The sequence below is a fragment of the Triticum urartu genome, chromosome 2A, assembly GCF_056163025.1.
Source record: "Triticum urartu cultivar PI428250 chromosome 2A, HENAU_Tu73, whole genome shotgun sequence".
In the NCBI taxonomy this organism is placed as follows: Eukaryota; Viridiplantae; Streptophyta; class Magnoliopsida; order Poales; family Poaceae; genus Triticum; species Triticum urartu.
In genome coordinates this window covers 44,370,206-44,442,294 of record NC_141874.1, presented here as the reverse complement: position 1 = coordinate 44,442,294, position 72,089 = coordinate 44,370,206, and the positions used below count along the sequence as shown (strand labels likewise).

The window sequence follows — 72,089 nt, the reverse complement described above, 5'->3', positions numbered from 1 at the left end:
GGTCGTATGCCCTCTAGGATTGGAGGTGGAGAAGATACATGCATGCCCTAATGACTGCATCCTCTACCGCGGTGCATACAAGGATCTGAACGCATGCCCAGTATGCGGTGAGTTGCGGTATAAGATCAGATGAGATGACCCTGGTGATGTTGACGGCAAGCCCCTCAGGAAGAGGGTTCCTGCGAAGGTGATGTGGTATGCTCCTATAATACCACGGTTGAAACGTCTGTTCAGAAACGAAGAGCATGCCAAGTTGATGCGATGGCACAGTGAGAACCGAAAGAAAGATGGGAAGTTGAGAGCACCCGCTGACGGGTCGCAGTGGAGAAAAATCAAGAGAAAGTACTGGGATGAGTTTGCAAAGGACCCAAGGAATGTATGGTTTGCTTTAAGCGCGGATGGCATTAATCCTTTCGGGGAGCAGAGCAGCAATCACAGCACCTGGCCCGTGACTCTATGTATGTATAACCTTCCTCCTTGGATGTGCATGAAGCGGAAGTTCATTATGATGCCATTTCTCATCCAAGGCCCTAAGCAACCCGGCAACGAAATTGATGTGTACCTAAGGCCATTAGTTGAAGAACTTTTACAGCAATGGAATGGAAACGGTGTACGTACGTGGGATGAGCACAGACAGGAGGAATTTAACCTTAAGGCGTTGCTGTTCGTGACCATCAACGATTGGCCCGCTCTCAGTAACCTTTCAGGACAGACAAACAAAGGATACCACGCATGCACGCACTGTTTAGATGACACTGAAAGTATATACCTGGACAAATGCAGGAAGAATGTGTACCTGGGCCATCGTCGATTTCTTCCGACCAACCATCAATGTCGAAAGAAAGGCAAGCATTTCAAAGGCGAGGCAGATCACTGGAAGAAGCCCGCCATGCGCACCGGTGATCACGTGCTTGCTATGGTCAATGATTTACACTACGTAATCTTTGGAAAGGGTCCCGGTGGACTAGCTGTTCCGAATGACGATGAGGGACACGCACCCATGTGGAAGAAGAAATCTATATTTTGGGACCTACCCTACTGGAAAGACCTAGAGGTCCGCTCCTCAATCGACGTGATGCACGTGACGAAGAACCTTTGCGTGAACCTGCTAGGCTTCTTGGGCGTGTATGGGAAGACAAAAGATACACCTGAGGCACGAGAGGACCTGCAACGTTTGCACGAAAAAGACGGCATGCCTCCGAAGCAGTATAAAGGTCCTGCCAGCTACGCTCTTACGAAAGAAGAGAAAGAAATCTTCTTTGAATGCCTGCTCAGTATGAAGGTCATGACTGGCTTCTCGTCGAATATAAAGGGAATAATAAATATGCCAGAGAAAAAGTTTCAGAACCTAAAGTCTCATGATTGCCACGTGATTATGACGCAACTGCTTTCGGTTGCATTGAGGGGGCTTCTACCGGAAAACGTCCGATTAGCCATTGTGAAGCTATGTGCATTCCTCAATGCAATCTCTCAGAAGGTGATCGATCCAGAAATCGTACCAAGGCTAAGGAGTGATGTGGCGCAATGTCTTGTCAGTTTCGAGCTGGTGTTCCCACCATCCTTCTTCAATATCATGACGCACGTCCTAGTTCATCTAGTCGACGAGATTGTCATCCTGGGGCCCGTATTTCTACACAATATGTTCCCCTTTGAGAGGTTCATGGGAGTCCTAAAGAAATATGTCTATAACCGCGCTAGGCCAGAAGGAAGCATCTCCATGGGCCATCAAACAGAGGATGTTATCGGGTTTTGTGTTGACTTCATTCCTGGCCTTAACAAGATAGGTCTCCCTAAATCGCGGTATGAGGGGAGACTGACTGGAAAAGGCACTCTTGGAAGAGACTCAATAATATGCAGGGACGGATATTCTTGGTCTCAAGCACACTACACAGTTCTACAGAACTCTACCTTGGTGACCCAGTATGTCGATGAACACAAGAACAGTCTGCGCTCCAAACACCCGGAGCAGTGCGACGACTGGATTACATGTGAACACATCAGGACTTTCAGCAGTTGGTTGGAAACACGTCTCAGAGGTGACAACACTGTTTGTGATGAGTTGTACTTGTTGTCCAGGGGACCATTTTTGACTGTATTGACTTACAAAGGATACGAGATAAATGGGAATACATTTTACACGATCGCCCAAGATCAAAAGAGCACCAACCAAAACAGCGGTGTCCGCTTTGATGCAGCAACCGAGAGCGGAAAGGACACATATTATGGTTACATAGTGGACATATGGGAACTTGACTGCGGACCTGATTTTAAGGTCCCTTTGTTTAAGTGCAAATGGGTCAATCTGTTAGGCGGCGGGGTACAGGTAGACCCACAGTACGGAATGACAACAGTGGATCTGAAAAATCTTGGGTACACTGACGAACCGTTCGTCCTAGCCAATAATGTGGCACAGGTTATCTATGTGAAGGACATGTCTACCAAACCGAGAAAAAGAAAAGATAAGGAAGCGAATACATCATACGATGAGCCAAAGCGCCACATAGTTCTTTCAGGAAAAAGGGACATCCTGGGAGTGGACGGCAAGACAGACATGTCTGAAGATTATGAAAAGTTTCATGAAATTCCTCCCTTCAATGTCAAGGCTGACCCAAGCATCCTGATAAACAATGAAGATTATCCATGGTTACGGCGCAATAAGCAAATGACACAAGCGAAGAAAAAGTGAAGACTTTCTCCCGCAACTATTATGATGATACCATGCCAAATTTGTAACAGACGAACATGCTACCATTGTCAGCTTTGTACATGCACATGCTATGTGGGTGAAATTATGATACCATCCCAACTTTCAACTTTTTCAGAGTTCATTTGAAATGCTTTCATGTCTTATGGTTTGAAACTTTGATACTTCGAAAGTGATTGTCCATTTTGTACACGAAGTGCATCAAGTTTTTGTCGTAACCCTCTCTACTTTTTGGAACATGCTATGTGGGTGAAATGATGATACCATGCCAACTTTCAACCTTTTCAGAGTTCATTTTGAAATGCTTTCCAATTTCAGAGTCATTTAGCTCAAAGAATGAATTAATAGCAAACAGAATAAACTACAAAACTTTTATGAAAATAAAAACAATCAATTAAAATATTATGTTATGATCAACTAAAATAAAACAATAATATTCTTCAATAGCAAAAAGAATATAATTTTTGTGACCTAAAATCAAACTATAAGTATTTAATTGTAAGTATAAATAAAAAAATAAATAGCAAAGAAGAAAAAAATTCTAATTTTATAGTAAAGTTATTCATAAACTAGTGATTCACACAAATTTTTAAAAATTCAAATTTAAACTATTTAAAATTTAAAACTAATGGCACTAACAGAAAGTTTATAATTTTTGTGACCTAAAAGCAAAAAGAAATCACTAAAAAACTGTAAGTATTTAGTTGTAAGTAGAAATAAAAAATAAATAGAAAAAAATTCTATTTTTATAGTAAAGTTATTCATAAACTAGTGATTCACACAAATTTTTAAAAATTCAAATTTAAACTATTTAAAATTTAAAACTAATGGCACTAACAGAAAGTTTATAATTTTTGTGACCTAAAAGCAAAAAGAAATCACTAAAAAACTGTAAGTATTTAGTTTTAAGTAGAAATAAAAAAAATAAAAAACAAAAAAATATAGAAATAAAAAAGAAAAAACCAAAAAAATGCCTCCTACTGGGCCTCCATGGCCTGAATACGACTAGAAACCCTACATGGGCCAGGATTCAGGCCCGCAGAAGACCCAATAGGCCCACAGGCAGTAGCAAGTTTAGGCCCGAAAGCCTGCATTAGAGAGGAGCTCGAATGGGTAGGAACACCAGCGCTTATAAAGCAGTGTCGGCGCCCTTCAGCTAGCGATGTGGGACTAAACTTTTGGGCTCGGGGCAGCAAAGGCCATTGGTCCCGGTTGGTGGCACCAACCGGGACTAAAGGGGGCATTGGTCCCGGTTCGTGGCACCAACCGTGACCAATGCCCCCCTTTAGTCCCGGTTGGTTCCACCAACCGGGACCAAAGGCCACCGCTTCCCGCCCTTTGGGCTGCTGAAAATTGGCCTTTGGTCCCGGTTCGTGGCACCAACCGGGACTAAAGGGGGCATTAGTCCCGGTTTGTGCCACCAACCGGGACCAATGCTCCGTCTATATAAGCCACACTTGTGAAAATTTTGGTTCAGTTTCTTCGATCCCGCCCCGACGTCGCCGCCAGGCTGCCCCTGTGCTCGCCTCGCCGTCGCCGCCGTTGCCCCTGCCCCTTCCCCGAGCGCGCCCTGCCTCGCCGTCGTCGTCGGCCGCCCGTCCACCGCCCCCGAGCACCCCCTGCACCGCCGAGCCCATCCGCCGCCCCCGAGCACCCCCTGCGCCCCCGAGCCCATCCGCCGTCGCCGAGCGCGCCCCGCCCTCTCCCTCGCCCTCGCCGACCCCGAGCCCGTCCTCGTTGCTGTCGCCCCCGACGCCGGCCGCCCGCGTCTCCTCCCCGATCCCTCCGGGAGAGGTAGCTACCGCCCATCCTCCCCCCTTCCTTCCTTCCCTGCTCCTTAATTTGCAAAATATTGATATGATGTAGATGTATGTATGTATTTATGAGTTGGGGAGAAAGTTTATAATTTTTGTTCATATATACTGTACATGTATGTATGATGAATTTTGATATTTTTGTGTTCATATATAATGTAGATGTATATGTATGTATGGAATGATGTCGATGGATGTAAGTATATAGAACGTTTGTAGAAAAAAATGTCCCCCTCCGGTTCACTCGGGAACACTAACTATCTCGGAGAAAAAAATGTTATCGGGGAAAAAAATGTTATCGGGGTCGAGGGTCGTCGAACATGAGAGGAAGAAGAGGATAAAAAAGAAGAGGAAGAAGAAAAAAAATAGGAGAAGAAAGAATAGAGGAGCTTCTCCTCTATTCTTTCTTCTCCTCTTTTTTTCTTCTTCTTCATCTTTTTTTTATCGGGAGGGGTCGACGGTCGCCTAGGGGTCGAGGGTTGGGGGGGGGGGTCGAGAACGCCGGACATTCATGAGAGAGGCGAGGAAGAAGGGGAAGAAGAGGGAGAAGAAGAGGAGAGGAAGAAGAGGAAGTCTTCTCCTCTATTCTTTCTTCTCTTCTTTTTTCTTCTTCTTCTTCCTCTTTATTTTATCGGGAACGAGGGTCGTCGAGAGGTCGAGGAGCGGTAGAGGAGAAACCCTAAATAGAAAGTATCGTCGGTGTGAGATACATGTACCGTCGGTGTCGGACACTACACCCACATCCCACAAGTGGCGCGGGCTTCGACGCCCACGTCACTTGTGGGACGTGGATGTAGTGTCCGACACCGAAGGCCACATGTATCTCACACCCACGATACTTGCTAGCTATTTAGGGTTTCCTCTACCGAAAATAAGAGGAGAAATAAATAAGAAGAAGAAGAAAGAAGAAAAAGAAGAGGAGAAGAAGAAAGGAATAGTGGAGAAAAGAGAAAATAGAATAGAGGAGAAGAAGAAAGGAATATATATTCTATTTTCTCTTCTTCTCCACTATTCCTTTCTTCTTCTCCTCTTTTTTTCTTCTTTTCTTCTTCTTCTTCTTCTTCTTCTTCTTCTTCTTATTCTTATTAGCCGGAAGTAGAGAGAGGTTTCCTAGTGTCAAAGTATTGAAGAAATCCATGCCTTCATCATTAGCCGGAAGTAACCAGGGCATGTTGGTACGAAGTTCTGCAAAGTTATTCTGGAATGGAGTCCCGGATAGAATAATCCGCCTTTTGGTACGAATTCAGCAAAGGCCTTCCAAATAGTGATATTCGGAAGGCTCTTGCTGAACTTTGTACCAAAAAGCGAATTATCCTATCTGGGACTCCGTTCCAGAACAACTTTGAAGAGCTTCGTACCATCATGCACATGTTACTTTCGCCTAATGATGAAGACATGGTTTTGTTGAATCCCTTGACACTAGGCAACCTCCCGACCCCTCGGCGATCCTATCGAACATGAGAGGATGAAGAGGATAAAAAAAAGAAGAGGAAGAAGAAGAAAAAAGAGGAGAAGAAAGAATAGAGGAGATCTTATCCTCTATTCTTTCTTCTCCTCTTATTTTTCTTCTTCTTCCTCTTTTTTTATCGGGAACGAGGGTCGTCGAGGGACATAGATGTAGTGTCGTCGTTGTCGATATATACCCCCTCCCGATAGCTTACTATGATTAGGTAGCTAGTTCTACGTTTGGCACTAATATATCCATCTGTCATGTTTGAATAATAATTGCCATGTTGTAAATATTTGTAGAAACTATGGACACCGCCCTAGACGAAGCAACAAAAGAAGCGTTGTTGAGGGACATAATCGCAGAAGGAAGTGATGCCATCTCGTTGTTTCTCAACGAAACCGATGGTCTGGAAGGAGAGGGTGAACAAGCTGGCTACGGTGACCTAATGCCGGTGCAAGAAGAAGAACATGAGGACGGCTCCGGTGACCCAATGCCGGTGCAAGAAGGAGACCGTGATGACGGCTCCGGTGACCGAACCGAGTCCGGCCAGGTATATATTAGTTAAGCCTATGCTGACTAGCTGATTGATGCATTCATTGTTTTGGTATGTACACATATTAATTAAGTCTTTGTTCTTTTTTCTAGCCCTCCGAATCGAGCACAACTTCGGTAAAGAGACGAGGCCCGAAGAAAAAGTTGAGCTCGGATGAAAATTTTGAGATCATAGCAATCGCACCCGACGGCCAACCTATTGAACCCCTCCGGACAAAGAGCGCATTTGTTGCTCAGTGCGGGGTTCTGCTTAGGGACAAGATCCCGATAAGCATCCAGCAATGGTTTAAGCCGGCTACAGAAGACCCTGAGGTGTCTTATGTCAATGATATGCAGAAAAATGATCTTTGGACTGAGCTGAAGTCAAATTTCACCCTACTGCATGAGGATAATCCAGAGAACCCAGTTAAAGAGAAATTAATCAAGTCTTTTGCTCTGAAGAGGATGGCAGAACTATTCAGGAGGTGGAAGAAAGAGCTGAATAAGTTTGTCGAAAATAATTAGACACCAGAATTCAAGGGCAGATATGAGAAGATCAGAGATCACTGGCCCGCATTTGTGGCCCACAAGACATCAGAAAAGAGTAAGAAGATGTCGGCGACAAACAAGCAAAATGCTGCGAAGAAGAAGCTTCACCATCGCACGGGGTCAGGTGGCTACCTCGTAGCCCGGCCTAAGTGGTCCAAGACTGAGAATGATCTGGTTCATAAAGGGATCGAACCAGAGACAATTAACTGGCCAGACCGTTGCCGGACTTGGTTCTTCGGGGCTGGCGGAACACTGGACCCTGTAACAGGGAAGTGCATTTGGACGAACGATCAAATGGACATACCAGTCAGTAAGCTTAAGCAGTATATCGAAGCAGCGCATGAAGGGACGTTCTTTCCAGACAGAGAGAACGACGAGCTCACAATGGCCCTCGGGAATCCTGAGCACCCTGGACGGACACGAGGCACGCCAGGCTCCATTCCATGGAAGGTTGGGTTTCCGGACGCAGGCGGTTACAAATCCCATGAGAGGAGGAAAAAAGTGCAGCAGACCCAAATACAGGCGCTGCAAGCAAGGGTAGACGCGATAGAGGAACGAGAAGCAAATCGCAGCTAACGTACTGCCGAAGCCTCCCCCGAAGCTACCCCGCCATCTCAACGCAGAAGCAACGTGGCTTCCACCGAGCTGCTTCAGCTGGAGCATGCCTTGACGGCTCCTGCCAGCTATCCCGTGGATGCTATAACGGAGTCTCAAAATTGCCACCTTATGACGCAATGGATGAATTTGAAGGTCAAGGCGGCTGTTGGCTCTGTTTATCCTACTGAAACCGGCGCAACTTTTCACTGCCGGCCGATTCCAGAAGGATATGCTAGGGTGATGGTGGATGAGATAACGGAGGGATTTGAGGACCTCCAGCTTGACCACCCTACCGGTGAAGGGGAGACTCGGCTGGGGTCTGCTCTGAAGACTCCATGCCTATGGCGGAAGGAGCTCATCAACCTTCCGAACTGGACGCCACCGCCTCCTCCTCCTCTTCCGGCGAGTCAGGGCACTCCGCCTCCACTGCCTCCTCCTCCGGCGAGTGACGATCAGGGCCCTCGGCCGGCTCCTTCTCCGGCGCGTGGCGGCACTCCGCCTCCTTCTCCGCCTGCGCCGACGCGCCCGAGCAGCCAGCCTCCTCCTTCTCCGCCTCGTCAGCAAGGGCGGAAGAGACCTGCCGCCACTCCAGCTGCTCCGGCGCATCGTAGTCCTTCTCCTCTGCCGCTTAAGCAAGTAAAGAAGACAACCGCTCCGTCTGCTCGGTCGGCGTCTAGCAGTACAACCAGAGGCGGGAGGACATACAGATTTGGTCCTTCTCTGAAGACTCCAGAGAAGTTACCATATGAGAGGACCCTGGAGGAGAACGCCGAGTTCGCGCGAGAAGAAGTGAGGAACTTCTTTGAAGGGGTGAAAGCAAAGAAACATCCACCTCCGGAGGAGAAGGTAGATCGGGTGAAAGTGAAGCGCACTCTGGCTGCCCTGACAAAACCACCGAAGTCTGATCCGCCGAAAGGAAACTATGACCGCATTATTGGAAAGGAATTTGCCGAAGCGGAGCGGTCAGGAAGTACTGTCAGTGATCAAAGGCTGAAAGAACGACGAGCTGGGAAACAAATTGCCCAGCTCGGCGAACAAACGAAGCAATCGTGCCCCCCGCTCAAGGTGCCTAGCCACAACGTCGATAATGATCCGAGGATGGTACCCGGTTATAGCAATCTTGCAGATTACCTGCCCAACGAAGTACATTATGAACCCATGGAGGTGCAGATACAAAGATACGAGTACGGGAAGCCTCTCGTCAAAGATGAAAGATCTCTATCAACGATGATGCGAAGATTGCATGATTGGTACTTGAAAATCTGCAGAGACTCTTGGGGGGAGGAGTACTTTGTATGTGAAAGTTAAAAAGGAGCATGACCTCGTTGGAATTGATCTGTTGCCTGTTCCATTTGAGGAGTTCTATCAGTTTTTCAATCAATTGGCCCTCGATAAAACAACGGTCGCCTGCTACTGTCTGTAAGTAGTACTACTTCTGTCATTAAGTTTCTCTATATAGCATAGCTCTTTCATTGCATGTATTTATAATCATCCTCACTATATTATGCAGATTGAAGATCGCCGAATTGAAGAAAAGACAAGTCGGTGATATTGGGTTCATTAACACATATCTCATAGATGCAACTCAGGTTAAACTTCATGCCACAGCTACCGAGGCCAACTTGCTATGATCGTTCGTAATAAATCAAAACAAAGATATAATACTCTTTCCTTACAACTTCAGGTGAGTGTTACTGTCTTGTGCGTATTCGGTTTCCCTTATATATTAGTCAAGGTTATAGTAATGTAATTCATGAGTTATGTATGTGTGTGCAGTTTCCACTATATTCTCCTAGAGATTAAGCTTGAGCAGGGAGTAGTAACCGTCTTGGACTCTAAACGAAAAGATCCCAAGGAGTATGCGGACATGACTGAAATCCTCAAGAAGTAAGTTAAATCGATCATTATCCACCATATCAGCAACTTTGTTCATTTCCTGATATCAAGTAATTGTTTTCTTTGTCCGGCAGGGTTTGGAGAAAATTCACCAAAACAGTTTCGGGACTGCCGAAGGAGCTGGAATTTAGACACCCGAAAGTAAGTACTATAGTAGCATGTTCCACGCATCTCCTAGTGATTCAAGCGCTAGTTTCATCAATACCATTTAGCATTCTTGCTTATCAGTTTGATTGACCTCTATTTCTTGTAAAGTGGTTGTGGTTGTGGCAGGAACAAGGGAATGATTTCTGTGGATACTACATCTGCGAGTCCATCCGCCACACGACCTGTGAGCGGGGCGGGTACTCTAACGAACAATATGAAGTACGTAAATAACAACATTCACAATTTTATTTTATTACCATCATTTGTGTTGAGTTTCATTCATTTATATATATATATATATATATGAATTGACCCCCTTCTTCAAATTAGATGTTTCGGAAGCGGGATGAACTCCTAGCACCAGCTCGCTTGCGAGCAATTCAAGAGGAATTGGCGGCATTCTTTCTTGACCACGTGATCCCTGAAGACGGAGAATTCTATGTGGACCCTGAGTCCGTATGATTATATTTGTAAGAGATAATTATTGTATATATGTAGCCGGTAGTGTCAGATAGATATACGAGAACTTGTTGTTCGACCAATCTCTCGGAGAAGGAGAGGTGGTCGATATCACTTCTCTCTGTATATATGCATATATGTTCATGACGATCTTCTGTTTCCTTCGTTTGCTTACTAGCTAGCTAGCGTGTCTAGTCCTCTCTATACGTATTTATAGTACGTAGCGTCGACCAAGCACGGACATAACAGAGGACACTTCTCTCTATTAATTATAACTAGCTAACACAATATATGAAACACCTAAATTAACCCCCCAAAACCCCCAAACCCCCCCCCTTCAAAAAAAAACAAAAACCCCAGCCACAGAAGTGCTGACGCGTGGATGCCTATTGGTCCCGGTTGGTGCCACCAACCGGGACCAAAGGGTCTCCTGACTGGGCTCTGCGCACTGCCCACGTGGAGGGCCTTTAGTCCCGGTTCTGGATTGAACCGGGACTAAAGGGGGGAGGTATTAGTACCGACACTTTAGTCCCGGTTCCGGAACCGGGACTAAAGGCCCTTACGAACCGGGACTATAGGCCCTTTTTCTACCAGTGCTATTAGCATGAGTGAAACACAAAGATGATTATTCTTAAATGGAAAATATCGTTTAGTAGGCACATGAAGTAGATAGCGAAAATTTCAGAAATGTTTGCAAAACAGATTGTGGGAATGGTGCACATCACAACAAAAACTCTGAGATGGGACCACACTTTCTCCCTCCTCTAGTTAATTGTATCACAATCTTCTCAAATTTCCATCAAGTTACAGGACATGAGACTACCAAAGAGTGAATCAGAAATGCTTTGCAGTCAATCTACTACCAAGGACATGGCCTGGCTGCCAGGTGGATTTGGAGAGAGAAGGGATGAACGAATACGTCAAGGTCTGACACCATGTCCGAGAGAATTTTTGCATGGTAGAATGGGTAGAAATGCCGAAAGAATATGGCTACCACCAAGCTGCAGATGATGGCCTTTCTTGGATAAGAATTGGTACTCCTAGTGAATGTTGGTATTAGCAATAGCAAAAAAGTTGAATGCTTTCTTTCTTGGGGATGTGGTTGGTGTTCCTCTTACTACCATTTCCCCCTTCTTTAGGGGGGGGGGGGGGGGGGGTCGTCTTATATGTCGTACAAGTTATAATAGTTGTTTATCCATTGGTACTGTTGTAGAGAGATTTGCAGTGCAAATTGTATTTGTTGTAGTGTCTGCAAGGATGTACCTAAAATACCCCATAAAGTACAATCAGAAATCAGGGCCATATAACACATTTTCAGGGTGTACCATAAATTTGGTTCAATGGCCCTACAGTTCAAAAGGCTAATTACGAAAAATATTTTTTTCTGTTAGAAAAACATTGTCCATAGTTCTTTGGAAACAAGAAAACCCATTACAGTAGTCCACAATATTTGCTATTCAATAATTGCATTACAGTAAATAATCTAACTGTTTCAACATGTTCTGTGAAAGTTACTGGGAGTAATGAATAAATAGGCCACTCACTTGATATTTTAATACCAATATTAACTAGGAGTAGTAACTGAGGGTTATGCTGCAAATGGGGCCTTTGATCATTTGAGGTTATCCTGCACGGGCATCCCGGAATTGCAGCATGTGGAAGATAAGAGACACACTGAAGGCTTTTTTGAGGAGAACTATGGAAGATTCATTCCATGTGTCTGCTCGTACTATTGTTTCTGAGCATGGAAATGCCAAAGATTAGGCGTGGAAGTTTCTCCAACATAGGATTATTTTTTCAACCAAAACATAGGTTCTCGAGATGGAGTTATATAGTAATGGGCAATAAGAATATTGATGAAATGATTTCACTGGGACGGAACTATATTGCAACGCAGGCTGCCTAGCAGATGAACTTGTATTGCATTACCGTGGCTTGGTTACATACCGTTCGCAACACTTGGGTCACTACATACTGCATTGTTCAGTAATTGTGACAAGGCCAGACAAATATGTAGTACTCCTACTTTCCAACTAGCACAACATACAAGAACGTCTAGTAATAAACCATTTCCTCTTATCTACTATGAAGTTTGAGGCCGCCTGTCATTTTTTTTGGAAAAGGAGGCGTGCCCCCGGCCTCTGCATCTGAACGATGCATGCAGCCATATTATTAAAAGTCTTAAAAAACAAATAGTATCCAAAGTATTACAGCTCACAAAAGGAGCAGGATGACAAAGCAATAAAAGACCTCAAGATTACAACCGATGATGATAACAGGACTAGAGACCTAAACTCCTATCCTATTAAGCGACCGCCATCCAAATCGGTTGAATATAACCCATGCTACCATCTCCTATTGGTTGCACCCAGTAACCAGCGGCTCCCTGGATTCCATAGGAGTGAGTAAGGACCACGTACGGATCCATGCAGTAGCTCTGAAGATAACCTGCAATAAGTTTAAAAATTGTTGCCTGTTAAAGATCATATCGTTCCTGCAGTTCCATATAGCCCACAAAAAAGCACATATTCCAACTCGAATATGAGTCGCAGTATTGCGATCCACCCCATCTAACCATGTCCCGAACAACGATTCAATGTTAGTTGGAGGGGCAATGTTGAAAGCTATATGAATAGTGCGCCATAAAAGTTTAGCCAAAGGACAATCGATGAAAAGGTGTTGTAGTGTTTCATTATTATCACAAAAACAACATCGTGAGCTGCCTACCCAATGTCGTTTTAACAGATTGTCTTTGGTGAGAATCACTTGTTTATGTACGAACCACATGAAAATTTTGGTACGCAAGGGGACCTTAACTTTCCAGATATGAATGGATCTCGGGAGGAGGCCAGAGTTAATTAGGTGCAAGTAAAATGATTTGACCGTGAATGAGCCATTCTTGGTCATTGTCCAATGTAATGAATCCGATTGGTCGGTTAATTGTACATCCATCACTCTCCGTATCAGATTATCCATGAATTCCATCTCTCCCCAACCGAAGATCGCCTAAACTGAATATTTAAAGGTACCGATTGTAATATCGAAGATTACGTTGGACAATATTATATAGATTTGGATATTGAACGGCTAAGGGCATCTCCCTTAACCATGTATCCTTCCATAATCGTGTTGACATCCCATTGCCAATAGTGAATTTGGTTCTACGAAAGAATAGGTCTTTAATTCTCATTAGGCCCTTCCAGAAAGAAAGGCGAATCGGATGACCTCGCGTTAACTTGTGCTAGAGTTTTGGACTGTAGATATTTGTTTCGTAAAATTTGTGCCCACATCCGGTCGTTCTCTACCGAAAGCCTAAAAAGTCATTTGCTTAAAAGACATTTATTCCTGATCTCCAGGTTCTCAATGCCGAGACCCCCCTGATCCTTAGTGTCGGAGTAATTGGACATGGATACCCCGAAGGCGGCGAGACAATAAATCAAGACATCGGGGCTAGCAAAGCCCCTCAGTCCGACTGCCCGGCCGCTCCTACCGGCTCCCCGTCCGACTACTCTGCCCGGCCGGCTGCCGACTGCCGGCTGCCAACTACGCCAACCAGCCGGCTGCCGACTGCGCCAACCAGCCGGCTGCCGACTGCAGCCCGACTCGACATCGACGAGACACCGACGAGACGGATGTATCCGAGCACTATTCATGTGTCATCTCAGCCATCATGTATAGTGTCACTTGTCCCTGGCACTATTTATGAAGTGATCGAGGGGACAAGAATGACACCCACCATGCCTAGCCCATGCCACTACCTAGCTTACATCCTAAGCTACCTCACACTATAAAAGGAGGCACACATCCATCCACCCAGGGGATGGACTCTCACGCACACACACACACAAGCAACTAGCTAGCAAGCTAGCTAGCTATCCATCCATCCATCCACATGAGCACACATGCTCACGCCATGAGCATGGCCAGCCACTAGCATGCCTCATATAGGCATATACAAAGCCAGATGCCTATGGCACTGAGCTCAGATACAGCTCCAGGAGCACTCTGTATCAGATATACCAGATATACTCAGACGTGCAGGAGTAGGGGCATTATCTCTCCAGAGAGCCTCGAACCTGGGTAAACTAGCGCGTGCTACTCGCATACCCGCTCCCGGTCCTATCAGCAGCAGTCTTACCCACACACTAAGCCCTTGTGGCATCTGTCGACTCGCAAGCCCCCCGTGAGAATACCACGACAGTTGGTGCCCACCGTGGGGCGGTACTATGCTACCGCGCTGCTGCTGGTTTCGCAGTCCGGGCGGGACCATCTTCGTCATCTCCGCCGCGACGTCGCTGTCGTCTCTCCGGTAGCGCTCGGGGGCTCGACATCGACACGCTCCCGGAGCGGCCGCGATGGGCGGCGCGTCCTTGCTGCCGGCGTCGCCATCTTCATCATCACCGCGACGTCGCCACCTCTCCGGCGCCGGTCGAGGGCTCGACGTCAGCACGCCCTCGACGCATCCGTGAGGGGCGGTCCGTCTTCGTCATCATCACTATTGCGACGCCGGCCATCCGTCCGCGCACGCACCGCGCGTGCGGTGCCTCGCTTCGGTCGGCCGCGTCAGTGCACGCGCCGCGCCACGTCGCTCACGCTTGTTCCCCTCCGCGTTGTGCCTTGCTCCGGCAGAAGCGCGCGTTTGCCACTCCATATCTCATATATGCTAGCTAGCTAGATGCTGGTCAATAGTGGTCAAGCCATTAGCCACACCACTACACAAATACTACCCCGTACATGCCCTAGACAATGGCCATGTGATGCATGTACATCCACCGTACGCTCCTCGCCGCACACGTCGTCACCGCTCATGTCCCTGCGAGTCGACGTGCTCGTGTCCTCTGCCGGGTCCGTTGCTGCCTTCGCCAGCAGCGCTGCTGCGCGCCTGTCTTCCACCCGCGCCGCCGCGCCTTGCACGCCCGCAGGCCTCTGCGCTCATCACCAACCACGCGCCCAGCCCCGTGCTGCTGCCTGCGGCAGCGCTCCACCGCTCGCGCCCGTCGTCGGCTCCCTGCACTGGCACTGCTCCTCGCCGCCGCGCCCGCGCCTGCCTGCTGCTTCGCCCGTCTCCGCACCAGCGCCGGCCCTGATCCTCCACCTCCCGCGCTGCTATGCCAGGCTTCGAAGCCACTGGCCGGCTGCTCCCCTCCGCCTCGCGGTCGCCTTCGCCTGCGCCCGGCCCTCGCCTCCGTCCGCTCCGCACACAGCGCCGGCTTCGCCTCCGCTCCGGCCGGCTCCTGCGCTCGCCGGCTTCCCGCAACCCGGCTGGCCGGCTCCCGTGCGCCGGCTTCCCCGGCATCCCGGACTCCTCCGTCCGTGTCGCCCTTGGCCGACTGCTGCTCCGCACCTGCATCGCGCCACGCACCCGGACGGCCGGCTCCGCCGCGCACCTGGACGGCCGGCTCCGCCCCGCACCCGGCTTCCCCCTGCTGCTGGCTGCTGCGCTCCAGGTCCAGCCACCTGTGCGGCCGAAGTGCCCAGAACAGAGAAAGAAAGAAAGAAGAGAGGCGGCTGAGACAAAGAAAAAGGGGCCATCTGCCCGATGGCTGGCTGAGAAAAAAAAAAGAAACGCGCCGACTGCCCGAGATCCGGCTAAAAAGTCAAGGGCCGACTGCCCACACCCGGCTGGTCAAGCTGGATATAAAAAAAGAGAGGAGAGAGAGAGGAGTCGGCTGGGAGAAAGAGAAGAAAAGAAATACCCGTCCGGATGACCCGTCCGCCTGCTTCGCCACTCGGACGATCAGACGCGACCAGCGCTGCCGGCTATGCCAAGCCGGCTGGACAGCCTCCTGCTCCGACGACACACCCAGCGGGTGCGCTGACGCGTCCCCGCGAAGAAAGAAAAGACAAAGTAGTTGCCGGTAGATCCGGCCCGACTGCTCAGCAGTCGGCCCGAATCTCGGGGGCTACACCCAGCGGGTGCGCTGACGCGCCCCCGCGAAGAAAGAAAAGACAAAGTAGTTACCGGGAGATCCGGCCCGACTGCTCAGCAGTCGGCCCAGATCTCGGGGACTACACCCAGCGGGTGCGCTGACGCGCCCCCGCGAAGAAGAAAACGAAGTAGTTGCCGGAAGATCCGGCCCAACTGCTCAGCAGTCGACCCGAATCTCGGGGGCTACATCCAGCAGGTGCGCTGACGCGCCCCCGCGAAGATTGCAGACAAGAGAAGAGTTTTGTCCGGCTGTCGGCAGCCGGCAGAAAAAAAAAGGGCGCTGCAAGACGCCTCGCCGCCTGGCCGATCGAGCCTGACCGGCCGGGACCCCCCTTCGAGCACCCGGAGGCTCGAAGGCTTCACCCAGCGGGTGCGCCGACGCGCTCCGCGAGCGCCGAGTCGCGCCGGCTGTCTTCGACGACCGCGACTACACGAAAATCAATGTGAACTCCTCACCCGCATATGTTTTGCACCACGCAAGCATGGATAACTATGAGCGATGCTCGGGGGCTGTCTCCGCATTTTATTACAGTAGCATCACTGTTCGCCCCGGCGCCAGCCAGAGTTGGCCCGGGGGCTGGCCGCTTGGCCTGAGACGTTAGTTCCCGCAGACGGCTTAGTACCGTGCGCGGTACCAAAGGCCCACTCTTAGTCACAGACCGCAGAGCGGCTGTCCGACTAGCAAGAGTGAACGCTGAAGGCCACCCACGCGAAAAACGCCCGGGAAGAAAAACGTTCGGGCGACCCGACCATTTCCTTTACAAGTATCTACTCGGTTGAATCTGCTCCCAGACTCTGAGTACTGTACACTCCACTTCGCGGCCCACTCTCAGCCACAGACTGCAGAGCGGTTGTCCGGCAAGCAAGAGCACAAGCCAAAAAGTGGAGGGAACATGAAAAAGATTGAAGGGGACTCGGACGAAACCGAGTCGGCACCCTCCGCATAAAACTTGCAATGCTAAAAGCAAACATATGATATATCTGCGTGGACTAACTTTTTCTTTTTCATGATCATTTCCATGAACACTCGCCAAAAAAACCTCCGCCCAACTTTGCCAAGTTGCCCGGAGGCTTGGGGGCTACTGTCGGAGTAATTGGACACGGATACCCCGAAGGCGGCGAGACAATAAATCAAGACATCGGGGCTAGCAAAGCCCCTCAGTTCGACTACCCGGACGCTCCTGCCGGCTCCCCGTCCGACTGCTCTGCCCGGCCGGCTGCCGACTGCCGGCTGCCGACTACGCCAACCAGCCGGCTGCCGACTGCACCAACCAGCCGGCTGCCAACTGTAGCCCGACTCGACATCGACGAGACACCGACGAGACGGATGTACCCGAGCACTATTCATGTGTCATCTCAGCCATCATGTATAGTGTCACTTGTCCCCTAGCACTATTTATGAAGTGACCCAGGGGACAAGGATGACACCCACCATGCCTAGCCCATGCCACTACCTAGCTTACATCCTAAGCTACCTCACACTATAAAAGGAGGCACACATCCATCCATCCAGTGGATGGACTCTCGCAGACACACACACACAAGCAACTAGCTAGCAAGCTAGCTAGCTATCCATCCATCCATCCACATGAGCACACATGCTTACGGCCATGAGCATGGCCGGCCACTAGCATGCCTCATATAGGCATATACAAAGCCAGATGCCTATGGCACTGAGCTCAGATACAGCTCCAGGAGCACTCTGTACCAGATATACCAGATATACTCAGACATGCAGGAGTAGGGGCATTATCTCTCCAGAGAGCCTCGAATCTGGGTAAACTAGCGCGTGCTACTCGCATACCCGCTCCCGGTCCTATCAGCAGCAGTCTTACCCACACACTAAACCCTTGTGGCATCTATCGACTCGCAAGCCCCCCGTGAGAATACCACGACACTTAGGTCGACATAATATATCCCAGCGAGCTAAGCGGTATTTCTTCTTGGCCTCATCAGACTGCCAGAAGAATCGAGATCGGAAGAAGTCTAGTCTCCTTCGTACCCCTTTAGGTACCTCAAAAAAGGAGAGCAGAAACATCGGCATACTTGTCAGGACAGAGTTAATGAGTACTAGTCGACCATCGTAGGACATTAACTTGCCTTTCCAACAACTTAGCTTCTTTTCAATTCGATCCTCGATGCACTTCCACTCCTTAATGGATAATTTCCGATGATGAATAGGTATGCCCAAATAGCTAAAAGGCATCGACCCTAGTTCACAACCGAACAAATTTTTGTAAGTATCTTGCTCATCTTTGGCCCTACCAAAGCAAAATAACTCACTTTTGTTAAAGTTTATTTTTAGTCCCGATAATTGCCCGAAGAGACATAAAACCAATTTCATATTCCGAGCTTTTGCAACATCATGCTCCATGAATATAATAGTGTCGTCTGCGTATTGTAGAATCGATACTCCACCATCCACCAGATGGGGAACTAAACCATCTACTAGGCCATTCTCCTTAGCCCTGTGAATAAGCACGGTCAACATATCTGCCACTATATTAAACAAGAGCGGAGACATCGAATCCCCTTGCCTCAACCCTTTGTGCGTATGAAAATAGTGGCCTATATCATCGTTAACCTTAATACCGACACTATCTTTTTGGACAAGAGAATCCACTTGGCTCCTCCAAGCTTCAGAAAAACCTTTCATGTGCATAGCTTGCTGAAGAAACGTCCATTTCACTTTATCATAAGCCTTTTCGAAATCCACTTTAAAGATAACCCCATCTAGTTTCTTTGAATGGAGTTCGTGGATCGTTTCATGTAGAACCACTACCCCTTCTAGGATGTGTCTACCAGGCATGAAGGCCGTCTGACTCTCTTGAACCACAGATTGGGCGATCTGCGTCAGCCGATTTGTCCCCACCTTCGTGAATATCTTGAAACTCATGTTTAAGAGACATATCGGCCTAAGCTGCTCGATACGAATCGCCCCTCCTTTCTTTGGTAATAGAGTAACCGTACCAAAGTTTATATGGAACAGTTCTAGATGCCCATTAAACAAATCGTGGAACATAGGCATCAGGTCATCTTTAATGATATGCCAACATTTCTTATAAAACTCCGCAGGAAACCCGTCTGGTCCCGGTGCTTTATTCGGTTTCATTTGTGTTATGGCATCCAGAACTTCCTTTTCAGTGAAAGGCGCAGTTAGGAACTCATTATGTTCTGTCATGAGCTGAGGAATATCTCCAGTGTCAGACTCATTCATGGACACCGTGCTCTCTGCCGGTGGCCCGAATAATTGTTTATAGTAATTGGAGATATATAGTTTAAGGTTTTCATGTCCTACAATGGTTCCTTCATCCTGCTTGAGCTGAATTATTTTCTTCTTTCTATGTTTGCCATTTGCAATCATATGAAAGAATTGTGTATTATCGTCTCCATGAACAACCATGAGAGTCTTAGCCCGCAATTCCCATTTGAGTTCCTCTTCTCTCATAAGGACTCGTAGGCTTTGTTCCGCTTCAGATTTCATGGCCTGTTCATTTACGTCTAGCAGTGTACCCTCTGCTTTAATGTCCAGGGAATCAATTAATTGAAGGAGCCTTTCTTTCTCCTTTTTGTAAATGCCACTCTCGTTCCTTGCCCAACCCCTAAGAAATTTTCTTAGATGACGGATCTTGTTCTGCCATATCTCCATGCTTGTTTGTCCAGCAATAGGCTTTGACCATTCACGTGCAATGATGGCCAAAAAGTTTTCTTTTTCAAACCAGCTTAGTTCGAAAGAGAACAAATTCTTATTACCGGTATGTTTTGCCTCTCCCGAGTCCACGAATAACGGTGTGTGGTCTGAGACTGCCCTCTGCATCGCATGAACCGACACCAATGGGTATTTCTGTTCCCATTCAATACTAGCCAGAACCCGATCCAACTTCTCATAAGTCGGAATAGGTAGCGAATTAGCCCAAGTGTATTGTCTTCCAGTAAGCTCAATCTCCCTCAAATTGAGGCTTTCGATGATCATATTAAACATAAGGGACCATCGCCCATCGAAGTTATCGTTGTTCTTCTCATCTCGCCTCCGTATAATATTAAAATCTCCACCAACTAAGATGGGAAGATTTTCATCTCCACATATCCTGACTAAGTCAGCTAGGAAATCTGGTTTGAGTTCGGGTTGGGCTGCTCCATACACCGCAACAAGCGACCAACGGAAGCCATCTAACTTTGATCTCACCCGAAACATAACCGCAAAATCTCCCCTGACCACATTTAGCACCTCAAGTGTTTCACATCTAACCCCTAGTAATATCCCACCGGATCTTCCTCTAGAGGGTAGACAGTGCCAGTCAAAATCAATTCCACAAGACAGAGTTCCGAGGAATTGTGAGGTAAAATTATCTCTACCGGTTTCGAGTAGTGCAATAAAATCGAGCTGCTGTTCTACCGATGTATCTGCAAGGAACCTTCTTTTAGCCAAGTCAGCAAGACCTCTGCTATTTCAAAAGATTCCTTTCATAGATCGTCGTGGAATTTCTTTTTAAGTTTAATCCTAGTACTCCTCCGAACAGCCGAAGTCGGATAAATCTTCCTTCTCCAGGACCGTTTGGGTTTACCCTCTATATTTAACGCATCTACGTCAACAGGGTGACTGGGGATACAATCTGCCGCCGGCATAAGCTCTACACTGTCCTCAGTGTCCGAACCTAGTAGGTCCCCATCGACCTCCGAGGGTGGCATTAGATTATCACATAAATTTTGTATAGCCGAAATTCCTAATTGATTCACTTCATCATTATTCATTGGTTTAACCGCCGCCAAATTTCGAATAATATCAGAGGCCCGTTCTGTTTCTAAGTCTAAAAGGTCGTTAATCGATTTCGCAATTTCCTTTGCGTTCGATCCCAAAGAAACTCCTATGTTGTTGGCTTTATCTAAAATATCATGCTCTGAAAAATGTAAAATGGAAGAACTCTTATTTACCGACATACCTGTAGTTGCCTCGACATCTCGAAGTTTGGCCGCTCTCATGGCACGCCCCAACTGCAGGTCGTCCGCGTCTGGTTGATCTTGGATCCGGTCACTGACACGCCTGCCAGCCATCACCGGATCTTTGATCCCACCAAAAGCGATAATCTCGTCCATAGTCCTCTCCCGAGCAGGAACTCCTGTAGTGGCACGCACACCCATCGAGGTTGGTGTAGAGATGCGCGCGGGAGGAGCACCACCGTTCAGCACCGGCGAAGGAAGAGGTTGCGGAGCCTCCTGCTCAGCTGCCCTCATGTGGCCGTCGACGCAAACTGGAGTCACCGTGGTTGGGGTGAAGGCCTCCTGCCCACGTCCCTGACCCAACCCGGTACCCTGCCCATAGTTCTTCGGCGAGATTGGAGCCTCTCCCAACCCGGTTCCTTGCCCATGGTCTTTCGGCGAGGCGCTTTGTGCATTGACCAAAAGGGCGCCCCGGCCTCCCAGATCCCGAACTCGCCCGCTAGAGCAGCTAGGAACCGATGCAGCTGGCAGCACCTTTCCCGACTGCTCCAACGGGGTGGCATCACGACGAGGAGATGTTGCGGGAGATATGATATCCTCCGGCCGGCCCCTCCCATCGGATTCAATCGGTTGCAATGTCACCACGGCAGCCTCCAACAGCGACGGCAATTGTGACTCCATCGGATCATCCGCCTCTACCCTCATGCTCCACAAGCGACTAGGAGCCGAATGAGCATCAAAAGAGCCAAAACACAAAGTATTCGTCGGTGTTCCAGCTATCGACGGCCCCTTAGCCGCCTTATCAGACTTATGAGGCTGCGGAGTGTGTTTCTTGGCCGAGCCCCTAGATGTGTCCTCAGATTCCTTGTTCTGGTTATCCGGTGCTCGATCTCCATCAGATGTATCCATGTCCTGATGCTCGTAAGTCCCATCATCTACTGGTGTGTCCTCAATCTCAAGTTCTAGCCTATATGTAATTCCCTCATGAGTCCATGGAACCATATCGGGTAACAAGTCAATACTGATGACACTGACCATCAACCTCGCCACACCATTAGCACGCGTGAAGGGCATATCAACCTTCTCCGTCTTACCAATCAGAGACCCCAAACTCCAAGTGACGAGAAAATGATTTAACGGCTTAGGTGGCGCGCCCGAGAAGCGGACCCAAGCCTTTTCCAAAGGTACTCCCTGTGGTTCGTTTTGTTTCCACTCGTCAAACTCAAGAATAATGTTAATGCTAGGAACCCTGCACATGCCAAACTTAAGAATACGAAGTTGATCCTCCTTAGTTGGAAAATCTACCTTGTATATCTGGTTCTCCAGCCTAACAAGGTTCCACTGGAAATTTCCCGGTGCCAACTCACGTAGGAGCTGAATAATCTGGGCCTCTGTCATCACCCCATTAGTCACCTTAACAACTCCTGGATAAGAGCCCTCAATAGCCTGAAACGACGATGTTACTTCCGGAGACTCGAAAAACATTAGCTCTTTGCAATAAACTCCGTATATGGTGACTACTGGTTTGGGTCCAGACAACAAAGGACATTCACCGATTTCATGTTTAGCCTTCTGACAGTAATCGCATAACTCCGTAGTGCAATCCGCCACGAAGTGTCCTGGCTCACCACATCTGTAACAAATCAATTTCTTCTTCTTGATTGCCCATTTGGATATCTTTTCACCCTCGGCCTTGTCAGTACCCCTGTCAGAACCACCATCTTTTGCATTGACATGCCCCGATCCGGCATTTGGCACCTTCACCGCCGCGAAGGCCCGAACCGCGTCCTTGGCGGCTGCTGGTAACACTGCGGGCGTAGCAGCCGCTGCCTCAACAGTGGTGTCGCGAGCAGGATCGGCCTGCGGTGCAGTAGGGGGTCGTGGCGGTGGCGGGCGTCGTAATTACTTGTTCATTTCTCATGAAGAACAACCCCTGTCAGAACCACCATCTTTTGCATTGACATGCCCCGATCCGGCATCTGGCACCTTCACCGCCGCGAAGGACCGAACCGCGTCCTTGGCGGCTGCTGGTAACACTGTGGGCGTAGCAGCCGCTGCCTCAACAGTGGTGTCGCGAGCAGGATCGGCCTGCGGTGGAGTAGGGGGTCGTGGTGGTGGCGGACGACGAGGCCGCCTGTCATGGTTTGGGATTTTTGTTCATCACTTCAGAATTTTTTTTGTTCATCACTTCGTAATTACTTGTTCATTTCTCATGAAGAACAAGCGTGATATGAAGTTTGAGGCCGCTTGTCATGGTTTGGGAACTTTTTGCATGAAATTAACTAACTTTGATTTGTTAGAACCTACCGAGCTTTAACTTTGGGTTCAGACGCTGAACATATAGATTCCATACAAGTATAAAACGGATGATGATGGATTCATCTTCAGCGCACCCCATAGCAAATACCACAAACATGGTGGTGTGTGCGTCTTTCTTTTTGTTCTTTTTTACCCTTTTCCATAGCTGCACTCGCTATCCCTTATCTGATCTGGTCATTGGGTAAAGAAGCAACTATGACTCTCATTTGCATCCTGAGTCCCTACAGGTGATCCTAGGCGAAGCATCTTGTCATCTCATTCAGAGAGCATACAAGGAGAGTAGCACGCACTTGAGCATGGTTTCGCAATGTTGTAGGTAGATAGCTGTGTTCAACTCCCTGGACCAACCTAGCACACTATTTCACCACAGAAGGGGTATTTTGTTATGCTCCTATATCTTACTCATTATATGTAGGCATATAGCCACTTCTCAACAAGAGTGGCATTGTGGCAAGTAGGTGACGGGTGAAATGTGGGAGACGAGCTTAGTATTTAATTACTCCATGCCCTAAGTGGCTATTGTAGCTAGCTACATGTATGGGACGACGAAATAACTTTGGTGAACCCAACTTTGTCATGCAGAAGGACAACCATATAGCTAGGATACTCATGCGCGACTCCTATGGTCAACCAATCGGCACAACAAGAACCAGCAGCATGTTGAAGATACAAACAGGCCGGCTATAAAATTTCCACGTATACTTTACATGAGAGTTTATTCCAGTTTCAAGCATGTAAGACACTGTGAACCTCATTTAGTTTTTGTGACACCTTGAAACACAGTTTTAACACAGCAATTCAGCAATCACAAGTAGGGCCTTTATTTGTACGCCCGTCAAAGTTATTTCCATGCCATCAAAACTGGGATGTTTTTCCATAAACATTCCTGGTTGCAAATGCTTTGGGTATCGATCAGATGAATGGTAAAATAGTTTGCCCCTCCATAAATGATACTCCCTCCATTCCATAATGTAGTGCTTCCTCTATCCCCGTACTTCAACTTTGACCGTAAATTTAACTACCAAGACCGATTGCAGCAGGAGCAAAAATTATATCCACTGGTAGAAAAAGGGCATGTAGTCCTGGTTCGTAAGGGCCTTTTGTCCCGGTTCTGGAACCGGGACGGTCGGTACTAATACCTCCCCCCTCAAACCAGAACCGGGACAGATGGGCATCCACGTGGCCGCTGCCGGCAGCCCAGGCAGGGGGGCTTTTGGTCCCGGTTGATGACATAAACCGGGACCAAAAGGCTTCCACGCGTCAGCAGCTGGCTGGAGCTGAGGTTTTTCTTTTTAAAAAAAAAAGTGGCTGTTTTAGGGGTTTAGGGGGTTATTTTTAGGTTGTTATTAGCTAGCTAATAGAGAGAAGTGTCCTCTCTTATATCTTCATCCTTGGTTTACCAACGCTAGCTACTGCTATGTTCATTTCACCCGCAGATATATAATAACTCATGCATGCTCGCATCATACATCATCTTATATAATAACAAGTCCTACTAATCAAGCATCATCATACAACTTCTACTCGTTATTAATAATAAGTCATACGATCATCATCCTCATAGTCATCGAACCCAACCCTACATAATTGTTCTTAGCACATGATCATCAGTATCAGGTAGAACCTAAACACACTTAAGGTAAAATAGCATAAAACAATATAGACCTTGACTCTCTATTATGAAGAATGGAGATCATCCTGTCTCCAATTCTTGCGCCTCGCTTCCTTTTGCTTTCAAGAAGCTCCTTACGACTGTCCATACATTTTTTCCATCCTTTGATTTTCATGTCTCAACTTCTTTTAGAAATCTCGTATGGACAGTTGAGATTCGTAGGATGACCTGGATATATGTTCAAAACACGAAGGCTGCCGCCATTCTGATACATCAAATGAGGCACACAATCCTCTGGGATTCTCTGTTGAAAAACATAGTAATAACTTCGTAGTTAGCAATGATGTACTAGTTTTAGAAGTATGCAAAAAGATGCATGGATGTCGTAATAGTAAAAAATCTTACCAGGGTATCTCCATAGTAGTTACCGTAGTTCAACACGTGCACTAGTGGCACGTATTGACCATAATGTTGAGGAGTTCGATTGTAGATATTGTAATTCTCAAGATCATTACAAAATCCAACCAGATGAGTTTTCTCCTTGTAAGTTAACTCAGAGCCATCGGTGTAGTAAGTTCTATCTACCATCTTCTGCACATTCTTTGATACTTCAAAATAAGCTGTCAATGGAAATAAGCTGTCAACTATTTTGAAATGAACAATATAAATTAGTTAATAATTAACTATGTTTGAGAAACTCACATAGCGGTAGAACTGGAGGCGTATCAACAAGGACCCAAATGTCCATATTGTCTTGCTCGATTTCAGGATCACCAAGATCCATGGTGACAAGCATACCCTCATCAAAACCATACAATTTGCAAAATGCTTCCCAATTTTTGCAACCAAAATGGGTTACGCTCTCAGCATTATACAACTTTACTTCAAAATCCACATCATGATGGATCCTTAGGTGAATTTTCTTCGTTTCAAAATTTTCATGGTCTTCAAAATCCATCCTCTCCAAGACATAGCGTCTTGCATGGCATGGGATAAACTATACTCGAATTGTAAAAGATGAAAATTACACGTTGAAATAGTTGAAGTCATGCTTAATTATGAAAAAAAACACTTGTCGTCGTTGCGTACCGTTTCAACTTCGAAGGTCTCCTCGAGCTTAATGTTGAAGCGCCGACCATCGTCCAGGTGAGGCTTGTCGCACTGACCTCGATCGTCGTGGCACCAGTCGCACTCCCCCGGGAGACTTCCGTCGTCCGATGATGACATTTCCTGTACGTTCATAATTCAAAGACTAAATTAGATCATTATTATTCAACTAATCATATGCATATGCCTTGCATAGTGCTCTCCAATTTGAGCATTCAATAAGAAAAATCAAATCGCAAAATAAAGTAGTATTCAAATTAGGATGCATTCAATTATAAGAAAAACTACATCATCTCCATGTGTCCGTACATCAAATATTATCACTAATACACGTCGAATACTATCATACATATCGCCAGTACAGCTAGAACCGTAGCACCCGACGGGTATCGGCGCGGGCGGTGGACACCCAAAGGGAAGGAACCATCACATGATCATAGCTCCAGTGAGATCCCTGAAAAACCTGCCAGGTATTCTCGAACCTGCCCTCCAACGCAACCATGTAGCGACGGACGTGCTGGTCCTCCTCGCTGACACGGTGACGTACCACCTCCACGATGTCCGGAAGCCTCGGCACCGTCACTGGCCCACGCGACCGCCACCAAACAAGGATCGGGTCAACGACGGGCTGGCTCCTCACCAAGCTACGCCCCCCGGAAGGTAGCGCCTCCCAGTACCACCCCGGTGGAGCCCAGTCCCGGACATGGCCCATCTGGTCAAGCAGGTGTCGTCCTCCGCCGACTCGACGACGAGGATGCGGGATAGGCATCGTCCACGTCGATGCGGGAATAATTGCTTTAACTAAAAAACTAAACTAGTTCTATTAATTTTCTTGCTAAAAATAAACTACTTCTATAGTAAAATAAACCAGTTTTATTAAATCAACTAGTTCAACTACTAAGCACTTACTATAAATAGAATAATGTAGTACTTTCTAAAAATAAACAAGTTTACCTAGTTCTAACTAATTCCATTAAACACTTTCTAAGTAGTACTAATTACTAAAAGTTATCGGGGAGGGGGGGTATATCGACAACGACATACCCGATAACAAAAATAAGAAGAGGAAGAAGAAGAAAAAAAGAGGAGAAGAAGAAAGGAATAGAAGAGGAAGAAGAAGAAAAAAAGAGGAGAAGAAGAAGGAATAATAGAGGAGAAGAAGAACATATACGTAAATTGACAAAGATAATTCTATGAACAAAAAAATCATAAAAATTCTATGAACAAAATTACAACAGAAAAAAATCATAAAAAATCTATGAACAAAATTACAACAGAAAAAAATCATAAAAAATCTATGAACAAAATAAAAATTCTATGAACAAAATTACAACAAAAAAATTCATAAAAATTCTATGGAAAAATTGACATATTCTTTGCATATATATGAACACACAAACTTTTGCATATGCAACAATAATATCACCAAAAAAATGTATGAACAGTAAAAAATTCTAACTTTTGCATCTAAACTATACATCTAAATTAACTACAACAATTCAATTAACTATACATCTAAACTATGCATCTAAATTAACTACAACAACTCAATTAACTCTACATCCTAAATTACACATCTAAATTAACTACACATCTAAATTAGGAAATTACGCAACGGGCCGGGGCGGCGATCGACGAGGAGGCTGGCAGGACACGGGGGCGACGGTGAGGGGCGCGGCGACGGCGACGGTGATGGGCGCGGAGACGGCGACGGTGAGGGGGCGCGGCGCGACGGGCGATGAGGAGGCAGGGGCGGCGACAGCGACGGTGAGGGGCACGGCGTCGGCGGCGAGGAGGCAGGGGGGCACGGGGCGGCGACGGCGTCTGCGGCCGCGCGGGACGCCGTCGGAGGCAAGGCGATGGCGAGGCGCAGCCTGGCGGTGTCGTCGGGCGGGGAAGAACAAACTGAATGAAAAATTTCACAAGTGCTACTTATATAGACGAAGCATTGGTCCCGGTTCGTGACAGAAACCGGGACGAATGCCCCCTGTAGTCCCGGTTGGTGCCACCAACCGGGACCAAAGGCCACTTTTCGGCAGCCCAAAGGGCGGGAAGCGGCGCCCTTTGGTCCCGATTGGTGGCACCAACCGGGACTACAGGGGGCATTCGTCCCGGTTTCTGTCACGAACCGGGACCAATTCCCCCCTTTAGTCCCGGTTGGTTCCACCAACCGGGACCAATGGCCTTGCGCTGGCGCGGTGGTGGGAGTTTAGTCCCACCTCGCTAGTTGAGAGTGACCAGCACCTGTTTATAAGCTCCGCTGCCTCTTCCCACTCAAACTCCTCTGAAATGCAGGCTTATGGGCCTAATTGGACACTGCAATGCCTGTGGGCCTACTGGGCCTGCTGCGGGCCTGAATCCTGGCCCATGGTTGGGTTTCTAGTCGTATTCAGGCCGTGCTGGCCCAGTAGGTGGCATTTTTTTTCTTTTTTCTATTTATTTTTTTGTTTCTACTTAGAACTAAATACTTATAGTTTTTTAGTGATTTCTTTTTTCTTTTAGGTGACAAAAATTATAAACTTTCTGTTAGTGCCATTAGCTTTAAAATTTGAATAGTTTAAATTTGAATTTTTTAAAATTTGTGTAAATCACTAGTTTATGAATCACTAGTTTACTAAGTTTGTGTGAAAACACTTTGTAGAATAGTTAAAATTGATTTTTGAGTCAATCTTTTTCCTGCTATTTAATAGTAGGTGGCACTTTTTTGTTTTTTTTGTTGTGTAGTGATTTATTTTTTATTTAAGGTCACAAAAATTATAAACTTTCTATTAGTGCCATTAGTTTTAAAATTTGAATAGTTCAAATTTGAATTTTTTAAAATTTGTGTGAATCACTAGTTTATGAATCACTAGTTTACTAAGTTTGTGTGAAAACACTTTGTAGAATAGTTAAAATTGATTTTTGAGTTAATCTTTTTCCTGCTATTTAATAGTAGGTGGCACTTTTTTGTTTTTTTGTTGTGTAGTGATTTCTTTTTTATTTTATGTCATAAAAATTATAAACTTTCTGTTAGTGCCATTAGTTTTAAAATTTGAATAGTTTAAATTTGAATTTTTTAAAATTTGTGTGAATCACTAGTTTATGAATAACTTTACTCAATTTGGTAATTTTAGTTAGTCATAACAAATATTATAGGCATTTTTTTCTTTTTTGCTATTTATTTTTTCATTTCTACTTAGAACTAAATACTTATAGTTTTTTAGTGATTTCTTTTTTCTTTTAGGTCACAAAAAATAAAAACTTCTCTGTTAGTGAACATAGATGCACTTATAGAGAAAATTAAACATAAATTCATAATTAATTTCTATTTATGAATTTAGGTCCAATTTCCTCTATAGGTGCATCTATTTTCACTTTGAGAGGAGCTCAACAACGTTGAGAGGGACGGGCTTATAAACAGGTGTGGGCGCCCATTCGGTTGGCGAGGTGGTACTAAACTCTGGGCAAACCCTTTAGTCCTGGTTCGTGGCATGAACTGGGACTAAAGGGGAGCCTTTGGTCCCGGTTCATGCCACGAACCGGGACTAATGGTGGTGGGCCAGGAGCCAGGCCCATTGGTTCCGCTTCGTCCCACCAACCAGGACCAAAAGGTCCAGATGAACCGGGACCAATGGCCCACGTGGCCCGGCCGGCCCCCTGGGCTCACGAACCGGGTCCAATGCCCCCATTGGTCCCGGTTCTAGACTGAACCGGGACTAATGGGCTGACCCGGCCTGGACCAAAGCCCTGTTTTCTACTAGTGATCATTGAATTCGTATTCGAAAGAAGTTTTTAATTATGTAACTTTTTCTCCCGCCACAATCGGTCTCGTACATTAAATTTATGGTCAAAGTTCGACCTCGGGAAGCGCGGGCGCACTATATTTTAGAATGGAGGGAGTATGAACTCAGTTGTTCAACAGTGTTCTTGTCTGCTAATTACAGCATCATGGCTGATAGAACGGCAGCGAGGGGGCATCTCTCTAACACGAGGATGACCTTAATTAGATATTGAATATATATATTTTTGGGAGAGAGGGACTACGACCCCAAGACTGAGTCGGTTACACGCAAGCCACACAGCCACAACCCATTTATTCAATGATGAACATCTGATCTTATCTGAAGCACCTCCGATCCCCTCCTCTCTCGGTGTTGAGTAGTGAGAGCATTTGCTCCACTCCAACCCTGGCGTCTGCGCCGCTAAGCTTGATGATTAATGGCTCGCAGGACACGAGGCCGCTGCTGATCCAAGACTAGTGAAGCCAGCGACGTCAGGTTGTTTCTGCGTGGAACTCCTGGCGACCCAAAGATGACGGATCCCATAGCACTGACTGTTGAGTCCAGGAACAGCAAGGTATTTGAGCGGAAGTGCACCTCAGGGACGTGGAAAGCCACGTTACCTCCTTCCACCATGCGGTACATTAGCACGGATGAAAAGTCGCCGGGAATGGCCACTGATGCACATGAGTGCATGGCGATGCTGCAGCTTTCATGGAAAGCTGCCATGAGGCTTACAATATAAATTTGTATGTCGAACCATAACCCCAACCCTTTTATACTTTGGTATACTCCAATATCTCATCCACTCTCTATTTATATCCTCTTCTTAGTACTCAATGTTAATGGGATTTAGAGTGGGTTCAACCTAGAGAAACAATTGGTATTTATACCACTAGGATAACTCATACCTATATAGAGTAGTCATATATTGACTCGGGTGAACCTAACTAACTTTGTCATGCAAAAAGACATTCATATATAGCTATGCACGTAACAGTCATACAACTTCTATGCTCAACAGATTCTCAGAAAAGCACATTGCATGCATGAGATAAATTCCAAAATGAAAGAACAACCTAATGATACTTTGCTGAAGATAGAAATTATACTAGGGGAAAGTTCATGGATGAACCCGGGTCCATATGAACCCACTTCAAAAAGCTCATTTTTAAATGCTAAAAAAATCTGAAAAAAGTTGCACAGGTACGTCTCCATGTTCTATGTGCGTGCATAAAGTTTCAAGAAAACAATAACTTTTTTTGTGGCCTGTGCAAAAAAGATAAAAAATTATGTCTGTGGAACGCTATTTAAAAGAACTAGAATTTGTCTTTTTTGCGGAGACAAAACAAAAAGACATTTTTCCACAAAACTTTGTGCGGCACATCGCGCACCCGTATTTGCGAACATGTATGCGTGGAAATTTTCTTTTGAATTTTTTGGCATTTTAAAACATGTTTAAAATGCATTTTTTAATGGGTTCAGGACGTGCCCCCTCTTATCCTAGGCTCTTACTACAGGAACAACACATCATGTGCTTCAACCGTTGCTCCTGTAGTCCCGTTCTCTCAGTGTTCAACAAACGAACAAGGATGTGAGCAATAACGACTCAAAGGCACTGCTCTCAGTGGCAATTTTTTCTCCCTTAACCGGCCAACATGTGGTTTATGTGGCCGTTGGTGAAAATCTTTGGGAAAAAGCCAATGAAAATCTTCCTGGTGGTCCATAACTTCCTTTCTCGTACGGATTATGACAAAAACACCCGGTTTATGACCATTTTTTCATGGTGATTATGAAAATAACATTTAATCCTGGCCCTCATCTACTCCATGCATTTTTCTTCACACTACTCCTAGTGTGCCATGTATTTTGCCTTTTCCTGACTTCATTAACATTCAACAACTAGGGTTCAACACATTCATATTCATACATCCATAACCAGGACTTGTACACAGATAGGTAAGTGCGCATAGAAAAGTATATATGGTGATATGTGCATTCTAAAACACTCAAATGATGTACACTTATGTTACAAAGTATCGATATATCTTTTTTTCTTTTCACAGTCCAATAAAGTCATTTGTTTTACAAAACTTTACGAGTTGGATTGTTCTAACATATTATATGTAGCCACTACCCCTCAATTCATTTTTATTGTATATGTGTGCACCACTGCATATGCTCATTAACACTAGGAATAGCTGACAACGATTTGTAGATGGGATTCAAGGATAAATACGACATCTAGAACACCATAAAGCGCTTTCATCTACTGCCAAAATGTATCACACTCTTGGGCATTGACACCAAGCCTAGTAACCAGAAGACATATAAATCTTCCTCGAGTACCGGTAGGAAGACAATCTGCTTGTCATAGAACTCTCAGAATAAAATTACCATACATCCAACAAAGTGCATGGCAAATCAGCAATGCCCGGGTCAGGTTTGCCACGAGGCAATGCACAGTGTGAAATATATGATTCTACACATCTATAAAATCTGGAGAAATAAATGTATCCACTTCAAATTCTGAATATGCATCTTCTGGGACATATGATTGCATGATGCAATTTACCACATGTTTATCAAGGGATAATTATCCAGAAATATTATAAGTAGAGGCCTTGGCCAGAAAAACAACAATAGTAAAGTAACTATCACCTATCCTCTATGCAACACATTTTATTCTTCTTCATCAACTGGCATCATCCATTATTCGTCGTCCCACGGATAAAAAAACATTGAGAAGCCATCAAGCCGGGGAGCCTTGTCAGGGTGCATTAGTCAAATAGCAGCTCTAACCTCGCCTGCCTAGTGGTCTATGCGGTTTGCGGTAGATACAACAACCTGCTTGGATTTTTTTTATCGCCGCTGGAGTGAAATACATGAGCCTCCACAGTATGAAGATGTTTGTTGGGACCTGAAGCTGGAACTTGCATTTTTGGGGGTTTTGTAGCAGCCCATCAGCATCTGTGTGACAGAGAGGCAGCCAGAACCTCAAACCTTCCATCTTTTGGTATACTCCAATATATCATACTCCATATATCCCATAAAATCCGGAGAAATGTATCCACTTCTTAATTCTCAATGAATGTGGGAATGCGAATTAGTCAAATGTGGAGAAGAACTTTGTATTTATAGTAGTAGGATATAAAACTATAGCTCTATATATTCATGAGATGTCATATAAGTATATAACTATGATGAACGCACCAAAGTTTGTCATGCACAAAGACGGTCATACATGTAGAACAATCATATATAGTTAACATCTATGTTCAACTGATTAGTGAGTACATGACATACATGAGCTAAATTCTAAAATCAAAGAAGGCATGTTAAAATTATGTTTTTTCGAAAAGGAGGATTGCCCCCGGCCTCTGTATCAAACCATGCACACAACCATTGTTAATATTTGTAAACAATCGGAGAACGTCGTACCTCGTTGGAGGCGACGGTTGCGTGTTATATAGGCAGGGGCATCTCCCTGATAAGCATACAAAGTTGTTGGGATTACATCTTGAGGAACAAGGAATATCTAAAGAGATAGAGAGATAAGAAGTTACAACAAGATGGACTCTATCTATCTAGCCGGGCTAGGTTCTGGCCGGTGCGCCCTATGGGCCTACTGCAATATGTTTAACATCCTCCCATAATCACAACTTGGACAAGTTGAGATTACGCTTAAATTCCTCAAAACTTCTTGCAGGCAAAGCCTTGGTAAATCCATCAGCAACTTGATCTTGAGAATGAATAAACAGAACATCCAATTTCTTGGCAGCAACCCTTTCTCTGACAAAGTGAAAGTCTATTTCGATATGTTTAGTTCGTGCATGAAAAACTGGATTAGCAGAAAGGTATGTAGCACCAAGGTTATCACACCATAAGCATGGAGCTTGTTTGCAGCGTATGCCAAGCTCCTTAAGCAGAGACTGAACCCAGATAATTTCAGCAGTAGCATTTGCTAGTGCCTTGTATTCTACTTCTGTGCTAGATCTAGACACAGTAGCTTGCTTTTTAGCACACCAAGAAATCAGATTTGGACCAAAGAACACAGCAAAGCCACCAGTTGATCGTCTGTCATCTAGACAGCCTGCCCAATCAGAATCAGAGAATGCACTGACAAGTGTTGATGGTGACTTGCTGAAAGTTAGTCCAATACTCAAAGTATTTTTAACATATCTAAGTATGCGTTTGGCAGCTGTCAAGTGTACTGTAGTAGGTGCATGAAGGAACTGACATACTTTGTTCACAGCAAAAGAAATATCAGGCCTAGTCAAGGTTAAATATTGTAATGCACCAACCATACTTCTGTACCTGGTGCTATCCTCTTGGTTCAAGAGTTCTCCTTCTGACAAGGACAATTTTTCTGAGCTGGACAAAGGTGTCAATGCTGGCTTGCAACCTTTCAACCCTGCTTTGGCTACAAGATCAGTGGCATACTTTTCTTGAGTAAGATAGAGATCATTTCCTGCTCTCTTTACTTCAATGCCAAGAAAATAATGCAGGTCTCCCAGATCCTTGAGAGAAAATTCAGAATTTAAATCTTTTAACAACCCTGTGACAGCCTCATCTGATGAACTTGTGACTATAATATCATCAACATATATAAGGACAAATATGGAGGTATTTGACTTATTATAAATGAACAATGAGGTGTCAGATTTGGAAGGAGCAAAACCAAGTGCCTGAAGTTTTGAGCTCAACCTGGAATACCATGCTCTGGGGGCTTGTTTTAAACCATACAAGGCCTTATCAAGCTTGCAAATGTGAAGGGGTTTACTTTTGTCCTCAAACCCAGGAGGTTGTTGCATGAACACTTCCTCTTCCAGAACACCATGGAGAAACGCGTTCTGAACATCTAGCTGACGGAGACTCCATCCCCTAGACATGGCAATAGACAAAACAAGGCGAATAGTGGCAGCCTTTACAACCGGACTAAATGTGTCCTCATAGTCTAAGCCATACCTTTGTTTAAAACCTTTTGCAACTAGTCTGGCTTTGTAGCGATCAATAGTTCCATCAGACTTCTTCTTTACTCTGAAAACCCATTTACAATCTATCACATTTTTACCTTTTCCTTGATGTGCAGAGGGAAAAACAGTCTCGTCGAACACAACATCACGGGATATATAGACACGAACCGTGGATACATCAAGGCACTTGACACCTTTATGTTGTGGACTATAGCCAATGAAGACACATTGTTTTGACCGAAAAAGGAGCTTGCGATTGTTGTAGGGACGAAGATTTGGCCAGCATGCACAGCCAAACACTCGGAGGGATTTGTAATCGGGTTTGGTGTGAAGAAGGCGTTCTACCGGAGTTTCATTGTTGATGACTCTACTGGGGAGAATATTAATAAGATGAACTGCGGTGAGAAAGGCTTCATCCCAGAATTTTAATGGCATAGAGGCAGCTGCAAGAAGAGCTAGGCCTACTTCAACGATATGCCTATGCTTAGGCTCAGCAGACCCGTTCTGTTGGTGAGCATGAGGACACGATATGTGGTGAGATATGCCAATCTGTTGAAAGAAGGAATTGAGGTTTTTGTATTCCCCTCCCCAATCAGATTGGATAGCTAGAATTTTGCAGTTGAACTTTCTTTCTACAAGTGCTTGAAAGTTGTGAAAAACTTGAAACACATCAGATCTCTTTTTGAGGAGATAAATCCACGTGTACTTACTAAAATCATCGATAAAGCTTACATAATAAGTGTGGCGCCCAACTGAGGTAGGCGCAGGACCCCAAACATCAGAGAAAATGAGTTCAAGAGGCTTGGTAGAAACACTTGTGGATATAGGATAAGCTAACTGGTGACTTTTAGCATGTTGGCATGAGTCACAAATAGTTTCACAATTACGCTCACCAACAAACGGGAGCTTATTCTTTCTAAGCAATTTCTCAATCAAAGGAAACGATGCATGTCCTAATCTATCGTGCCATCGTGTTGAAGACACTTTGGTGACACCATAGGCTTGTTTATTTAATCTCCTAAGCTCCGGAATCAACGGGTAGAGCCCTCGAACGCATCTACCTCGATAGAGGATTTTCCTCGTGACCTGATCCTTGATCAAAAAGAAAAACGGATGAAACTCAAGGAATACATGATTATCGAGAGCAATGCGATGAATGGAAAGGAGATTCTTTGATGCAGTAGGGACATGCAAGAATTTCCTGAGACGAATATTTTTGTGGGGAGTTTTTATTACTGAATGACCAATATGACTAATGCTCATACCTTCTCCATTGGCGGTATGAACTTTGTCTTTCCCGCGATACTTCTCGCGCATGGTCACCTTCTCCAACTCCCCTGTGATGTGATCTGTCGCGCCGCTATCCACGTACCAGTTCGTGTCGACGCCGTAGGAGCCGTCGGCTGCCCCCGCAACCTTCTCATCTTGGGAAGATTCTTCATCTTCCTCGTAGCGGTACCAGCAGTCCCGCGCGGTGTGGACTGGCTTGCCACAGATTTGGCAGCGCGGGACGTCAGGAGCAGCTCGTGGACGGCCTCCGCGGCGACCCTTGTTGCTGTTGTTGTAGGGCCGACCGCCGCCGCCGTTGCCATTGCGTGGAGGAGGGTTGCCATCGCCGCCTGATGGCTTGCCCTTGGTGCGCTGCGGCCCACGGTAGCGAGAAGAGCTGCCGCGCCGCGTCGGCCCCCACTGCGGCCGCGAGAGGCCACGTTAGCAGAGGATTTGAAGCCTCCACCGGATCCTGCCGTGCTGTAAAGGGCGAGACGCTGATCGAAGTTACTCATCTGGGCATAGAGATCGTCGATGCTGATGGGCTCGGTGCGGGCGTCGTTGGCGGAGACAAGAGGTTGGTACTCCATGTCGAGGCCGGAGGTGATGTAGGAGATGAGCTCATCATCATCGATGGGCTTGCCAGCAGCTGCAAGCTCATCCGCCAGAGACCTCATGTGGGCGAAGTAGGCGGCCACCGACTGCGTCCCCTTCTGCGCCGTGGAGAGCGCGACTCTGATGTTGTTGACGCGCGCCCTGGAGTGCGACGAGAACATGTGGGCAAGTGCTTCCCAGAGCTCGTGCGGCGTGGCTATAGATGTGACCTGCACGAGGACCTCCTTGGTGAGATTATTGAGCAAGTATCCAAGTACCTGCTGCCCTTCTTTGAACCAGATCGGATGGAGAGGGTTGGGTGTTTGCTCCTCCTTCCCGTCCTTGTCCTTCGTGACGATGAACTTGGCGGGCTCCGGCATCGTCCCGTCGACGTAGCTGAAGTAACCAGCACCTCTCAGCTGCGGCATCACCTGGGCACGCCACAGCACGTAGTTGGTGCGGGTAAGCTTCTCGGCGACCTGCCCCATGGAGGCGGTCTGAACGGAGCTTGAGGAGGACGACATGGCTGGTGGTAGGTTTTGCTAGATGTAGTGGATAGAGGAGGCTCTAATTACCATGTAAACAATCGGAGAACGTCGTACCTCGTTGGAGGCTACGGTTGCGTGTTATATAGGCAGAGGCATCTCCCTGATAAGCATACAAAGTTGTTGGGATTACATCTTGAAGAACAAAGAATATCTAAAGAGATAGAGAGATAAGAAGTTACAACAAGATGAACTCTATCTATCTAGTCGGGCCAGGTTCTGGCCGGTGCGCCCTATGGGCCTACTGCAATATGTTTAACAATATTGTGTTCTTTTTTCGACAAGATAGAAATTACTCCCTCCGTCTCATAATATAAGAACGTTTTTGACACTACACTAGTGTAAAAAATGCTCTTATATTATGGGACAGAGGGAGTAACAGACTTGTACTATAGTATCACCTCATCATGCGTTTGAATTGATGCTCCCACTCTCTTGTTTAGCAAATGAACACGAAAGGAGAAGCGACCCGAGGACACAGTCCCACTCTAGTATAAGAGATGGCTATTAGAGGCAAGCCAAAAAACTTATTGGCCCATAAGCCAGCACACAGTGGTCAGTGGTAGGATAACGACTAGTGCGTTTTTATTTAACCATACACGTCGACGCATGTCTATGTGAAAATTAAAAATCAATACCTTGGCTATTTTCTTCCAAATAATATTAACCAAGAATAGTCATCATGCTAGATCATGTATGAAGATATATTGTACTTGTATTTCACCCTAGTCATGTCGCTTCCTCTCCTCGGGTTATAGACGCCACTGTGGGGAAGGCATCAAGCTAGTCCCCTGTTGCTCCCCGTCACTTGCGAGCAGGGGGCCTTTTACTAAACCGACATGTCCTTCACAGCCAGATCCTGCTAGGCTCGTGAAACTTAACAGGATTTTGCAGTTTTGCCTGCACATTTTACGGAGTCTCCAGGGCCTGCATAAGCGATTGACCTGACCAAGGTCGCTTCGACGCACGCACGCACGCAGCCACTCGCTCTACTTGTCCCCTGCTTTGTCGAAACAGATCTACCAATGTAATACAGGCAGAGCCATGATACAACAGATGCACGTAATAGTGTCAGTTACTTTAGGGCTTGTTCGGTTAATCCCTCCCACAAGGAGATTGGAGAGGTTTGAAGGGGATTAAGGAAGATTTTGACTTGTAGTGGATTTTATCCCGCACAATCCCCTCCAACCCCCTTCAAATCCCAAGGAACCAAACAAGACCTTACTAAGTTCCCATCTCAATCCTAAATTCCTAATTAATAAGAACACACAGTGAAAATGCAAACCGAACCACACACATGATGAACTAATGTAACAAATATAGTCAGATCGTACCTAGATAGTAGCTATATAGATGACTAAAGCATAGCAGTCTACTCCTTTAGTTGAGCACTGGTACTACTAGATGAACTTGTCCTCATAGGGCTCATCAGATGCATGAATTTGGAGGTCTAAACTGAGACATTTGACGTCATGTTAGCAGTTACTGATAAAGCAGAACCTACCTAACTTCTTGCATGAACTTTTGCAAACTGAAATCATTGTGTTTCAATATGACCTAACAACTACTCCCTTCGTTCCAAATTACTTGACCCATATTTATCTAGACACGAATGTATCTAGACACTAAACAAGTATAGATACATCTGTACTTAAACAAATTCAAGTCAACTAATTTGGAACGGAGGAAGTATTAACTTTGGTTCAAGCACTGAACATCAAGATACATACCAGTACAAAACAGATGGTGACTCACCCCTTTATCAATTTAGTGTACCACATAGAAAATACCACAAATATGTCAGGTGTGAGCTTTTTTTTATGCTTTTCTCCAACTGTCTTGGCTATTCCTTATCTGGCCTGGCTGCTGGTGCTGGGTGATGGTAGACCAGGTACACGAAGCCATTAAAACTCCCATTTGCATCTTGGGTCCCTTGGGTGATCCTAGGAGAAGTTGGTTGCATCTCATCCAAGAGCATACAAAGTGGGTCAGCTCGTGCTCGAGCATGCTTTTGCAATGATGTGGCTGGACAACCGTGTTCATCTCCCTGGACCAGCCTAGCACACTATTTCACAACTGAAGCTGTGTTCTGTTATACTCGATTATCTCGCACCCTATGGTGTATGAAGGAATATTCTTTTAGGAAACTATATGAAGGAATATATTCCACCTTCCTTATTAATTTCTCAACAACAGTGGCTTAAAGGCAAGTTTTTTTTAAACATAGAACCGTAGAACAATCATGGACAATTGGTGCCAGACGGGTTGAATAAGGAGAAGAGCTTAGTATTTATACTACTATTGCACCTATAAAGGGGATAGTCATATAATTTTGCTGAACCCAAATAACGTTGTTATGTACCATATAGCTTGGACTATCATGTAACTGCTATGCTCAACCAATCAGCGGATATGAACCTGGAGCTTGCTGAAGTTACAAACTGATATGTTATACAATTTGCACCTGATCCATGTTGAAGAAGCTCTGTCTCCCAATTGGCTCCATATCCGGGAGGAAGAAGTACGGCCGCCCTTCGACCAACAGATCCGATGGCATGGAAGAAGCGGCCGGCAGCTAAGCGTCGTGGCTGGCGCCGTAGCCATTCACCAGCAGCCATCGGGATGAGCACAAATCCGATCTGGACTTCCATCTTTCCCCTGCTTCAACTCCACCACCACAGCGACCATAGAAGTAAGAGAGGGAGCGGAGCACCTCCAGGACTAGGCGAGCTTATTGGTGGAGTACCTCCGATGCACCTCCAGAACATGCATCTGAACATCTGATCTCATCTGAAGCACCTATGTTGCCTTCCTTGCACGGTGTTGAGTAGTGAGGGCAGCCGCTCAAGGCCAACCCTCGTGCCTGCACTAAGCTCGGTAATTAATCGCCCGCTGGACACGACGCCGCTGCTGGTCCAAGAATAGAGGAATCATCGGCGGCAGGTTGTTTCACGAGCCCTGCCCCTTGAACATGAGTTTTGCAACAAGACCCTCGGTCTGCTGCATGGGACGGCCCGTGACACAGCGACCTCCAAGGCTATTGCACTGGCTGTTGAGTCCAGGAAGGCTACCATGAGGCCTATAATTAAATATGCATGGCGAAACATAACCCCAACCCTTCTATATTTTGGTATACTCCAATATCTCATCCTCTCTCTATTTATATCCTCTTCTTAGTACTCAACGTGAATGAGATTTAGAGTGGGTTAAACATAGAGAAACACTTGGGATTTATACCACTAGGATAACTCATAGCTATATAGAGTAGTCATACGACTCAGGTGAACCTAACTAGCTTTGTCATGCAAAAAGACATTCATATATAGCTATGCATATAACAGTCATGCAACTTCTATGTTCAACAGATTTGCACAAAAGCACATTGCATGCATGAGAGAAATAATGAAAGAAGCAACCTGATGATACTTTGTTGAAGATAAAAATTATACTAGGCTCTTACTACAGGAACAACACATCATGTGCTTCAACTTTTGCTCCCGTTCTCTCAGTGTTCAACAAACGAACATGGACTGAGCAATAGCGACTCAAGAGCACTCCTCTGAGTGGAGAAAATTTCTCCCTTAACCGGCCAACATGTGGTTTATGTGTCCGTTGGTGGAAATCTTTGGGAAAAAGCCAATGAAAATCTTTCTGGTGGTCCATAGTGCTCTTTCCTATACGGATTATGACAAAAACACCCGGTTTATGACCACTTTTTCACGGTGATTATGAAAAGAACATTTAATCCTGGCCCTCATCTACTCCATGCATCTTTCTCCCACTACTTCTAGTGTGTATTTTGCCTTTTCCATACTTCATTGACATTCAACAACTACGGTTCAACACATTCAGATTCGTACCGCCATAGGACTTGTACACAGATATGTAAGTGCGCATAGAAAGGTTCATGTTCTTTAACATGACAAGATCAGATGAAGTAGCTACGCTGTGGTGTACTCCCGGACAAAGTAGTAATCACTAGTAGAGTAAGGCGTTTTGGCTCCCAGGAGAAGGGAGTAGTTATCTTCATCGGCAGTCGACTGAGACTTAAACTATATTCGTGAGGTCTTAACATTCCTGTAAAATTTTCTTTTAATTTTTTTCTTTCTTTTTGTTTATATGTTGTGTCACTAGATTGAGACTTGGTTAAGTCTCGGTCGACGAAGATTTAGGGACTGTTCGGAGTCCCTCCGCTCCACGCTGCTCCTCCCGGAGTTCGTGAAGTTTTAGTTCAAAACTATGGAGTGAGTGAATCGGTACTCCCCAGATTCCTAAAATCCAGGGAGCTGGTGGACTCCCGAACAGCCCCTTAGGGCATGTATAATGGTTGATAAGATAGTCTTATCTTAAGTTTTGCATGTAATTAGAGATGACAAAAAAACATGTTCACAATGGGTCATCTCTTAGCCTTATCTTCAATAATTAGTTGTTCCTAAAAATATGGTGAGACAAATTGTGCTAAGAGATCATCTCTTGTCTTCTCTTAAATAAGATAAGACAAGCCTTCTCTTATGATTTCTCTCTCTTCCACCTCATCATTTATCCTACGTGGCAGTCTTAAGATAAAACCATTGTACATGCCCTTAGTCACACCCTATCTTCATTCCAACTGCTTTTTATTCCCTTCTAGATATGTTTCTTAAGATCGACTCTGTTTCTTTAATTATACAGGGCAAAGCCCATGCCTCTGCTACACATTGAACTTGAAGAGGTCGACTCTGTTCCTATGAAAAAAAAAATTGAAACCACAGTACTACTCCCTCCTTTTCATATTACTTGTCGGTGATTTAGTACAACTTTATGCTAAATCAAGGACAAGTAATATGGAACGGAGGGAGAGGGAGTACTTGTTAGTAGCTCTGTTATCAGGGGTGCGAGAAGCCCAATGGCGATTAATTTGATCACTCTGCTGGATACACCACGAAAATCATTACTGGTTATCGAATGACAGTTCGAGAGCAAGTGATCGGTTCGTCACCCTGCTGCCTCAAGTCGCCGCGAACTGGGCGCCGGCCGGCGTCAACCCGGGCGAAACGCCGTTGCCAAACACCCCTGTCTCCGTGACCCAACTCTCGATCATCTCCTGCGCCGCGCGCCCGTTGTCGGCCGGCACCATGTGCCCAGCGCCGTACACCACGACGTGCGTCAGTGCCCCGGACCGCTGCACGTACCCGGCGAGCTCCGTCTCCTCGCCGACGCCGCCGGTCCGCCACACTGCATGCTCGGCTTCCTCGAACGCGTGCAGCCCGCCCCACCGGAGCTCCTTCATCCACGCCTCCTGCGACGCCACGCCGATCCAGGGGTCGCGGATGCCCTGGTACAGCAGCACGCGCGTCCGCCGCCGGAGCAGCGCCTCCACCTCCGGCTTGACGCTCTTCATCATGTCCTCGTGCATCGCCTCCCTCACCACGCGGCTGCACTGCTCCCACGCCACGTCCCGGCGCGCGCCCAGCGCCGCCTTCACCTCCGCCCGGTTCACGAACCGCGCCACGCCCGCCGTCGCGTAGGGCCGCTGCCTGCCCAAGTCGTAGAGCGTGGCAAGCCCGGTGGCGTTCAGCAGCCACGAGCGCACGCGGCCCCGCGCGTCCGACGCCTCCCGCCACCGCGCTGCCCGCGCCAGCGCCACCGCCGACGCCTGCAGCGCCTCCAGCTCCCGCCGCTGCCGCGCGTTGATGAGCCCCGTGAAGTAGGCCGAGTCGGCGTGCGTGGGCAGCTGCGCCACGGGGTGCGTCAGCCCGTTGCCGATGGCGGCGCCGCGGAGGTTGACCCGCCGCCCCGCCGGCAGGCCCTGGTTCGCGGCGAGGATCAGCGCCCCGGCGGCCGGGACGTACTTCCCGGCGTAGCTCTCGCCGGAGAGGAAGAAGGGGCGCGCGCGGAAGGAGGGCGGGCTGGCGTCGAAGAAGGACTGGAGCGCGGCGAGGACGTGCGCGGCGACGGCGGCCTGGTCCCGCGGGATGGCGGCGGGGGACGGCGCGGCGCTGAAGCCGGTGCCGAGCGGGCTGTCGAGGAAGAGGAGCCCGAAGCGGCGGTTCCAGGCGAAGGGGTTGCGGGAGAGCGAGGCGGCGTCCGGGGCGACGAGGTAGGGGCCGAGCTCGAAGAAGTTGCCGACGAGGCCCGAGCAGCCGGGCCCGCCCTGCAGCCAGAGCAGCAGCGGCGTGTCGGCCGGCGCGGTGAGCGGCTGGCTGGCCTCGTAGAAGGCGTAGAACATGGACGCGTTGCCGGACGGGTCCAGCGGCAGGTAGCCGGAGCTGGTCGGCAGGGCCTCCTTCGGGAACTCCACCACTGTTCCCGCGGAGGCCGCCGCGAGCGAGACGGAGACGGTGGCCGCGAGAAGGACGCCGGCGAGGAGCGGAAGCGGCGGAGCCATCGCCGGATCAGATCCGAAGAGGATGATGTGCGCGCGTGCTGGTGCTCACTGCAAGTGCAGCAGCCTCGTTGACTCCGGAGAGGTGACAAGTCTCGTCGATTATTGACAACGACTCTGTTATCACCTCTGTTCCTAGAAACATTAGACATTTTAAATGTTTTATTAATGTAAAGAGTAAAACAAATAAATAAACTTAGTAAAAGTATTTATATGCATCTGATTTTTTAAAAAAGAACGCCTTACCATTTGGAATGAAGTACTAACTAATCTTTTTATATCGGCAACTTAAAATGTGGATCCCAACCTCTACCGGTGCGAGGGCTCCGTTTTTTGATGCGTTTTTGAGTTTTATTAGAATTTGTGTTCTGCGCAGGAAGGCGAGACGTCGATGTCTCTCTGAAGATGGAATAAGGTTCTTCTCGCCTAGTCCCCGGTCCGGTGGTGCATCTAGCATGGTCAGTGGGTATGTGGAGGTGTGTTTCCGATGGATCTGTCTTTGATGGATTTGCTCGGATCTGTTCGTCGTTCGCCTATATTCGTGTGTCTTTACGTTAGATCCTTCCGATCTATGCTACTCTTCATCGGCGGCGGTAGTTGTTCTGATGCGCTGGTCTTATGAGGCCTTACCACGACGACTTTCTAAATGTCTATTATAACAAGTTTTTTTTGTCCGGCTCCGATGAGAAAAATATTTCTAAGGATTTCTTTGAAATACTTTTCATAGGATTTCTAACATCCAGTCAAACCACTATGAAAGAGTCCTTTGTGTTTTCCTACGATGCAATCAAACAATCCAAAAACATGTAGAATTGAGATGAGTATGACATTTCAGTTCTATTTTTCTATTCATGCATTTTCTAGAATCCTACGAATCAAAGAGACACTTAGTGTTTCCTGACTGTGTATTTTCGGAATACATCCTAGAGCTCATGCACATGTTAGGACATCTCAATGTGGATCACAGCTTTTTTTCTAGATGTTTGGACGGGACGTTCTGACACTTTTAGCCATATAACGCAAGTCACCAAATGTATGTGGACTGGTTCAAATGTCCAAAATCCCACAAACCGTCCTCAAACTAGGGGGAGGGGGGGTGGAGTCCAGACGTTGCTAAATCAGCCTCAGGCCCCACCATAAACCTATTTTTCCCTCTTCCTTCCTTCTCTCTCCTTTCTCCATTGGACAAAGGGCGGACATTTGGTGAATATGCTTGGATAGTCGACGCCCGCCCGACTATCCGCAGATACGTTCAAACATGTTCAATGGAAATTTTTTATGACCATTTGGTGATTGTGGTTCGAGTTGCCATTAGGCTCATCACTAGATGGATTGCACTACTTCTCTCCACCTCCCCTTCGTCCTTCTTGCTCAATGGAACCGCCGGCCAGGTGATCCCCCCCCCTCCCGTCGTGGATTGCGGCTAGTCAGTACCTTATCACCCTTGTTGTTTGTCCTCGCTATCGACCCCCCCCCCCCCCCCCGGTATAGGCCACTATCTGCTGCAGTATACCATGACATCATTGCTCCTCTACGGCCAGGGAGCTTAAGCGGCACATCATTCTGCATGCTGGTGATCTTCGCGAACCTAGTCAAGGAGGCGATTGACACCATTCTTTCATCCTACACTCCTTTGGCTCATGAATTAGGAAAAAACTACATGATGAATATTGTAGAAAGAGTGATATGTTAAATAAAGTTCCAATAGTCTCCATGGCAAAACAAAGTAAAATCCATCACTGTACCAAAAATCAATAGAAGAACACCCTCCATGCATCTCGAGAAGAGTCATGTTTTTCTTAATCAGAAGTCATGCTTTTAACTTAAATAATATGTGCATATTACATGGTTAATTATTTGCGCTAGTGGGCTAGTGCCATTTAAAAAAATGTAGCCGTGCAATGCATGTTTCTCCAGACCTAAAACAAATAGTACCTCTCATGCAATATTTACATTGTTGGTTAAACTTTAAACAAATGATGAAGAGTGGTGTTCACCCCTTTAGTTTTAACCGGTGTAATTAGTTGTTCATCATTCATCAATGAGATTATATTCATCACATCGTACTCTATTTGATAGTGGCAACATCTAGCTTATATAAAGCTCAGCATATCTTAGTTAGACCCAAAGATTGTCTCACCAAGGTAGACGAAAACAGAATAGAAAGAGCAAATGCACGGGTAACACCACTAGCTAAAACTTAACGGGATTGTTAAATTTAACGAAGTCTCAGTCGATGTTATATTCATGAGACTTACGTGAAGATCCGTGTAATTTTTTAATATTCTTTTATTTGTTTTCTCATTCAACCGAGACTTTTTTAAGTTTTAAGTCTTTGTCGACTGAGATCTAACGAATAGCAGATTTAATTTCACAGTTGTTCTTGCTTCTCTATGGCCCTACTAGTATATCCATGGCCATGAGTCACGCTATCTCTTCTCAGCTGAACCCGCGTCCTCTCCCATGTCGCCAAGCATCCAGCCCTCCACCAGTCGCGTCAACGTCAAATTGGACTCCCCACCCTCGCGCAGCGCCTCCCTGGCCCGTCCCATAGCCGCCGTCGTCCGCTCCCGAAGCACCCTCCCACCGTCGGAGTCGATCAACCACCTCACCTTTGCCGCCACCTCGTCGGCTTCCACCATCTCCTTGTCATATCCATCCACCGCCACGGCCAGACCGAGCTCCTCTTCCAGGAACACTCTGTTCATCCGCTGCTCCGCGTACAGCGGCCAGGCCAGCATGGGCACGCCGGCCATGACCGCCTCGAGCACGGAGTTCCACCCGCAGTGTGTCACAAAACCGCCGACGGCGCCGTGAGCCAGCACGTCGCGCTGCGGCGCCCATGACTTGACGACGAGGCCCGTGCCCTTGGTCCGGTCCAGGAAGCCCTCCGGGAGGAGAGCGTCGAGGTCCGGCTCCGGCGGCTCCTCGAACTTCTTGGCCGGGTCGTCGTTGGGCGGGCTCCGCACGACCCACAGGAACCTCTTGCCGCTCGCCTCCAGACCGATGGCAACCTCTCTGATCTGCCTTGCGTCGAACACGCCGAGGCTGCCGAAACAGAGGAACACCACGCTGGCCGTCGGCTGCGTGTCCAGCCATGCCAGGCACTCGTGGCCGCGCTTCACGCCCACCTCCTCCGACTTTATCAGCGGCCCGATGCAGTAGACGGGCGGCGTCGGGAGGCCGGGAGGCGTGCAGAACCCGGCGGCGACGGCGTCCACGGCGCGTGGCTCGAGCGAGCGGAAGGTGTTGACGATGATGCCCTGGGAGCGGCAGAGGTCGGGGGAGACTCTCAGGGACCATCTGTATGCCGCGTCGTCACGGTCCATCAGCGGCTTGGGCAAGTGCGTCGCCGGCAGCGCGGGGATCCCCGGCACGTGCACGAGCTCCTCCCCCATCTCCCGAAAGCTGGCGGCGCTCCGAGCATGCAGGACCGAAAATACAGGAAAAAAGCCAGGGCCTCGGCGGGAGACGTGAAGAAACAGTACCCTGGGACGCCGAGCTCCGCGGCGACGTCGAGCGCGATGCTGCAGAAGAAGTCGACGACGAGGACAGCCGGGGAGGCGCCGGCGAGGAAGCCGCGGAGGTGCGGGACGGAGAGGCCGGCGACCTCGTAGGTGACCGCCTCGGGGTGGTCGGAGTCGAGCGGCGGGACATCGACCTGCGGGAGGCAGTGGAAGGAGACGGAGGGGTTGGCCGCGGTGACGCCGGCCAGGAACGGCCCCCTGGCCCCGGTGTCGACGAACGGCAGGCTCACGATGACGATGGTGATGGCGAGGCCGCGAGCCGCGAGGACCTTGCCGAGCTCGATCATGGAGACCAGGTGGCCCATGCCGGGCGATGGGTACAGCACCACCTGCTTCCGGGGCGTCCAGGTGGCTGCGGCACCGTCCATCCCGCCGACGACGAGCGGTGTGGTGCCTGCGCTGCTCTGCTGGAGAATGGTGTATGCTCTGCTCTCGACTGCGGTGCCTTCTCAGACTCAGATTTGTAGTGTGGATGGAGATGATGAACGACGGAACGAGAACGGAGCAGTTTATAGACGCCACGCAACGCTACCCTGTGGCCACATATTGGGCTGTGCCTCTCGGTTTCTCTCCGTCTCAATTTTCCCACTAGCTAGGAGCCACAGCACTGCAGTTGTGGACCAACACCATACAGTTGTGGACCGGACGCCACCATGTGAGCAGGAGCAGGAGCAAAGCAGTGGCCGCCATCATCTTCTCGTCCTTGAGCTCGTCAGAAAAACCATGGCGGCAAGCTCCGCCGGAGACCAGTGAGCTTCGGTACTCGCCGGCGCTGCCCTTTGCCGGGACGGCCGACCCTCGGGCTCCCTTCGTCGTGTACAGAAGGTGTTTGTTGAAATACAAAAAAAAAGAGGGGGAGAGAGAAGATGTTGATGCTGATGTGTGGACCCCGCCTGTTATAACGGTCAACTTAGCAGTCAAAATAAATAGAATTGACTTTCCCGCCATACGGGTTGGTCCTGCCTGTCAAAAACATGGTTAAATCCTCTAAAACGACCAACCATTTTCGTTTAGAGATGAATTACGAAAAAAGTGATCGTTTTCGGTCAAAATTTCGAAAGTGGTAGTTCAATGGGACGCAAACCTAATTGTGGTTGCTTTTTTGTCAAATACTCCATGGACCGAGATGTGTACATCCTTAATGTCTCGACTATTTTTTTTTCTTTTTTCTTCTTTTTTCTATTCTTTTTGTTGTGTGCGTCCTTAATTAATATCTCGACTAGTTCTTGACGTTATGTTTATATCAAAACTGGAGATAATTGATATCTTTGATATTAACATATGGCAGACCCTATGCGTCAACCGGCTGATCCGCGGGAGGGGTCAGCCGCCTGGCTAGCCATCCAATCGATTCATGAGGCTGCTTCATTTAGCCATATGATTCACCGGATCAGCCCGCTCGGTTTTGTATTCTCTCGGCTCTTGCGCAATGACGCATCATTTTCATACGAGTGTGGTTAGATCTCAGTCGACTGAGACTTGACATGTCTCAGTTGTTATGTCTCAGTCAAGTGACAAAATATATATATAAAAAGGAAAAAGTTTAAAAGAAACATTTAGCATCCGGTTTTTGTGACAATAGGACGCGGCGCTTGTAGCATCCGATGTCTCGGTTGCATAGTTGCACCTTTGGTTTACAGTAGCAACATTGCGTAGGTATGAACTAGGTGATTCTAATCATTTTCCTATGCAAAACAAAACCCTATTGGAAACATCGGAAAAAATATTGCAGCACAACCATCACTCAGCACTGAAAAAAAAAACACAACATAAAGCAAAACAGACACCATCACAATGTTGCCCATGTTTCACAACAAAGCACACATGAGTTTCCAACGTGGAAAAATAACAACCAAGCAAAGCAGCATATGAGAGACTAAACAAGATTTCCGATGCAGGCCGGTAAGCAGCAACGGCAAGGCACAAGCGGCTGTACGCACCAACGCGAGGCTAAAACAACAGCGACAAGCGTGAAAGCATCAACGTCACTACGGTGTTGAAGTAAAGGCCAATTGTACTCAACTTTGCTAGTGGGCAGCACTCTCCGTCACGGAACGCACGACTGCTAATCGAAAGATATAGCGAGCGGCTGATGCAAACATAGAAATCAGTCCGGTTTTTTAAACATTTTTCTCTTTATTAAAAAATAAAGGTAAGCAACCTGAATCAGTAGGCAATCAATTGAAGTAGCTGACTTTGACAATCAACCAAACACGCCTAAGTTATGATGAGTACAACTGTAGTCTTACTCTTATGAGTCATGTCTGTGTCCCGTTGAATTGAATGAGACGAGACATGTTGCACTAGCACATAACATGACTTTGGAGATGGTCTCTTAAAGCCGCTACCCAACTATCATAATAATCCTAACACTAGAGACGATTTCAAAATGGTCTACAATAATAACCACTACGGGTGGTTCCTACATTTCAAGCACGGCCAGTACTTTAATATCTGAACAGGTTTCGGGGAAGGAACTTTCTAAGTATTAGTTACCAGATGATTAACAGTTTCTATTCACATCACACATGTCACTGAAAGGCATGCATATATAGTACTCCCTCCGTCCCAAAATATAAAAGTGTTTTTACACTAGTGTAGTGTAAAAAACACTGTTATATTATGGGACGGAGGAAGTAGAACATAAATATCACAAGTATCACAACTCAAGATCAAAGACAACGACATTCACATTTTCACGATCACATCACAATTTCAGACTTCATAGTTCTAAAACAGTATATAACAAAGTATAAATTTGTTTTCTCTATTTTCCATCTATTGCAAACTCAGAATTTGTTGGCCTCAGGGTGGTTGAACTTGTGAACTGTAAGCTAGTCATATTTTCTATGGTACGACCCTCATTGCCACTACATTGCCCCCCCCCCCCCCACACACACACACACAGACGCGCACACAATATAAAGCAAAACACTACACCAGACACCGTCACAATATGTTACCCATGTTTCACAGCAAAGCACAGATGCATCAGACACCATCACAATATGTTGCCCATGTTTCACAGCAAAGCACACATGAGCTTCCAACGTGGGAAAATAACAACCAAGCAAAGCAGCATATGAGAAACTAAACAAGATTTCCCGATGTTGGCCGGTAAGCAGCAACGGCAAGGCACAGACGGCTATAGGCACCGACGCGAGGCTAAAACAGCAGCGACAAGCGTGGAAGCATCAACGTCACTACAATGTTGAAGTAAAAGGCCAATTGTACTCAACTTTGCTAGTGGGCAGCACTCTCCATCATGGAACGCACGACTGCTAATCGAAAGATATAGCGAGCGGCTGACGCAAACATAGAAATCAGTATGGTTTTTTAACATTTTTTTCTTTATTGAAAAACAAAGGTAAGCAACCTGAATCAGTAGGCAATCAATTGTAGCTAACTTTTACAATCAACCAAACACGCCTAACTTATGATGAGTACAATTGTAGTCCTACTCTTATGAGTTATGTCTGTGTCCCGCTGAATTGAATGAGACGATACATGTTGCACTAGCACATAACACGACTTTGGAGATGGTCTCTTAAAGCCGCTACCCAACTATCACTAATAATCCTAACACTAGAGACAGTTTCAAAGTGGTCTACGATAATAACCACTACGGGTGGTTCCTACATTTCAAGCACGGCTAGTACTTGAACAGGTTTCGGGGAAGGAACTTTCTAAGTATTAGTTACCAGATGATTAACAGTTTCTATTCACATCACATAAGTCACTGAAAGGCATATATAGTAGAACATAAATATCACAAGTATCACAACTCAAGATCAAAGACAACGACATTCACATTTTCACGATCACATCACAATTTCAGACTTCACAGTTTTAAAATAGTATATAACAAAGTATAAATGTGTTTTCTCTGTTTCCCATCTATTGCAAACTCAGAATTCGTTGGCCTCAGGGTGGTTGAACTTGTGGACAGTAAGTCATATTTTCTATGGTCTGACCCTCATTGCCACTACAATGCCCCCCCCCCTCCCCCAAAAAAGACAAAACATCAACCCAAGGAGAAGCACGAACACTCTGCAATGCATGGGAAGGGGCTATATGCATGATGTAAACAACAACACCACCGACTCCTATTCATATATGCCTTCATGCACCAACATGGAGTATTCCATAGCAAGAGCTATATATGAGGAACTAGAGGCACCGTGGACACTCCTTTCACAGATTAGCCTACACCACATAGAAGATTTCTGATGCTACCCATCAAAATCCCCACCATCATCATTAGAACTCACAGAGTTTCCCTGACTAGAGAGTGCCCCTTCACATTGCAATCCTCTATATTCTTCTATAAGAAGAAGCAAGGTAGAAAAGTAGTGCTTTTATCCATCTTGGAGGGCTAAACCTAGGTATATCCCGTGTCCCCTATTTTCTGTGTTCTAGACCCTTGGTATCCTGGCGTGACATCCCCACGACTAAATGTTGCCCGTACTCCCTCTAGTACCACTATTAGGAATGACGTAAAAATCCTCGGCAGAACTCTCCATCTTTTATGATGACATGTTGAATGGAGAACCCAACTACCAATGTCTAGAACATTGCAAGGTCACACTTTGGAATTTCTGAACCGAGGATGGGTTGAATATGTAATAATTAATATGAAAATGGTAGAAAGACATAAACTAAAAATAATATAAGTAGCTCCAATTCCAATACCTTGATGACTTTGCGCTTTGTTGCCTAAGCCACACTCAATATGATGTTAATGTGAATACCTCTGATTGGTCTGTTGCTGGTATCACCGAGGAAAGTGCATCTAGGTGCCTTAGTAAGTTTTGGTATGGATTACAACAAATTAAGGAGAATAATGAGGCTGCTAAGTGCATGAGCAGGTTTTAGTCCCAAGTGTGAAGGTTGTCGAGAGCTTTACGTCCACTATATAGTTGTATATTTTTAGGTCCTTACTATAGCCCAAAAATCTAACCCCACCCCCTCTCTCTTCCAGTTTAGTGAAACCGTACTTATGTAACTCTACAACGAGGCCTACTACTCTATTTATGACAAAACTCCAGTTTCACCCCTATTCAACTTAGAATTTGTGAAACAACTTGAATTTCATATTCACTTGTTTCAACTACTCATGCTATGGATGGGCCATCTCGTCATAAGGCTAGCGTCACGGAACAGCCACGACCCTTCTTCCATGACCTTACTTTGAACTAGTGTTTGCCACATAGGTTGCAGGAAAGAGGAGTGAGCTGAGGCAGAACTTGAAGCATGGGAGAAGGAAAAAGAAGTGTACAAGCTAGGTTGTAAGGCTCCCTTGTATAATAGATCAAACATTGACCATGCATGAATTTAACAAATAAAATATAAGTTATATGTAACAAAAAATTTGTAATTAATTATAACTTTTTTCGAATATGAATCCAATAATATACCTTTTTGACATATATAACTTATATTTTCCTATTCAAACTCACTGTCAAATTTTTACACAAAATATGAGGGGCGTTAGAAGTTGGAGTGACTACAGTACTTTATTTTGTCCAATCATCTAGAGAATTTACTGTAAACCAAAGTTTTGCAGCACACAACCTGAGGAAGCTGCAGCTTGTAGAAGCGAAACTATTCAGGTTGCAGTATATTGTACACATTTAAGTAACCGTGTGCCCTGGTCAATGGGTTCCTTTATGATCTTAAATCTCTCGATGAGAAAAGTTCCTTGAAGTTTAGAGTAGTTCTGCAAACAAGTAGAGGAACATAAATCTTGAAGTGCACCCGGGGGTCAGAGAGTGCTACGGTTCCACTTATTATGTAGCATGGAAATTCTATGCTTCACCAAAGTAGCACCCAATTTTCTTCAACTTCCACTAAACACTAGCGCATGCATGGTGTTCTGTATCTAGCAAACCAAACCAGGAACCTCTGTGACTTCTGATCTTGGAACGTAGATCGGTACTTGTTGATGCTTGCCAGGCCTCTGGCATGTCATGTCAATCCCGTGCAACAGCCACCAGCTGTTTTCCGATGTTGCGCCCGTAGAAGAGCCCGACAAGAGCTGCCGGCATGTTCTCGATCCCCTCGGCGACGTCCTCCACGTAGGTGATGTTCTCTTCCTTGAGGTGACCCACCATCTCCTCTTCGAACTTGCGGTAGGTGCCGAAGTACTCCGTCACGATGAATCCCTCTATGCGGACGCGCTTGGTAACGACGCAGGCAAGGTTGCACACGCCCTCATGCAGCTCCAGGTTGTACTGCGAAATCAACCCGCACATGGCCACCCGCCCGTGCAGCCTCATGTTGAGTAGCGCAGCGTCTAATATCTGACCACCCACATTGTCGAAGTAGATGTCAATGCCCTCCGGGAAGCACCTGATAGAGCAAAGCATCATGACACCAATTACTCTTGGTTAATCATCCCAAAGTGTGGAACACAGTGGTATAGCACCGAAAGGGGCTTGCAATTAACCTCTTTAGTGCGGCGTTGAGGTCCTGTTCCTTCTTGTAGTTGAAGGCATCGTCAAATCCAAACTTTGTTTTCAGGAGGTTGACCTGAAGAGAAGGCAAATTTATCCCATGAGAAATGGTGTACTAGTTATGTTATGAAAGACATTGATATTTGGGGATCTGTGAAATTGCTAAAGGCAGTGAGGGAAAATCAGTATGAACAAAACCATCCATCGTCTCGGGAAGGCACGGCCGGAGGAGAAGAGAAAAAGAGCATCTACATACCTTCTCATCAGAACCGGCACTGCCAACTACATAGCAACCTGTGATCTTGGCAAGCTGCCCGACAAGTTGTCCGACGGCACCCAATGCTGCCGAGATAAACACATAGTCACCCTTTTTTGGCTTGGACACATCGAAAAATCCAGCATATGCAGTAAGGCCTGGCATGCCTGAATTATGAAAAATTTCATTATGAATACCTGAACATGGCATGGTATACTGCACTAGTTTACATATTCTATCATGAATGCATGATGAACTAGGTTTCAGTGGTTAGTGAATCAAGGTTTCCTTATTTTGGTTGATTATAGCAAGTTCTTGTAGTAACAAACAACCAGACAAGTATTAATATATAGTGAACTCACCGAGAACACCTAAGTAGTACGACAGCGGTAATTCGGGATGGTTGATCTTGAAAAGCGACTCCGGAGTAGTGATCAAGGTGTATTCTTCACATGCTGTCATTCCCCACACCAGATCACCGGCCTTGTAATCCGGGTGCCCGGATTCCACCACCTTGCTGACACCGAAAGTCGGTATAATCTGGTAGGATTCAAAGGAGGAACCAAAATTTCAAGGTTTTCGGCGGGGAAATATTTCTGAAAAAAAGATCCTGAATCCAGGTCCATCCATTTGCAGAACTGCTGATTAGATTACAGTGAAAACATACACGTACGGTACCTCCCCTGGGACGTAGTCCGGGACGTAGCTGGGCTCCTTGTGGTTGGTCATCCGGCTGCGCATGTAGGGATCGCAGGAGAGGTACAGGTTCTTCACCATCACCGCCGCCGACCCGGGCGGGACGGCCAGGCGCACCGTCGCCGTGACGAGCTCCATGTCGTCCTCGGTGGGGAACCCCGTCACATGCCGCTTCAGGATCACGCTCCTGTTGCTCACCTCCGCCGCCGCCGCCGCCATTGCTTCCTTTCTTTCTAGGATGTACGCAACGCACCGGTGAGCTGGTGATTTTCAGATATATATCTAACGCCTTCGGGAGGGTATGTTTGGTGCGTGGCGGATGGAGATCGAGCGGGTGGTGGGAGCGGCTGGCCGGCGGCAGATAAAACTATCGGCAGACCACCCCTCGTCCTCTCCGCCGCGGCATCATCAACAGAAGAAATGCAAGATTCTTGCTCTGTCGACTTGCGTGAATTAATTAAACTAGATACACGACACTAGATGGTTGGCTGGTTTCAAACAAGATCTTTGTCTATGAGAGGCGGGGCCATCCTTGTGGTTGTGAACTTGGATGTGCATAGCAAAACCAAAATCCTCCACCTGCTATACCAGGGATGGCTTGAGAAGAGACACATGTCGATACCTCATAACTGTGTCTTTTGGCAACGGAGATAGGCGAATTCCACTACAGAAAAAACATATTTTGTCTTTTGTTTCTCGGTAAGCCGAGTTATTTTAACGGCTTCTCGGCTTATAGGGTTTTAAGCCGTGTGTTGGAGTCAAGGTACACATTCTTTGTACAGTCGCAGCCTAGCTCAAAGAGATGGGTCCTCTGTACATATTCGATAAGGTTCTCAGTCCGCCTGCTCTTCTGCCTCTTCCACAGAGCCATGATTCTCCATTCGCCCGGCAATAAACGATCCAGATACATGGTCCTGCTTTGTATCTGCGCTTACTGATAGAAATAACTCGTCGGCTGGTATGCTCTGGGTCAAGGATACGCCAGCAGACTTCACATCGGGATCAGCCTTATTTACGGTCAAAACACTCTCAGACAAGAATCCCGTTACAACCAATACAGACTCCCTCGATCAACTTACAACACAGTTTCCTAACAAAAGTTGTATTTTGTTACACTCCAATATCTCATGCATACTCTATAGGAGTATGCTACGCAAAGGAAATACATGTATCAACTTCATAGTGCTCAACAACAGTAGCTCATATAGGATGGGTTGAACCAGTGAACCGCCTAGTATTTATACTACTATGGCCGGAACGGTCATACAACTTTGGTGAACCTACCTGACTTTGTCATGCAGAAGGGCCATCGTGTATACAGCCATATAACTTGTATGTTCAACCAACTCATGAGATTAGCAGACCACAAGCTCTAAAAATGAAATGCAAATTTGCAGACTATGCATACACCTTTCGAGTATATACTAGTTTTAACCATGTATTTGTGAAATCATTATCAAATTTTAAAAATACGCGTGTGACCCTAAGTATAAAAATTGGCAATTTGAAAGTATGGTCTTGTGGAAAACGCTCCACCCCAAACACTAGACACCAGCGCCTCCCTCCCCTCTTGACGTCGCCTCAGGGCAAGACCCGTGCGGCTGATAGAGGTGGCGGGGTTGCCTTCCATCTCCAAACCAAACCTCTCATGCTTCCCTCCCCACATCATCAGTGGTGTCGCGAGGCTCCAGCTGTAGGTGGTGCACCCGAGACCTCCTCCTTTGTCCCTCCCTTAGATGTTCTTAACCAGATCATTGCTTCACATAGCCTGATCGGGACCTCCACATGCGCGCTCCTCCTCAGTTGTTGCGGGATTGCGGCCTCTCCTCAAAGTCATGCACCATGCTCCATCAGACGTTTTAGGATGGATTGGTGTGCCTCGTCGCCGGATCTGGTGCTTAGCCCTCCCTTACGTCTTGATCTGTCCCCTTCACCCAATCATCCATGTGTTGCTATATGAGGTTGCGTGTTTCTGGTTGTTTTTGTTTGGTCATTTCCTAGTGCGTACGATGCTCCCACCAGCCCTTGTTCTCCGCCTCTGCCATCGGGCTGATCTCTCTTCTATAGATCTTCTTCTTTGGTTGGTTTCGTGGCGGTTGGCTCGGTGGCCAGTGGCGCCTGCTTGTTGTGCTATTCATGGTTGTCTTCCTCCTGCGATGGTGCTGTGTTTGGTGCATGGTTGCAGTCATCTCTTCCATGGCACTCGTGCTCATGCAATTGGGGGTCACTTGAGCTGGTGATGTCTGTCATCCCGGTGAGCTTGCGGTTCTACTATCGTGGTCGTTGCTCTCACATTTTGCAAGTTCCTTCGGTGCATGTGATATGCTTCCATGCTTGTTGGTTGTTGATGGTCACTGTTGTTCTTGCTTGGGGTGCTACTACTTTGTCTAGGCCACGGGTCGCCGGCATATGTGCCAATAACCTCAAGTCACTTGTCGTTGTTTTGGTGGTGGTTTGTGTTTGGGTCGCTTGGTGCCTCTTGTAGGTGCGTAAACTTCTTTCTATCTAATTAAGTGTGCATCTATAGCTTGCCCGCAGCGCGCGAGAGCATTCCCCCGCCTCTGTGCGGTGCACTACTTGGCCGGCCCTTTAGTTGCTATGAACGTAAGTTTGTTTGTTTGTGTTTTTCTTTTTTCAAATTTTGTTTACATCTCAAAAACAACACTCTATATAAATTACTTTACCTAAATTTGAAAAGCGGTCATCGAGCATTTAAAAAATATTCACTAGTGTAAAATTAATGTTTGCACCAATTTAAAAAATCGTTGATAGCATTAAAAAATGAATGTTCGTGACATTTAGAAAATGTTCACATGTTTCAAAAAATTGTTTGTGGCATTTCTTAAAAATATTTCATAATTTCGAAAAATGATCGCATAATTTCGAGATAATATTTCATACTATTCATAAAAATTGCATATTTTCAAAAGTTTCCTTCACATTTAAAAACATGTTTAGACAATGTAAAATAATGTTTGTGCAGTTATAGAAATGTTTCATATCATTGAATAAAATTTACTTGATATTTAAATAAAATTCAGACGTTCCAAAAAAATGTTCATGATTTTTTTTAAAAATGTGTATACAATGTAATAAAATGAATGGATAATATTAAAACATTATTTCGTACAATTCAAGAATGTTCATGATATTTACAGAAAATAATCACAATTTTTCAGAAAATTTGTTTCGTGACATTTTTAAAAACTGTTAATACATTGCAGAAAGAATGTTCATTTAATATTGAAAAATGTTCCCTTGTATTATAAAATGATTTGCATTTGTTTAAACAAAATGTTTAAAATATATATTTAAAAATGTTATTAATATATTTTAAAATGTTCAAAAAATATAAAAAATGTTACACTATATACGAAATATGTATAACATGTTTGAAAAAATTGGACATCTATTTGAAAAAAAACAAAAAGACAAAGAAAACCGGTAAACAAACATAGAAAACCAACAAAGGATGAAAACAAAAACCAAAGAAAAAAATCTGCAAAGAAACATAGAAAACCACAACAAAAATCAATGAAAACCACCAGAGTAAAAATCACATGAAAGTCGACATAATAGCTTCTCTGTAAACCGCTCCCGCAAGTCCTGTATTGGATGACCCTTAATTCATGCAGCTCTTCTGCGTGATTCGAAACAAATATGGTCTCATTATCCGACGATATTGCACGAGTTGGATCAGGTGAGAGGAACCATGGTTGGAGGGCACCGGGTGGCATGAGGAAGGCGGGGCAATGGCACTAGCCGACCATTAGCCTGCAGAGACCCTGTACCTACCGCATTCAGCGCTCATTGTCATTGATTGCCGATGCAGGCGAACAACCCAAGCAACGAGAGATGGGCCAACAAACTTTGAGCGTTTATGCAGTGCAAACCGGTCGGTTTTGGATACCTTCTAGAAGGTTCCTTGAATTTGCTTTCTTTTCTCTGTTTGTTTTTTTACTGTTTTTTCTATTTTCATTTTTCATCTTTTTTTGTTTCTAGTTCCTGGTACACCCTTCTTATTTCCTGTGTTTGTCTACCACTGCCATGTCCTGGGGGCGGGCATAATTGGCAGTGAAATGCCATCCTCGCAATCCCCTTCCCTGTGAATTGGCAGTGAATTCGCGTCAACAACAAGTAGCTTCACCACATGCCAACATTGCAATCCAGCTGGTGGGCTGAATCTTCCATGGCAATTGGAAAGGTGGATCTAGGATGCATCACAAGGATTCACTGTTTTATTCTGCGCAGGTCATGGTCCGAGCTCACCTTGTAATGCACATCGTCTTCACTATTTTTGTTATCATCTTAATCATCCATCCACATCACCCTCTTAAAATGAGCTCCTGGGGGCTGGGGTGGAACAATCACACTAGACACGTGAGCGACTTTAATCATTCCTTGGCCAATCCACTCAATCCGATAAGACTTAACACGGAAAGATGTAGGAGAACCTAATTGCAGGGGATTGGAGAATATCTGCCAAAATTTACTACAAGATGATATAGCCAAAAGTCAGTATACAATGCAGAGCACACTTGTCTGCATCAAGGAATACAATGACATCTCATTTAACAAAGCTGTTGAACCTAAACTACCATGTAAAATTTTAGTCACATACCCATGAAGGGCAAATAGATCTTTTCAGGTGTCATTTAACACCGTTAAGGCTTAAAATGAAGGGAAGTGTCATAAAGAGCACAAAAGTTTGGACACACTGCTACATAAAGAAGAAACCGTGTTTTTCAGTGTCAAATAGGGAAACAATATTTAAAATAGTGTTATATAAGAAATTTTCTCTAAAATGAACTCTCGGTAATAAATGATAAATAAGTCCTCAAATGGAATTAGTTTTCATAAAAGTACTTCGGTATGGTCTAAATTTTCTATGCAATCTCATACAATCCTATAAAAAACAATTGACATGACAGACAAGTCAAATTGCTATTTGTATGATCTGGAGAATCAAGATTACTTGATCACTAATGCAGAAAAGCCTAGCAGTGGCATGCCAAAAAGGGCCTTGGTGGCATGGACACCCAACGCCGCCAATATGGCGCCACTGATAAAAATTAGTGGTGGTGTGCCATGTGTCCCACGCCACCAGTAATATTTCATCATCAATGACTTGCCATGTTGGAGCCCTGCCAACAATATGATTTTCACGTGTAAAAAAAGCTGCACAACAATGTTTCCCTGCCAAAATGATACACCCTCCGTCCTAAAACAAGTGTCTCAACTTTGTACTAGACACTTATTTTGGGACGATGGGTGTAGCATTTTTCAGTTTTATAGCAACAGTAAAAACCTTTAGCTACACAGATAGGTAATAACTAAGGAAGGTACTCGATCAACTAAACATATCAGTTTAGCAACGAATTAAGATAGGCACTCGATCAACTAAACATGGCAGTTTAACAACTAGGATAGGTACTCGACCAACTAAAACATACTAGTTTAACAACTAACATAAAACCTTCGGCGACTCGACTAACTTAACATAAAAGCATTAGTCTTCAACACTAGTAGAAAAGGGCCATTTGTCCCTAAAGCCACCCCCCCCCCTAGTCCCGGTTCTTATATGAACCGGGACTAAAGGCCCTCCATGTGGAGGCTGTCTGGAGCTTCACCTAACACCAACCGGGACTAAAAGAAATTGTACGAATTATTTTTTATTTTTTTTCCAATTTTTCCAATTTCTGAATTATTTTACAATTTAATCTCTAGTTACCCCTTATCACTGCTCAATTTAACCTCTAATCTCTAATCACCCCTCATCATTCCAAATCATCTAACTTCCCGGCCGGTCACCCATTCTCTCACTACTCCAGCCTGAGCACGCTTAACTTCCGGTCACCCATCCTTTCATTGTTTGAGTTTGAAACTATTATTCCAAAAAACAATAATTATTTAGTAACACGAATAAGTAGTTTGGCCATAGTTTGACCATAGTTTGACCAGAATTTGACCAGATTTGACCAAAAATTAAATAAATTGAAATAATTATTTAGTAACACTAATATTCTTGAATAATTATGTAGTAACACTAATACTTCTTGAATAAGTAGTTTGACCATAGTTTGACCAGATTTAACCAAAATTAAAAAAAATGAAATTTGAGCATATCTTTTTCCCTTTTAGAATTTGATGATTCAAAAATTTTGCGAACAGGCCTATGGAATTTCAAATCGGATGCGGATTTTCGTGCTGAACATTTTGATATATTATACGTTTTTTCCGACATCGTATGCAAAAGTTATAGCCGTTTTACTTTTTCATGACACTTTTTTGCAAAACATGCCCAAATTTAAGTTTTTTAATTTTCCTAACTAGTAGATGTAGTAATATAACTAAATCTCGAAGGATTTTATTTTTTGAAGTTTTTATCATTTTCTTTTGTTTTTTTTCAAAACTGAAATGGCGATAGGGGGGGGGGGTAGAGTTTGAGAAATGGGCCCTTTTGTTCCGGTTCGTGTCTCAAACCGGGACTAAAGAGCCCATTTGAACCGGGACTAATGCCTTTAGCCGCTCGAACCGGGACTAATGCTCACATTAGTCCCGGTTCGTAATGCAACCGGGACTAATGTGTATATTGCGCTGTGACCAAAGCCCTATGTTTCTACTAGTGCAATGATTGCTTTGATCTTCCAAAGCTTTTGCCTATTCTCTTGTCCCCCTTCGACAAATGCAACCTTCATAATTTTGAGCTTATTCCTCTCGTGCTTGATTTGATTCCTGTCATTGTTTAGCTGATCATCTCCTCCTTAGCTGATCCCTCTCCTCCTTCAGCTCATTCCTCTCATCGATTAGCTCAGCCTTCTCGTCAATCAGCTGATCCTTTTCCTCCTGCAGTTGATCTCTTGTCTCCTTTAACTTGGTGATGATAGTTTCTTGAGAGGCCAAAAGTTGTTGGTTGAGCCTGTCCACATCATAGACCTTTTATTCAGCTTGCACAGACCCCCCAACCTGAATCTCTATGTATCTCTACAAAGAAAAGTTTGCAATTATCATGCATGAAACTCAATTAGTAAACCTACAGATGATGACCATCATAACTAGAAGTAAAGGAATAAATGAAGATGATGGCCATCATAACTAGAAGTAAACCTATATATGAATCAATACGATGAGCAACATATAAAACCATTTTAGGGAAGAGTTTGTTGAAGAATGAAGATAATGACCATCATAACTAGAAGTGCTCCTACAAGTTTGATGAAGACTATGATGTAGTTCTCCTACAAGTTTGAAGTAGTTTTCCGACAAGTATGATGAAATATATGATGTGCTCCTCCTACAAGTTTGTTGAAGAATATGATGGCCAACTATAAAAAGAAATTCCTTGTCAACAAATCAAGTTTGTTGTTCCTACATATAAAACCTATGAGATGTTCCTGCAAGTTTGATGACCAACAAATCAAGTAAAGGAAAGTGCAGCTATGAATCAAGTTATGAGATGTTCTTACTCGGTTGCTTCTCACGTCAGTGTCGCCGGCTGCCATGTCGGCATCGTCGGAGTCCATCGGCTACAATATATAACAAGTAAAGAGATTAACACACTCATAATTTGTGTGTGTGTGTGTGTGGTCATCTATATCTAAACATAACCAAATAAAAGAGATTAACACATTCACAGTTAAACATTCAATTTGTGTGTGTGTGTGTGTGTGTGTGTGTGTGTGTGTGCAATCGTCTATGTCTAAGGGAAAGTAGTGGCTACATCTAGTAGTAGTAATAGAAAAAAAATGATATACCTTTTCCACTAACCAATCAAACGGAATTATTCATATTCATTTTGACAGTACTACAAGCTATATATATTGGGTGAATTCCGTATATGTCACTGAAAACTTGCCCGTACCCCTATCTGCCATTGGCAATTTCCCTCTGTCAAATATGCCACCGAAAATTTACACCGCGTACAGATATGCCACTATGGCCAGTTTGACCGTTAGTTGACCGTCAAGTGGAAGGTGAAAAGACAATTTTGCCCCTGACCTACACTGTAGCAACAGAGCGACACTGCGGCGTCTGATGCACTTTTTTAAAAAAATGTGAAATATCTGTACCGCCCACTTTTTTCAAATTTTGTTCACTTTTAAAAAAATTGTTCGCAATATGGGCCGGAACCTGCTGTAGCAACAATTACTGTAGTACTGTAGCGCATGATTTTTTAAAAACTGTGCCGCCCACTTTTTTCAAATTTCGTTCACTTTAAAAAAATTCGCAACACAGGCTCCGTCACAGTAATTGTTCACTTTTAAAAAATTATTATAAACAATTGTTCACAATATAGAAGGACACATTTTTAAAAAAAATCATGTGCTACAGTAATTGTTACTACATTACTTCGCCCGCTGCACTAGTTGCTCCAGTACTGGACGCGGAAGTATTCTGCGCAGTGCATCGAACGCTACAGTACTGGATCGATAAAGTTGGTGCTGCAGTGCACAAGAACGCCCAGGGGCAAAATCATCTTTTCACCTTCCACTTGACAGTCAACTAACGTCAAACTGGCCATAGTGGCATATCTGTATGCGGTGCAAATTTTTGGTGGCATATTTGACAGAGGGAAATTTCCAATGGCATATGCGGATACGGGCAAGTTTTGAGTGGCATATACGGAATTCACCCATATATATTCATTATGATGTTATCTATGTCTAAACATAACCAAATCTTATTAAGTCGTTAGTCGGTGCTAGACTAGTTTGTATTTGTTGTTTTATAAAAAATTCCCATTGGAATAGATCAAAGGGAAAGTAGTAGCTACATCTAGGTTCCACTGGAAGGGGAGGGGGTTACCTGCGGAGACGGGGATGGTGCCGGAGGCGGAGGCGACGACGGTGGAGATGGAGCGGTGACGTATGCGGTGGGGTGGTGGTGCAGGCATCAACGACACCGGCGGGGTAGTGATGCGACGGGTCGGCAACTGCGCGGGTGAAGAGTGAGATGGAGAGAATGGGGATAAGGTGGGGGTGGGGGTTTGGGGGTGGCCGTGGGGGGTTGGGGATAGCCGCTCGGGTTAGGTGGTGGTGTGGTCTAGTGCGGCCCATGCCACTGGTAAGTTTATTTTATTATTTATTGTTTAATTTTCCAGGGTTAATTTATTATTTACATTTTACTTAATTTATTTTAAATTTAGGTTTTATTTATGTCCATTTTTATTTATATTGATGTTTTATTTTATTTTAAGATTTTACATATTTTTTAGAGATTAATTTATTTTAAAAGTTGGGTTAATTTTTATTTAGTTTATTTTAAATTCAGGATTTATTTAGGTCATTTTAATTTAGGTTTAACTAAGATTAATGTTTAATTGATTTTTTATTTATGTACGTCACTATTTTTTATGATTTATTTTAATAAATTTTTATGTTACCTTATTTATTTATTTGCTCCAGCTACTTTACATAATAAATAGTTCAAGACATAATAATTAGGAGAACAATATCACTAATCTGAATACATAATACTTGAAGGATAAATAATAACTAATAAGTTTTACTCGATCGAGAGATTTCTGTCATATAACTTTCCACGGCCAGCGCAGATAAAGAACTCTAGTTCTAGATTCCGTGCTGTGTACGGAATTTTCGGATGGCACCACTCCGGCCGGTCCTCTACATTATTTGCTTCTTTTATCAAGGGCACATCGATCAATTTGATTCCTGGTGTTGGCACTCGCTGTTATATAGCCTGTTTTTTCATATGATTTTGGATATTTATTTCAGGGGAAAGTACAGTACCTTAGTTTGGGATTTATTTTGCAGGCACCTTGTCTTGGTCCCCTACAAAAAGGAAGCACAATATGTGTGGCTCTCATTAGCGGCAACCAGATCGTTGATGGAAATATAGCTGATTCCCGTAAGTACATACAGGGAATGGTCAGATATAGTAACTATTCTCTTTCGAAATATTTAACTGGTGCCCAAAATGTAGAGGGGAAAACCAAGAAGTTTAAAACCACGTCTCAAGAAAGGTTCAGCATGCCTCCCCGAGTGTCACCCTTCTTAGTTGAACTGAAGTTTAATGATATTTAATTTAAGCGACAATTTGATCAAATCAAATCTAACTATCTAAGACTTCGTAAATTAGGAAACTGAACCATTACATTGTTGCTTGTCCATCTAACGAATAACTATCGTTTGAGTAGCCAAGTTCAGCTTCAGGTGTTGAAAACATTCTTATAACTTCAAAACGGCAAGGGATGCACCGTTGTCTTTTCGTTTAATCACTGGTACAAGTGAAAATAAGTGATGCTTTGTAGGTTGGCGATGTACATGTTGAGAGAACAGTGTTAGATATTTTGAGAGAACAAGTGAAAAAAATGATGTTACTTTGTAGGTTGGCGATGTACATGTTGAAAAACTGAATTATTACATTGCTGTTCTGTAAGTAAAGCTTTATTATCTTTAGATATTTTGAGAGAACAATGTTAATTATTGGCAGGACAGAATGATACTGAGACGTAGGTTGAGCTTCCCGGAGCGATGTCTGTACCAAAGGCGGACGTTCTAGAAGAACAAGTCATTTTATACCAAAGGCGGTCCATGAACAACGAACAAGCATGGAAGCATATCACATGCACCGAAGGAACTTGCAAAATCTGAGAGCAACGACCATATGACAGCAGAAGCGCAAGCCCATCGGGATGACCGTCACCACCAGGTAAAGGGACCCCCAATTGCACGAGCACGAGTGCCATGAAAGAGAAGACCGCAACCACGCACCGAGCATAGCACCATCGCATGAGGAAGACCCATGCATGAATGGCCCAACAAGCATGCACCACCGAGCCAGCCGCTACCAAGCCAATCAAAGAAGACGACCTATTGAAGAGAGATCAATCGGCTGGTAGGTGTGGATTACAAGGACTGGTGGGAGCATTGCAGTTGCCCGAGAACCGACCAAACAAAAACAACCAAGAAACGAGTGACCTCACATAGCACTGCGGTGATGGCTATTTTTTATCCTTTTGGTTTACAGAGCACACACGCATTCTTAAATTAGATAATGATGTTACAAATACATGTTTAAGACCAGAATATATGCTTGTACGCAATACTCGAAAAGTGTATGTATAGTCTGCAAATTAGCATTTTAATTATAGAACTTGTGATGTGCTAATCCCATGAGTTGGTTGAACATATGATGGCCCATTTGCATGACAAGTTCAGGTAGGTTCACCAATTTTTTATGACCGTTCCAGCATACTAGTCATCATAGTAGTATAAATGCTAGGCACATCACTAGTTCAACCCATTCTATATAGCTACTGTTATTAAGAACTATGAAGTTCATACATGTATTCTTTTTTACTCGTAAAGTATGCATGAGATATTGGAGTATAACAAAATACAACTTCTGTGGGGAAATTGCGTCTTGTAACGGGATTATTACCAGTCTGATTTTTGACCGCAAATAAGGCTGATCCTGATGTGAAGTCTGTTGGCATGGCCTTGACCTTGAGCCTACCAGTCAACGAGTTATTTTTGTCGGTGCTCGCAAACACGACACTGGACCAAGCTTCTGGATGGATCTGGCTGGAGACACTCACGTACAGGAAGCTAGCTAATTCACGCGGGAAGATTGTGTTCGTTTTTATAGGGTCAAAAAAATATGTTCTCGACATTTAAAAATGATAATTCATTGTAAGCAAAGTTTCATGTAATATTACAAATTTGTTCAATGTGTATTCGAATTGTTTTAGTATTTTTGAAAAAAACTTTCCAAACATGTATTTGTAAAAAATATTAATCATGTATTTAAAAAATATTCAACACATCTCAAAAAAATGTTAGATGTGTAAACGAAAACTTTATAACATGTACTGTAAGAAGTCGAAATCTATTTGGAAAAACGAAGAAAAAAGAGCAAAGAAACCCGATAAAGAAACAAAGGAAACCAACAAAGAAAAAAAACACAGAAAACCATAATAAAAACTGATGAAAACTACCACAGAAAAACAGAAAATCCGGTCATGAAAGCTTCCCTAAAAACCGCTCTGTCAAATAGTGCCTACATGAGCTTTTCGTTTTTTCGAGATAACATGAACTTCTCGTTAACTGGCGCCTGAAGGGCGTTCAGAAATAGACCGGCCTATCTAAGGTTCCAGCGGGAGGAGTAATCCCCGTATGGAAAGCTTCCTAGCCGGGTTATTTTGTTTTAGGTTTTTCTTGACCGGTTTCATTTGGATATTTTCATTCTTTATCTACTTTTTTTTTCTTTTTTATGAAATGCTTGAAACTAAAACTTGTTCCCAATTCGCAAACTTTTTCAAATTGTTGAACTTATTTTTGAATTATCAATGAATATTTTTAAATTATCTTTAACTTTTTCCATTTCTAAAATGTTTTTTTCAAATCTATGATGTTTTAGAAAATGATGAACTTTTTAAAATTTTCGGATTTTGTTTGAAAATATATGAAGTTTTTTCCAACTATTCATGAATTATAAAAACTTCTGAACTTTTTCATTTGTCCGTGAACTTTCTAAATACCCAAGAAATTTTTCACAGTTCTTTTACAAATTCGCAATTTTATCCAAAATCTATGAACTTTTTTGAGTTCATGAGCATTTATTTTTCTCGTGAACTTTTTCTATTTATTAGTGCATGAACTTTTTTTGAATTCACAAACTTTTCCCAAATTCGTGAAAAAAATCAGTAAACCTTTCACATTTTCTCAATAGTTTTACCATCAGCAAAGAAAAAACATGTGCGAGGCGAGCGGCTGGCGTGAAGTTGGGCCACCACCCACTTTCATGGGTGCAAGCGCTAGGTTTGCTAGCTGCCGTTTGAGGCGATGAGGAATTAATAAACGTAGGAGCTCAAACTTTGAAGCTCACAATTTAGCGAAGCATGCACTTACCCTGGGAGCTGGCCGCCATGTTTGGCTGGGGCATTCAGAAAATCTTCCGTCCGTTCCTGTAAACATTGTGACGAATTAATAAAGCTTCGTGAAATTGTCTCAAAAAAAAGGCGATGAGGAGGAGGACTCTGCACCACATTCTTCCTCATCTCCCGTGTGGCCACGACCCATAAAGATATGGCCATGGCCGCGCGCCTGCACACAAAAAGGCGTGACATTTTGCGTGCTCTTACATCAACTCATTTCGTATGTTTGTGTTGTTATTTTAGAAGCACTGTTTTTTTCAGGTGAGGCTCGATGCACTTGTCATACTTCATCCATATACACCCGTTTTCCAACAATTAATAAGGGCCGTAAGCATCCCAAAATGATTTTTTTCAGAGAAACTTCCAATCTACTCATCTTCATGGTAGTAAAAAAACACTAAAAAAAATACATCCTGATCCATAGACCACTTAGCGACGACTACAAGCACTAAAGTAAGCCGAACGCAGGCCGTTGTCATTGCCCATCCCTCGCCGGAGCCAAACAATTATTTTTTTGACATCTAGAGTAGCAGAAGCTACTCAGATAAGACTAGTACATTCAGCTTCCATCATAGCTCGTAGACTAGTCGGGGCGTCTGCTAGCAGCATCTGCTCTCCATTTCTCCTGTTGAGCGCAGCTAACTCGTGCGCCAACCTGTTTCTGCACCGGTTCACATGGACGATTTTGCATTCAGGGAAGGCACTCATTGCATGCTTAATATCCGTGATAAGGCCATAGCAGTGAGACCGCATGGGGGTCTGGGATTCCACTTCTTTCACAATCATTTGATTGTCCATCTCCAGGATTACCTTACCATTATGGATACCGGCCAATAGCCGTAATCCAATCAGGCCTGCTCTGGCCTCTGCTTCCTCCACGCTCCTGCAGATCGGCATCTTTTTGCAAGCAGACAGCAGCACTGCGTCGTGATGGTCTCGAGCAACAGTCCCGGCCGCTCCAATCCCGGTTTCAGTGTCAAAGGCCGCATCGGTGTTCAGTTTCACTGTATCTCCGCTGGGAGGGAACCAGTGCAAGGCCCGAGTTTCTGGATGCTTTTGTATGGCGCTGACCCCGCCTATAATCACTTTCCGGTCCGACAAAGCTTTTGTAGTTTCTGGCATCCTAATTTCCTCCTCATATTTCTCGAGAAACATCACCGAAGACCTGATTGTCTGGCTGCCGTCGCTCCATACAGTCTTCCCCAAGGTGCCAGCAACGCCAAAATAGCAGCAGGATTTTTGCTCCGGTCTCCTCATTTACAGAATCAAGTAGAACCTGTAACAAGTTACTTCCTGTGGGGAAAATATCTCGTGCACCGGAGCTTGTGGTGCTACCGGTGCACCGAACTCACATTATGTTTTTAAAATGTTTGACAAATTTTGAAAAAAAAACTAGCACACTCACATAACATCAATGTAGCTTGTCATAAAATTTCAAGTCAAAGTTCGAAACATAACTTGAAAAACAAAAATGAAATTCCGCACTGAATAGTACGTAAACATAACTTGGGCTTTAGATTTGGCCCATTATCACACTGATATTAAATTTGTCATTTTTATATCTCAAAAAATAGTTCAAATTTTCATATGAAATTTTGTGACAGCATACATTGATGTTACACTAAAGAGCTATAATTTTTTTTCAGATTTTTTCAAATATTCTATGGCATCCGGTGCACCGGTAGCACCACAAGTACGAATGCACTGGATACATTCCCACTTCCTGTGTACCAGAATCTCCTTTCTTCAGGCAAATTCCATACTTTCCTCATGGCTGATCTGAGCCCTCTGCTTTTTATGCACATGACAACCGCGTGGAATTCGTTCTCCCTTCCATTGCCACAGATGTTGCATGTGGCATCCAGCTCAAGGGTTCTCTTGTGCTTATTTTCTTTTGTTGCTAGGGTATTAGTCGCTACTTTTGAGGCAAAAATCCGAACTTTACCAGGCACCTTCGTTTTCCAGATGAGATCCCAGATACTGCGATCATTTGCTTCCCTTGATGAACTCGAAGGGGTATGCTTTAATTGGGCCAAGTTTTCAGCAAGCTTGTAGGCACTCTTCACTGAGAACACTCTGTTATTCTCATGGTGCCATGCTACCCGGTCCTCCACCCCCGAGGCCGGGATCGGGATTCTGCATATGTCATCGGCATCGAAAGGGTAAAAAAAAACTGTCGGATGAGTTCTTCATTCCATTCCTTCCTATCCGGGAGCATAAGCTGGTTGACCCACCTCAATCGAGTCCTCCTGATAAAAGCTGCCGTCAATAGACCCTCTCTTCTCGGTAGCCATTGGTCCTGTTGGATCTGTATGTTCCTGCCATCCCCTATTCTCCAGATGAGCCCCTTCTTTAGGAGTGGAAGCCCAAACTCTATAGCTCTCCATACCGGGGACGCATTTGAAGCAAGGACGGTGTCCAGTAGATTACCATTGGGATAGTATTTAGACTTCAGCACTCTCGCACAGAGGCTGTCCGGATTTTGGATTAGCCTCCATCCTTGTTTCGCAAGAAGGGCTTGGTTAAAGAGATGCATATCTCTGAAACCAATACCGCCTGCCCTCTTGGGTTTAGTCATCCGTTCCCAAGACATCCAGTGGACCGTTCTGTGTCCTTCTTCATCTCCCCACCAGAAGTCCCTAATCATCCTCTCATATTTTTCGCAGAAACCTTTTGATAACATGAATACACTCATGATATAGGTTGGGATGCCTTGGACCATCGATTTTACATGGACCTCTTTTGCCGCAAAGGACATGAACTTTTCTGACCAGTCACTGCATCTCTTACTGAATCTGTCCATAATTGGTTGGAATTGTTCATCCTTCATTCTTCCTTCCGGAGTAGGTAGTCCTAGATACTTGCTCTCAAAGGTATCTGTTTGTACCCCAGGAATGTTTTTTATTTCTTCTCTCGTCGCAGCTGGGCATACTTCGCTAAATAGGATGGAACATTTGCTTTCACTGAGGAGTTGGCCAGTACATTTCTGGAAGGTGACCAACACTCTCTTGATGGATTCAGCTTGCTCAACTGTGGCCTTGAAAAAAGTAAGCTATCACTCGCGAAGAGGAGATTCGAGATATTGGGCTATTTCTCGCTATTTTGATAGGAGACATGTTGTTCACAACCATTTCTTTTTTCAACAAATGTACCAATCCAACCGCGACAAAGAGAAGCAAATACGGGCTGAGAGGGTCCCCTTGCCGCAAGCCTCTGGATGGGACGAACGCGTCTAGCAAACCCCCATTGCATCTCACTAAATATTTTACGGAACGGACACACTGCATCACCCATCCAGTCCATTTCCTGCAAAACCCTTCTTTCCGAAGCACCCCTTCCAAAAAGTTCCAGTCCACTCTATCATAGGCTTTAGCTAGGTCTAGCTGGTAGGCACAGTAGTTGTCTCTGGCATTCTTACTATGTTGGATTTTGTGGAAGGATTCAAATGCAATTATAGCATTATCAGTGATCATCCTGCCCGGTATGAATGCGCTCTGGGTCTCAGATATAATCTCATCCAATAACGGTCGGAGACGGTAGACAAGGCATTTAGACACCACCTTGTAGATGACGTTGCATAAGCTAATGGGTTTAAAATCCTTTAGCGGCTAGGGGTTCTTCCCTTTAGGGATTAGGATGATCACCGTGTCATTTATCCCCTCGAGAAATATACCGCTTTCAAAAAATTCTAGAACTCCTCTTGTAATGTCATCTTTGATTTCCCCCCAATTTCTTTGAAAAAAGCGCGCCGGGAAACCATCGAGGCTTGGGGCTTTGAGTGGGCCAATTTGGAAAAGAGCATCTCCAACTTCTGTCTCAGAGAAAGGTTTTGTCAACATATCATTCATATCATTGTTTACTCTGGCCGCGATTAGATCCAGTATCTCCTTCGGATCCACACCTTCTTCTTTCTCATATAGTTTTTTGAAGGAGTTCGTCATTTCCTTGATACCTCTGTCCTCCTCAACCCACACTCCGTTTTCATCTTTTAGCTTTGAGATTGTGTTCTTCTTCTGCCTCCAGGCCGCTTTCTGTTGGAACCATCTTGTGGTTTTCTCTCCCTCCTTGAGGTAAGTAGCATGTGACCTCTGTCTCCACATAATATCCTCCCGAAGGAGCAGTTCATCCAGCTCATGAGCTAGCATATCCTCTCTCTTCTGATTTTCTGGTGATGGAGCCGAGCTCCAGATCCTTTTTAGCTTTGACCGGATTTCTGAAGTTTTTTTTATGACCGATCCAAAGTCCATAGCGGCCCAGCAGCGCAAACTCTCTTGCATGTGTTTCAACTTAGCGCAGATCTTCTGTAAACTCCCAGCCGGACCATCTTCCTTCCATGCCGTGGTAATCGTTGGTTGTAGTGATTCGGCCCTTTTTCACATTTCTTCGTATCTAAAAATACCACTGTTGGCTGTTGCCCTTATCCACAGGCCTCCACTCTTACCTTTCCCCAACTCTCAGCAGGACAGGGAGATGATCAGACCTCGACGAGCAAATATGTTCCACGGTGGCCTGTTTAAAGTAGTCCGACCACTCGGGTGATGCCACACATCTGTCCAAACGTGCACGAACATTTGAATGCCCTTGCTGTTTATTATTGTACGTCCACCCTGGCTCTCTGTATCCCATGTCAAACAGATTGCAATCTGACAAAACTTTCCGAAAAATTTCCATGTTCTTCTCGGATCTCTTTGTGGATGAA

At 45.2% G+C, this 72,089-nt stretch overlaps 2 protein-coding genes and 2 pseudogenes across 2 annotated transcripts; all 4 read right to left on the bottom strand.

The window, feature by feature from the left end:
* Window positions 1–36,554: 36,554 nt before the first annotated feature.
* LOC125541886 (small nucleolar RNA Z247) lies at window positions 36,555–36,693 on the bottom strand (annotated as a pseudogene).
* Window positions 36,694–42,073: 5,380 nt separating this feature from the next.
* LOC125535394 (serine carboxypeptidase-like 50) lies at window positions 42,074–44,939 on the bottom strand. Its single transcript, XM_048698446.2, has one exon. It carries the CDS (start codon window positions 43,559–43,561, stop codon window positions 42,182–42,184), a length of 1,380 nt encoding a protein of 459 aa, XP_048554403.1. The 5' UTR covers window positions 43,562–44,939; the 3' UTR covers window positions 42,074–42,181.
* A 653-nt stretch (window positions 44,940–45,592) lies between these two features.
* LOC125535392 (anthocyanidin 5,3-O-glucosyltransferase pseudogene) lies at window positions 45,593–47,801 on the bottom strand (annotated as a pseudogene).
* Window positions 47,802–53,057: 5,256 nt separating this feature from the next.
* LOC125535393 (2-alkenal reductase (NADP(+)-dependent)-like) lies at window positions 53,058–54,717 on the bottom strand. Its single transcript, XM_048698445.2, has 5 exons — window positions 54,475–54,717; window positions 54,159–54,336; window positions 53,797–53,963; window positions 53,534–53,616; window positions 53,058–53,436 (listed from the first exon to the last, which is right to left on the bottom strand). The coding sequence occupies exons 1-5, from the start codon at window positions 54,709–54,711 to the stop codon at window positions 53,058–53,060; spliced, it is 1,044 nt and encodes a 347-aa protein (XP_048554402.2). The 5' UTR covers window positions 54,712–54,717.
* Between the last annotated feature and the right edge of the window lie 17,372 nt (window positions 54,718–72,089).

Bases quoted from the DNA above. Each gene is read 5' to 3' on its own strand.
- LOC125535393 (XM_048698445.2), bottom strand. From the start codon at position 54,711: ATGGCGGCGGCGGCGGCGGAGGTGAGCAACAGGAGCGTGATCCTGAAG. The intron at 53,964-54,158 runs GTGAGTTCACTA...TTCATAATTCAG, and splicing joins GTACTACTTAGGTGTTCTCG to GCATGCCAGGCCTTACTGCA. The intron at 53,437-53,533 runs GTTAATTGCAAG...TTGCTCTATCAG, and splicing joins CTCAACGCCGCACTAAAGAG to GTGCTTCCCGGAGGGCATTG.
- LOC125535394 (XM_048698446.2), bottom strand. From the start codon at position 43,561: ATGGCTCCGCCGCTTCCGCTCCTCGCCGGCGTCCTTCTCGCGGCCACC.